The 72,089-nt window shown below is 35.0% G+C and overlaps 2 protein-coding genes across 4 annotated transcripts in view; both read left to right on the forward strand.

The window, feature by feature from the left end:
* Positions 1-1,462: 1,462 nt before the first annotated feature.
* LOC128233655 (uncharacterized) lies at positions 1,463-50,221 on the forward strand. 3 transcript variants are annotated; one of them, XM_052947441.1, is made up of 14 exons: positions 1,463-1,656; positions 4,492-4,631; positions 7,084-7,285; positions 8,892-8,971; positions 11,945-12,155; positions 13,331-13,508; positions 31,067-31,212; positions 32,574-32,699; positions 35,154-35,279; positions 42,920-42,934; positions 46,734-46,874; positions 47,276-47,297; positions 47,689-47,762; positions 49,600-50,221. In XM_052947441.1, the coding sequence occupies exons 1-14, from the start codon at positions 1,626-1,628 to the stop codon at positions 49,653-49,655; spliced, it is 1,548 nt and encodes a 515-aa protein (XP_052803401.1). In that variant the 5' UTR covers positions 1,463-1,625; the 3' UTR covers positions 49,656-50,221. The 3 variants fall into 3 exon arrangements, 1 of the variants encoding a protein (XP_052803401.1); XR_008260742.1 differs by lacking the exons at positions 42,920-42,934; positions 46,734-46,874; positions 47,276-47,297; positions 47,689-47,762; positions 49,600-50,221 and adding exons at positions 39,219-39,284; positions 39,515-39,598; positions 39,872-39,942; positions 40,171-42,387 and having other exon boundaries at positions 1,465-1,656; XR_008260741.1 differs by lacking the exons at positions 47,276-47,297; positions 47,689-47,762; positions 49,600-50,221 and adding an exon at positions 46,408-46,618 and having other exon boundaries at positions 1,465-1,656; positions 46,734-46,866.
* Positions 50,222-60,936: 10,715 nt separating this feature from the next.
* The window catches only part of LOC128233654 (hemicentin-1-like), a 20,459-nt gene continuing 9,306 nt past the window's right edge, over positions 60,937-72,089 (forward strand). The window contains exons 1-5 of the mRNA XM_052947440.1: positions 60,937-61,040; positions 65,392-65,742; positions 67,881-68,213; positions 70,385-70,675; positions 72,084-72,089. The exon at positions 72,084-72,089 is cut by the window's right edge and continues 294 nt beyond it. Of these exons, the coding sequence (XP_052803400.1) occupies positions 60,998-61,040; positions 65,392-65,742; positions 67,881-68,213; positions 70,385-70,675; positions 72,084-72,089 (1,024 nt within the window). The 5' untranslated portion in view covers positions 60,937-60,997. The remainder of the gene's footprint in view (positions 61,041-65,391; positions 65,743-67,880; positions 68,214-70,384; positions 70,676-72,083) is intronic.

Below are 72,089 nucleotides of genomic sequence, written 5' to 3' on the forward strand. Positions count from 1 at the left end.
ACAGTATAATATTAAAAATGACGGTATTTGATACTCAATTACAGTATTAGATTCATAATGGCAGTATTAGATACACAATGGCATTATTAGATGCACAGTGGCAGTATTAGATACACAATGGCAGTATTAGATTCATAATGGCAGTATTAGATACACAATTGCAGTATTAGATGCACAATGGCAGTATTAGATACACAATGAATGTATAAGATACACTATGGCAGTATTAGATACACAATGGCAGTATTAGATACACAATGGCAGTATTACATGCACAATGGATGTATAAGATGCACTATGGCAGTTTTATACAGGTGTTCCTATCAAACTGTAGAAAATAAACACTGTTTTCAGCTTTGGTTCATCTCAAAATCTCAAATTATCAAACTTTCTATCAAAACCTTTAATTTTACCATGATGCCCAATCAACACAACGTATTTGCCTTTAAATAAACGTTTTTGTTTTTTTCTGAAAGTAATGTGTGTTTAGTAATTGAAATCCACTTATTGTATATATTACAATAGTTATTGAATTATCTCATCTTAGACACATGTACTGAATAAAAAATCAACCCTTATAATAAAAAAGTATACTCTCAGTTACTTTGCTCAGTTGTGTAGTGTGTGCACGTGAGTGCGTGGGTGAGATATATATGAAATTAACAACAATACTATTATATATCATATATATAATTATCTTGCACTGCAACGGCTGACACACCGTAAACAATTGGCTGATACTTAGTATTGTATTTGTCAATTTAATGCTGATGTATGTAATCGGCATTAGATTATTTTATTATATAAATACACTCAATTTGGCAAGTAAAATGGGAAACTGTAAATGCATTCAAATCAGATGAAATTTGCACACGACATAACATTGGGCTACGGAGGTTTATATTATCATTTCGAAAGATGTCGATGCAGTTCGGAAGTAAAATGACTAAACTCTTACGGAAACACTCGACACTTATCGAAGATCTACGAAGGCGACATGAAGTCGTGAGACGGAAGGTATCTATCCAGTTGCTAAATCTGACAATTTATTTACTTTTTACTAATAGCCATATAAATGTATACTGTCTCCAACTTGCATCTCATTTATATGTAAATGGTTTAAATGTAAGCGTGTTTGTGTTTATTTCAATATTCTAATGTGTTAAAGGTGATAATGTGAAAGAAAACTTTTTTCAAATTTGCTAATGTTGTTTTTACGAAATATTAGTTTATTTTTTGTTTTACTTATTAAAAAAAAATACATTTTAATTAAATATAATAGTCCTATTGAAATGAAACAGAGTATAATAGATATAATACCGGCTTCATATTTGCTAGCAAAATCGATCACCTCATGTTTAAAAGACTCTAAACATACATTTTGATAACATAATACATATCCAATTCGTACCCGGATAGCTTAAGCAGTCGTGACTGTTTGGATAATTGAATTTCTATTTTAAGGCTTTAGGCAAAAACGGAATACACCGATCAGCTTACCGAATATAGTTTCACAAATATTCTAGTGTAAATTGCGATAAAAGAGATATTAATTTCAGTGGTTAACAATTTCGGAATAATGAGTTTCTGGAGTTAAGGAAAAACAAATATTTTTCGGATTTATAATGGATCGAAGTCATCGATATCACTGGAAAGGTATGTACAGATTCATCGTCACATGACTGTTTGTCCTAGAAATTGGCATGGATAAGCCTTAACCGACAAACGCTTAAATTAAATACTTGAAGACACAAAATACAAATTAAACCGATTTTATTTATTATTTAATGCACGAATAGATATATTCAGTGTAAATATATTCAGTACAAACATAAGCATTGATTTTACATTCGATAATGTTGTGGAAAAAGTAACCACTTTAAGTTGTTTAATCAAAGTATTTAATTGAAAAATATGTTTCAACATAACAAACAATTATGGTAAGTGTACTTAAAGCTATAACTGTTTTCGCATAGGTGATTTTAGCCACAAACCAACATTCAATAAATATCACATAGTTTAAACTATTTGTAAACTTATTTTCTGCTGTCACTGTTTGGAAACCATTGGCGGATATGATAACTTAATTAAAGGACAAGGGGAAAGTTTATATAGAGAATACTAGGTTAGTGCCGTGGATGGAGGAAGTTTTTCTGGCAAGGCGGAGGAATTTATCGGGTGAACTGTTTTTTCCCTGGTGACGTCAGCATACTAGGTAACCATGTTTAGATCGCCCCCAAAATAGTTCTCAAAACTGTTCAACTTTTTTCAATACGCTTATAGTAAAAGCCATTGCATTTCAATATGTAAATATCAATTTAAAACATAAAAAGCTTTTAAAAGTGCACAAACATGGATCAGTCACCAAACATTATCTGAAAATGTAACAATTATTCCGCAAGTCACAGAGTACAGTACACAGGTCACGGTTCAAGATAATGCGTGTTAACAAACACTCGCCACATATTAAATGGATTTAATTTATGGTGATAGTGATGGATGTTCAGAACTGCACCAGCAAAGAGATCATTCATTTTTGTTGTAAGTGAGATTTTGTCATTCACCACAGAACTGGAATTAACTATCGTTGAATGCTGCACACTTTCCAGCATTTGCGGGTGGGGTAAGATTTTCACCTCACATGTAGATTTTCTGGTCGATTAATTGATTGTTTTACTAGTGTCATTATTATACAGAGTGATGGTCGAGTGATTGTTGAGGTCGGTTGTTGGCGGACTATTGATAAGATACTAGAACATTATTTGTGTTTTTCCTCTGACATTTCAGAATAGAAAATAGTCCCCTTTCGCGGTCACATGACCAACTGACTGTAGATAGACATCAAGTGGTCAACTAACCTAATAAATTAAAATATACACGGCACCTTGTTATTGGACCGATTTCTATCCAATTGACAGGATAAACCATTTTTTTCTAATGCAGATATCCAATAGAAAATATAGAATAAATTGTTCTCAATATTTTTTCAAGGTCGCCATATAGTCGGATTTGATGTATGTTTACATTTCTTTTGTAAAGATATTGTTATTTTACGCTGCTACTAAACCAATTTATTTATTTAGATAATATTTCCTATTTTAGAGGTCATGAGAAATTACCCCTGGTGGAATCGAATCCCCAACTTCATGTGTGAGATGGTGCACTATACTCGGTTGTGTAGTTCCCTTACTACCTTGATTTCAATTTACATTCATCTCTGTCTGTTTGGTAGATCTGGGGTGGTATTCAATATTCAACTTAAACCATTCATATCGCCATGCTTCATTGACTTAATTTACTGTACAGACCAGTTATTTATATCACGCAATCCAATTAGCTACATCGTTCTTAGATCCAATTAAGACCAATGTTGAATACCACCCCAAATGATGGTGTAACTCCCTTCCCTCCATACGGAAGTCCTCGGCCATTTTTATCGAAAACAACCCCGAATGTTTGTAGTTACATCAGTACAAGTAATTCGTTTTTTTAATGTATCATTAATTAGATGTAGTGTTTTAGCTTATATTTGCTGATCTAAGTTTAAATTGATTGCAAACATTATTAAGATTCCCAAGAGTCAAGTCATAAAGTTGAACTGCTAAATTAAATTACAACGCGATGTATTTGCAACGGACTTAAAACGACCCAATTTCTGACACTGTAAACCGTCCATATACATCCAAGGTTGTTTTCGATAAAAATGGCCCGAGGAGTTCCGAACGCATCCGAGAATGTTTTCGATAAAAAGGCCGAATGCCTTTCCTCCTGAGTACAGAATTATTCAACGTTTTCAACCAGAATAATGCATACCGAATAGTATTTCACCACTTTTCTAGTCTGCATATCAAACAATACCATTTTTGCGTGCCTCGTATCACTCGCTTGAGTCCATAGAGGTTCTAAATATTGCGAACCTAAAAAATGCTTTTATCCAATATCTTAATCGGAGCATTTTGATCATGGATTGTTAACAGTAATTTCAATTTAGCAGTAAAGTCTTAGGAATTTACTCATAAGAATCGTAATGGTTATTGCATTAATGATTATACATCACAGTGAAAAAATGAGCTTAGTAATAAAAATTACACGTTAAAACACTATAATTAATGAATGAATACCATGATTATTAATTTTTAAAACTGCTTTTACTTATGCACCGGCATGTATCCCAGTTTTGTCACCGCTTTAACTTATGCATCGGCATGTTACTGATTTTACTAATACACCGGCACATATCCAAGTTTTGTAACTGCTTTCACTAATGCACCGGCATGTATCCCAGTTTTGTCACCGCTTTTACTAATGCACCGGGATGTATCCAGGTGTTGTCACTGCTTTTACTAATGCATCGGCATATATTCCTCGTCGTATGGCGTAGGTGACCGAGGTGTTCCGATTGCTACCCTTCAGCCCACCCGGTGTATTCCACGATTTGCCTTAAACCCTATCTATATAAGTATAGTATGTGTTATTTAACTCCCCTTTCAGGCGTGCTTCTGGCTATCTTGCTCGGCACCTCGACTGCATCACCTCCTTCGGTGTCGGTATACCTGGACAGCGACCGAAACCCCGAACTCGGAGACAGTGTCGTTCTTGAGTGTGAAGCTGATGACTTCGAAGGATACGATGTAAATACAATAAGATTTATTACATAAATAGTATTTTGATAGGATATTCCAAATTTTAAACAATGGTTTCATTAGTAAAATGTCTTATTTGTTGCTTAAAAATATTGTATGCAGCATTTTGATAAAAATATACAGTTCTAAACACTATATATGGAAACTTGGTTGTCATATTTACGCCCTAGCTACTTATCTAAGCGACCGGGACTCGATTCCCGGACTGGGCATTGGTAAATGTGGTTCGTGGTCACTAAGCCGGACAAGTGGGTTTACTCCGGTTATTTCTTTATCACAATGCTAGATCTCCTTCGCTCGTAAACTCATTATGTTAAAATATGTTTCCAATAAAAAGTGTCATATTCGGTGTGATTAAAAAGGTTTAAATTCAACCTTATGATCGTTAAGATGTATTCCATGTATCGTTGCTATACACAGAGCACGTTAAAGAGCCAGTAGATCTCTTTACAAAGAGCTAGGGTTTCGCGGCCGGATATCTTGTATCTTAATATTCTGTTCTTATATCTGAATTTGATTGGAAATTGCAGTCTTTTCTATCCCACGACACTTACAGCAAATAGAAAAATGTATTTTATAGCCACATATGTATTCGAAAGTACAACTAAAATGTATAACAGTATGTTGTAAATATTAAGAGGATAATTGTTGTTTAAGTAAAGATGTTATTTTACAATGAACAAACCTTTTTTTTTATTATAGCCTAAAGTTGGTGTCAAAGTCATTTAACTACACTTTTTTAGAAAAAAACGCGCCATTTTGAATGCGCATGTAACGTCATTTCGGAAATAATGTCGTTGAAATTGTGTTCAAGCCCATTCAGTGCGTATACCACGTGATAAATTGCGTCATAAATGCTACGTCGGAATATTTTGATTTGAAAAAAGACATTAAAACAAAGATAACTTCACTATTTCTTCACCATTTAAATGAAACAAAGCGCAGTCTACGCCGCTTACGGAGCCCCACCTTCGGTCTTTTACCAGGGTTTGAATGAGAGTTTAGTTTCTATAAACACTTCGACAAACTTTTTCACAATACGGCCGTCTGACGGCGCACTGTCAAAACATTATTTTGGAAACAGGTTTGTCGAAGTGTTTGATGAAACTAATGACTTCATCAAATTTCGGAAATAAAAAAGCGGGGCTCTTTAAGCAGCATAGACTGCCCTTTGTTTCATTTAAAATGGTGTTATAAAAGAAAAGTCATCTCTGATTTAAGTCTTCATTTTAAGCAAAATGTTGCGTTCCGACGTAGCATATTTGACGTAATTTATCACATGGTATATAAACACTGCCATAGGGCGCTGACGCTTAATTAAGAGCTGACGTCAGGCCAAAATGTCAAAACTGAAAAATTTCAATTCGATATTTTCAAAGTTTCAAACAGTGAAATATCAATTTAAGTTCACTGATAAATCTCTATAACGCCAGAAAGTATATGGCCCCAATTTATCGAAACTTCTGATGTCCCTTATAACAGGATTATTGCAACTAAACGTTCAAACGTAAAAGGCTCGCCGCGCCTCCCGTAGAAGACAGGGTGACCCGCTGTTTGCTTGTGTGGCCGCCTAGTGGCGAACAGTGTGCAAAGAAATGGAACTATTTTGGTGTCTCGAAGAAAATGAAAAACACGAATAATGACATTTAAGCATAAACAGCTCATCGTCACATCCCACAACTATAAAATACAGACACAATCAATAAATACATACAAAATCAAATAATAACGGATTTTAATTTTTCTTGTCGTATCAATTTAATATATTTTTTAGAAAATACTAAAACAAAACGTCAACCATGTTACCCAAATTTCAGCGTGCATGATGGTTGATATGAAGGTGAGAATGTTCAATAGATTTTTTACACAGAAATGCGAAAAAAATAGATTGAGACGAGTGTGTGTTGCTTAGAATAGGTGGATGAATTGGCTGACGATAAGAAGTGACGTGTGTAATGCACCAGTCAATTGTAATTACGCTCCCCCCGGGTGCGGTGGTATATCGGGGAAATCGGGGGAAAGGGGCCGTGTTTTTACCTTCCAGCTAACCCCACAGTGTCGAGTGAATGCAGTGGTTTTGCCTTCGCGCCGAAAATAACGGGGAATGGGTCTTACCTAGGTTCCCTGGGGTGTGGGGGCATTTTTGCAGGTTTTTACCAGCAATTTGTCTCCGCATGGCTGGGATTATACCCGGGATCGGCTGGACCGAAAGTCAAAGTCCCACGGGGGGGGGGGGGGGCGTGGTTACAATTGACTGGCGCATAACAATATTCAAATAGTTAAATACAATACGATCCTTACGTTATAACCATGACAAGGGTTGACATCTGTTTGACCAACAACATTGTATTTAAAATTTTAAATACATCTCGTCTAGCTTTAGGATAGACGTCCATATGAAGACGCGAATGGCATAACATTGGTGCATTTTGTGTTGCAGGTCGTCTTTAAATGGAGGTTTAGGAACATGCAAATTGGAAATATGTCCTCCCGGGGGAAATACATGGAAGAGCTGGATAGTTATTACTCACACCTGACTATTCATGACATAGGCCATGCTGACCTGGGACAATATGAATGTTTTGCAAGTAGTAGCGCAAATGGACAGCTGTCGGACAAGTACTACCTGGATTTCGATTTTAGTAAGTAAACCAATGCTATGTTAACAACAGAGTCAGGCCCAATAGTACACCGCCTACGAAGGCTCAGATCTTAAGCCAAATGTTCACTTAAACGAGAGACACACAATAAACAAAACAGCGCAAATTGACCCAAGGGCCGGGACCAGCATTTGACGTCAGAGAGGCGTTACTTAGGGGCATAACATTTTTACTTGCGTCGCTCCCTCACAACCGTTATTTATTTAGTTTGAAATGTTGACAGTGTGGTTGAAGTGACTCGCTTATGTTTTTGGACCAAAAAACTATTCCCGGTAATTCATCTGAAAAGACTTATTTTATCATTATTTTATTTCCCGGTAATTCATCTGAAAAGACTTATTTTATCATTATTTCCTCTATGACATCAACATTGCAGAACTAAAACCCGTTAGAGCATAAAAAATATTTTGGTTTTAGTGGGGTTCGAACATTCGCCGGTAGAGTCAAGAAAAATGTAGAAAAATCTTAAGTGCCATCTGTATCTGTTACTGTCGATCAGGTCACAGATCAATGACTTTTGATCATGTTAGTCATAACCGGAGCAACCCATTTTCTTTGAAAACGACCCAAAGGAAATTAGCCAATACACAATGCACATGAAATTTGTCACCTGACTGTGACACCAGAGTAATACACAAGAATGCATAGCTTGGGATAAAAATGCCAGAAATGACTAGGCCATTATTCTCTTACTAAAGCATAATATTAATAATTTTGTTATTATTTGAAAAGGTATACCAAAAACCTACTAGAAAAGATGTTTTGTTTATTTCAATAATAAATTCTCCAGAACTTTACTGCAGGACACTCAGATCTGAGATCTGATAGCCATGAGAATTAAGATCAATACAGAGAAGTTGTGTGCTATACACGGATGTGGATGCTGTCACTTAAAGAAGGCTTAAACTAAGGCCTAGTTTAAGGAATGTTTGGCATGACAATTCCCTGCTGTGCATTTCCTGCTAATTTCACTGATGTCACAGTAGGGGCCAATTTCCTTATTATTTGGTTATAGGCTCAGGGCCATTCAGGGTCCATTTCTTAAATAAAACCTCAAAAACTGCACAGCAGGACACTCAGATCGGAGATCTGAAAAGACAATTAGGCAATTAGATAAAGATCAACACACAGAGGTTGTTGATAATAGTTTTTTTTCTTCTTTTTTTATTTATTTATTTATTTATTTATTTTTTTATTTTTATATATATATTATTATTTTTTTGGGGGGTGGGGGGTGGGGTGGGGTTGGTCACTCTTATTGAAGGATTAAACTAGGCCGTCAAGTAGTAGTATGTTGTCTTTAATCTTTAAAACATATTCATTGATCACGATGACTAACGAAAACGGTGACTTTTTGGTCGATGGAATAAAATGTGAGTTTCGTAATTATACGTTTGCTGATTTAAACTATTATACTGCATGTAATTTGCATATAAGCAACCTTACTTTTAATTCCAAGTTAATTCTGGCGTTAGATTATCATTATTGTCTCGATATATCGATAAACAGATAGCAATAGTATGACATAAAAATGAAAGTAATGCATACAATGTACCTAGAGCCTATATCTTTGATTTCTTCTTAATAGGTCCAGCACTTTACATGAGCAAACGCCAAATAAACATCGGTGACGACGTAACCATGTCATGCAGACACAATCTGAATCAGGTATCTGTTTGCACATTCACTGTTTGAAATTGATTATGTACCATCAGATATTATACTTTTTAGCTTTACTATTCAAAGAAAAAGGAGGGCTATACTACTCGCCCCAGCGTCCGGTTAAAGTTTTAGGGCAAGTTGGGAAGTCCAATACCCTTCATTCAATTCCCTTTATACTTCACACAGTTGTTCAGGGCCATCGCATAATGAGGTTAGATAACTCCATATTATCCTTTATACAAATTATAGCCCCTGATTGACTATGGAACTTAGGTTAAAGTTTTAGGGCAGGTTTGGATATTTATTAATAACTTCTATACCCTTCATTCAATTGACTTAATACTTCACACAGTTGTTCAGAACCGTTACACAATGAGGTTACATAACTCCATATTATCCTTCATACAAGTTATGGCCCCTGATTGACTTAGGAACTTTGGTTAAAGTTTTAGGGCAGGTTAAAGTTTTAGGGCAAGCTGGGATTTTCTCTTATAAGTCCAATATCCTTCATTAAATGGAATTAATACTTTACATAGTTGTTCAGGGCCATCACATAATGAGGTTAGATAACTATATATTATCCTTTATACAAATTATGCCCCCTGATTTACTTTGGAACTTAAGTTAAAGTTTTAGGGCAGGTTGGGGTATTTATTAATAACTTCTATACCCGTCATTCAATTCACTCAATACTTCACACAGTTGTTCAGGACAATCACACAATGGGGTTACATAACTCCATATTATCTTTTATACAAGTTATGGCCCCTGATTGACTTTGGAACTTACGTACTTAATACTTCGCACAATTAATGACAACCATCTTACAATAACGTTACATAACTCCATTTTAACCGTTATTACCAATTATGGCCTTTGATTGACTTTTTTATTAATTTTCTTTTTATTTCTTTTGACAAACACATTTTTATATTCTAAACCAGATTTTCACAAAGGAAAAACAAGTTTTAAGAATGACTTGTGTCATTTTTGGGCGGACTGGTGGGAGGTAAGCGTCAAAATCACCTCATGTATCGAATACTTTTAGCTAGGTTTGACATCTAGTGACCAAACTTGGTATATAGGAAGAGTTTATGGAGACCATTCATGGGATTGCGTTTGAGGCCCATAGGATCAATGTCAAGGACAAAGCTACTATTAATAGAAAAATGGTTGGTATTGAATAACTTTAGTAAGGGTTGACATATTGCAAGCAAACTTTGTATATATAAAGAATTTATAGAGACATTTCATGAAATTGTGTTTTGGGCTCCGGTCACTGTTTACTTGTTAATTTAATATTCATTGCTTTTGACAGGCACATACATCATTATTGTATTCACTTCTAAGTCAAAGCACCGAGGTTGAGCACGCAGCTCTTGTTGATGTATTATTTATCTCTGAAAAGAAATAATGAGAATGTGTTTCTAATTTCAGGGTGATGAATCACGTGACTTAAGGCGGTTCTTGGTTCTTGCAGTTCTTGGCCAAAATTTCAATTTGCAATATGCAAAGCTAAAATTTTGGCCAAGGATTGTACCATTAAAATACAAGCAAATCTAAAATAGTTCACACGTTTTGAAGCAGAAAATAGCTTTTCTTTTATAGGCCAAGAAATATTTCAATACCTTTCTGTCAACAAAAGTTATTTAAACATTAACGTCACACTTACTTGATTGTTTACGTCGGTTGTGATCCGTAGTGACCAATGTGAGAAACCCTTTAAATCACCCTGTTTTTGTATAATATGAGACAAGCATGGGTGAGCAAATACTTGTATGAACAAAACCGATCTGAAGTCAGTGAGATATACGTAGTGTATGCCCGATTTTTTTTCTTTTTGAAATAACCTGATGGCATTCCATTTGCTGTTTGAATCCACATATAAATACTTGTTATATATATATATATATATATATATATATATATATATATAAGATCAATCATGAACAAATACATGGGATCATAACAAATCAAAATGTGGAAAAGCAATGATAATACCTTTCATATAAATTCAATTTTGAATGAAACATCATATTAAGGAACTAAGTAATGCTCTTTTAATTTAATAATGAAATGGTTAAGTAGAGTACTGCGTATTTTTTTATCTGTATTTAGTGTTTAGATAACAACTTCCGATGGATGAAAGTCACACAGATAAACGTATTTTATATGTTAAAGACTTATAACAGTTTATCATAGACGATATACATCTTTAACTAAATGTGTTGTTCAGATGAACTTGGAAAATGGGTCTGTCGGATTTTGGCCACGGTGTTAGATTAACCTGATTCATGGTTAAGCTGTTATTGACAGTAGGGATTCAAAATTGATTCACACCAATAAATTAAGATAGAAATTATGGCGCAATTCCCAGCAGCAAGTGTAAACATTTCATTTTATTCAAAAGCCATTAAAGATATTTAAATGAAACTTGGTACACATGCTCTTAAAGACAATACGCACATGTATAGCAAGGTCAATTCCACTTGCTTAATACTTGTCAAGTTATGCCCCTTTGCATGCGAGACTTTGCCTCGCATTCGGAACCCCTTGGTCATTTTTATCCTCGGATGTATTTGGACGGTTTATATATTCAGACATCGGTATGTTTAAGTCCACTGCAAGAAGATCGCGTAGTAATTTAATTGAGCAGTTAAACTTTATGACTTACCTTTTGGGAAACTTAATTATGTTTGCAAAAATACACTTCACTGGCAATCAATGTAAACTTGGATCAATAAATACAAGCTAAAACAATACATTTAATTAATGATATAATTAAAAAAAATACGAACTACTTCAACTGATGTACCGGCATACATCCGAGGTTGTTTTTAATAAAAATGGCCAAGGAGTTCCGAATGCTTGCGTTGTTCACAAAGCGCCCATGTTTTACGTTATGACCATATATAGTACAATGATATAACGTATTTGTCTTGAGGCTTTTGTGATTTTGTTATACGGTTTTTGTTTTAGGGGGATTGGAAATTCGAGGACAAAAGAGGAATTATTATTTCATCGGCTGAATTCGTTAAGCGATTTGTAAACCATGTGACAAGCTTGTTTGCACCTGAATATATGAAGAACGTTACGCTGCAAAATGTAACCCTGGAGCAGAGTGGAAACTACATTTGTTTCAATACAAGAGGCCAGCAAAAAGAAGCTAAAACTGCATTAGACGTCTTAGGTAAACTCAACTTTACGATTAGTGCTAGGGAAATAACTCTCCATTTTCGTGTTCAATCTTTTATTCGAAAAGGGTTTTAAAACTGCACTCTGACAGATTGATTGTTTTGATAACTTATTTTATTTGTTTGTATTTGAATAGGCCATTGTTGCGTAAACGTCTTGAAACCCGTGATATAAGACTGCTGACAATAGAGCAGATGCTACTATTCATGTTTACGTTTGAAAATTGATGTTTTATGGCTAAACGCGTTAATAACGCTTTAAGAAAAATGAAATGTTTGGCAGTTTACTAAACAATTGAGATCGGTTCTATTGTGATTTATCTTATTTGAGACAATAATGTCAAAACTGTCAATTTGTTGGAGTGCAGCTTTAAATATGAATAGAAAGTTTGAACGATGACTATCAGTATCTTTATAATCAGTGATTTTTTTGGAATTATTTTTACCTCCTGTGCCCTGCAAATTAGGAAAAATTGTCGCCTTTGGGAAAAAATACAAAATCAGGCCAAAATAGCTAATATAATGGCAATTATACATGTTTTAGGTTTTTTTATGCATACATTATACTGTAACAGAGTAAAATCTGTTAAGATTTTGTTTATATTTCAAGAAATTCATTGCTGTTTTATTCACCAACGTGATGCACATTTATCAAATTGGGAAAAATTAATAAAAATATGGGGAAAATGGACAGCTTTCGAAAGGGGAAACAGCCTTTAGAAGGCTGTAAATTGCACCAAAAAAACACTGATAATCTACAGGCAGTTCTCATTGTTCAACTTTCCGACGCTTGAACACGGATGTAAACAACATGATTTATACTCAGTAGAAGGATTCGTTGCATATGATTTCAGATAATGATGCTTTCTTTGTGATTCCATGATCAACACACTTAAGTACAAGTTTTATTTAAACTCATTTTGCCATGGAAATCTATCTAACATTAAGAATTGTCCAGAATGGACTAAAGAAGTTCTGCAGCTAATTGTATAAAACTGGTTAATTCTTTGGTTAAGTCAAAGTAAGCCGCAACGTATTTTGATTGGCCAGTATTCGCGAGTTCGCACTAAGGATGGAATTTACAAATCAACAACAATTTGGTATGGTCTAATAACAAAATTATAAAAAAATGATGACATCAATGTATTCAGTCTTTTTGTTGACACTACAGGAATGACGATCAATTGCCATAGCCAGAATAACCAGGATATGATTTTAACTGAGGGTGTTGATGATACAGTTGTTTGCACTGTCCAAGCCAATCCGGCTATTGAAAGAAACGGTGATGTCGGCTTGTGGTGGTCACCTATCGTTGGCAGTGTCGAATTCGAGAAAATACCTAACGATGTGTAAGTAATTCAGGGTGGCACAGAGGTTTGTTTATATTGTGGCATCAACTTAGTAAGCTGTGGCCACGATTTAATAATGGCCCCAAGTTACTTAGTTGGGGCCACGATTTAATAATGGCCCCAAGTTACTTAGCTTGGGCCACGATGTAATAATGGCCATAAGTTAATTAGCTGGGGCCACGATTTTATAATGGCCCCAAGTTACTTAGCTGGGGCCTCGATTTTATAATGGCCCAAAGTTACTTAACTGGGGCCACGATTTAATAATGGCCCCAAGTTATTTAGCTGGGGTCACGATTTAATAATGGCCCATAGTTACTTAGCTGTGGCCACGATTTAATAATGGCCCCAAGTTACTTAGCTTGGGCCACGATTTAATAATGGCCCCAAGTTACTTAGCTTGGGCCACGATTTTATAATGGCCCCAAGTTACTTAGCTGGGGCCTCGATTTTATAATGGCCCAAAGTTACTTAACTGGGGCCACGAATTAATAATGGCCCCAAGTTACTTAGCTGGGGCCACGATTTGATAATGGGCTCAAGTTACTTAGCTGTTGCCACGATTTTATAAGTTGTGGCTTCAACTTAGTTAGCTGTGGCCACGATTTAATAAGTTGTGGCCTCATCTTAGTTCGCTGTGGCTACGATTTAATAAGTTGTGGCCTCAACTTTTGTGACCACGATTTAATAAGTTGTGGCCTCAAGTAACTTAGTTGTGGCCACGATTTAATATGTTGTGGCCTCAAGTTACTTAGTTGTGGCCACGATTTAATAAGTTGTGGCCTCAAGTTACGAAGTTGTGGTCACGATTTATTAAGTTGTAGCCTCAAGTTACTTAGTTGTGGCCGCCACGATTTAATAAGTTGTAGCCACAAGTTACTTAGTTGTGAACATGTTTTAATATGTTGAGGCCTCAAGTCACTAAGTTGTGATCACGATTTAATAAGTTGTAGCCTCAAGTTACTTAGTTGTGACCATGATTTAATAAGTGGTAGCCTCAAGTTACTTAGTTGTGACCATGATTTAATAAGTTGTAGCCTCAAGTTACTTAGTTGTGGCCATGATATAATCAGTTGTAGCCCCAATGACTTAGTTGTGACCATGATTTAATAAGTTGTAGCCTCAATGACTTAGTTGTGACCATGATTTAATAAGTTGTGGCCTCAAGTTACTGAGTAGTGGTCGCGATTTATTAAGTTGTAGCCTCAAGTTACTTAGTTGTGACCATTATATTATAAGTTGTAGCCTCAAGTTACTTAGTTGTGACCATGATATAATAAGTTGTAGCCTAAAGTTACTTAGTTGTGACCATGATATAATAATTTGTAGCCTCAAGTTACTTAGTTGTGGCCAGGATTTAATAGGTTGTAGCCTCAAGTTACTTAGTTGTGACCATGATTTAATAAGTTGTAGCCTCAAGTTACTTAGTTGTGACCATGATTTAATAAGTTGTAGCCTCAAGTTACTGAGTTGTGACCATGATTTAATAAGTTGTAGCCTCAAGTTACTTAGTTTTGACCATGATATAATAAGTTGTAGCCTCAAGTTACTTAGTTGTGACCATGATTTAATAAGTTGTAGCCTCAAGTTACTTAGTTGTGACCATGATTTAATAAGTTGTAGCCTCAAGTTACTTAGTTGTGACCATGATATAATAAGTTGTAGCCTCAAGTTACTTAGTTGTGACTATGATTTAATAAGTTGTAGCCTCAAGTTTCTAAGTTGTAGCCATGATATAATAAGTTGTTGCCTCAATGACTTAGTTGTGACCATGATTTAATAAGTTGTAACCTCAATGACTTAGTTGTGACCATGATTTAATAAGTTGTGGCCTCAAGTTACTGAGTTGTGGTCGCGATTTATTAAGTTGTAGCCGAAAGTTACTTAGTTGTGACCACGAATTAATAAGTTGTGGCCATAAGTTACTTAGTTGTGGCCACGATTTAATAATTTGTAGTCTCAAGTTACTTAGTTATGGCCAGAATTTAATAGGTTGTAGCCTCAAGTTACTTAATTTTGAACACGATTTATTAAGTTGTGGCCTCAAGTGACTTAGTTGTGGCCACGATTCAATAAGTTGTAGCCTCAAGTAATTTAGTTGGTTGTGGCCACGATTTAATAAGTTGAGGCCACAAGTGACATAGTTGTGAACACGATTAAATAAGTTGTAGCCTCAAATTACTTAGTTGTGACCATGATTTAATAAGTTGTCGCCCCAAGTTACTTAGTTGTGGCCACGATTTAATAAGTTGAGGCCTCAAGTGACTCAGTTGTGGCCACCATTTAATAAGTTGTAGCCTCAAGTAACTGAGTTTTGGCCACGATTTAATAAGTTGTAGACTCAAGTTACTGAGTTGTGAACACGATTTAATAAGTTTAGGCCTCAAGTTACTTAGTTGTGAACACGATTTATTAGGTTGCGGCCTCAAGTTACTAAGTTGTGACAATGATTTAATAAATTGTGGCCTCAAGTGACTTAGTTGTGGCATCGGTTTAATAAGTTGTAGCCTCAAGTTACTTAGTTGTGACCATGATATAATAAGTTGTAGCCTCAAGTTACTTAGTTGTGACTATGATTTAATAAGTTGTAGCCTCAAGTTACTTAGTTGTGACCATGATTTAATAAGTGGTAGCCTCAAGTTACTTAGTTGTGACCATGATTTAATAAGTTGTAGCCTCAAGTTACTTAGTTGTGGCCATGATATAATCAGTTGTAGCCTCAAGTTACTTAGTTGTGACCATGATTTAATAAGTTGTAGCCTCAAGTTACTTAGTTGTGACCATGATTTAATAAGTTGTAGCCTCAATGACTTAGTTGTGACCATGATTTAATAAGTTGTGGCCTCAAGTTACTGAGTTGTGGTCGCGATTTATTAAGTTGTAGCCTCAAGTTACTTAGTTGTGACCATTATATAATAAGTTGTAGCCTCAAGTTACTTAGTTGTGACCATGATTTAATAAGTTGTAGCCTCAAGTTACTTAGTTGTGGCCAGGATTTAATAGGTTGTAGCCTCAAGTTACTAAGTTGTGACCATAATTTAATAAGTTGTAGCCTCAAGTTACTGAGTTGTGACCATGATTTAATAAGTTATAGCCTCAAGTTACTTAGTTGTGACCATGATTTAATAAGTTGTAGCCTCAAGTTACTTAGTTGTGACCATGATTTAATAAGTTGTAGCCTCAAGTTACTTAGTTGTGACCATGATATAATAAGTTGTAGCCTCAAGTTACTTAGTTGTGACCATGATTTAATAAGTTTTGGCCTCAAGTTACTGAGTTGTGACCATGATTTAATAAGTTGTAGCCTCAAGTTACTTAGTTGTGACCATGATATAATAAGTTGTAGCCTCAAGTTACTTAGTTGTGACCATGATTTAATAAGTTTTAGCCTCAAGTTACTTAGTTGTGACCATGATTTAATAAGTTGTAGCCTCAAGTAACTTAGTTGTGACCATGATATAATAAGTTGTAGCCTCAAGTTACTTAGTTGTGACTATGATTTAGGAAGTTGTAGCCTCAAGTTACTTAGTTGTGGCCATGATATAATAAGTTGTTGCCTCAATGACTTAGTTGTGACCATGATTTAATAAGTTGTGGCCTCAAGTTACTGAGTTGTGGTCGCGATTTATTAAGTTGTAGCCGAAAGTTACTTAGTTGTGACCACGAATTATGAAGTTGTGGCCATAAGTTACTTAGTTGTGGCCAGAATTTAATAGGTTGTAGCCTCAAGTTACTTAATTGTGAACACGATTTATTAAGTTGTGGCCTCAAGTGACTTAGTTGTGGCCACGATTCAATAAGTTGTAGCCTCAAGTAATTTAGTTGGTTGTGGCCACGATTTAATAAGTTGAGGCCACAAGTGACATAGTTGTGAACACGATTAGATAAGTTGTTGCCTCAAGTTACTTAGTTGTGACCATGATTTAATAAGTTGTCGCCCCAAGTTACTTAGTTGTGGCCACGATTTAATAAGTTGAGGCCTCAAGTGACTCAGTTGTGGCCACCATTTAATAAGTTGTAGCCTCAAGTAACTGAGTTTGGCCACGATTTAATAAGTTGTAGACTCAAGTTACTTAGTTGTGGCCACGATTTAATAAGTTGTGGCCTCAAGTTCCTTTAAGGTCACGATTTAATAAGTTGTGGCCTCAAGTGACATAGTTGTGGCCACGATTTAATAAGTTGTAGCCTCAAGTTACTTAGTTGTGGCCACGATTTAATAAGTTGAGGCCTCATGTGACTCGGTTGTGGCCACGATTTAATAAGTTGTAGCCTCAAGTGACTCAGTTGTGGTCACGATTTAATAAGTTGTAGCCTCAAGTTACTTAGTTGTGTCCACGATTTAATAAGTTGAGGCCTCAAGTGACTCAGTTGTGGCCACCATTAAATAAGTTGTAGCCTCAAGTTACTGAGTTGTGAACACGATTTAATAAGTTTAGGCCTCAAGTGACTTAGTTGTGACCACGAATTAATAAGTTGTGTCCTTAAGTACTTAGTTTTGGCCACGATTTAATAAGTTGTAGCCTCAAGTTACTTAGTTGTGAACACGATTTAATAAGTTTAGGCCTCAAGTGACTTAGTTGTGAACACGATTTAATAAGTTTAGGCCTCAAGTGACTTAGTTGTGACCATGATTTAATAAGTTGTGGCCTCAAGATACTGAGTTGTGGCAACGATTTATTAAGTTGTAGCCTTAAGTTACATAGTTATGGCCACGATTTATTAAGTTGTAGACCCAAGTTACTTAGTTGTGACCATGATTTAATAAGTTGTGGCCTCAAGTTACTTAGTTGTGACCATGATTTAATAAGTTGTAGCCTCAAGTTACTTAGTTGTGACCATGATTTAATAAGTTGTAGCCTCAAGTTACTGAGTTGTGACCATGATTTAATAAGTTGTAGCCTCAAGTTACTTAGTTGTGACCATGATTTAATAAGTTGTAGCCTCAAGTTACATAGTTATGGCCACGATTTATTAAGTTGTAGACCCAAGTTACTTAGTTGTGACCATGATTTAATAAGTTGTGGCCTCAAGTTACTGAGTTGTGACCATGATTTAATAAGTTGTAGCCTCAAGTTACTTAGTTTTGACCATGATATAATAAGTTGTAGCCTCAAGTTACTTAGTTGTGACCATGATTTAATAAGTTTTAGCCTCAAGTTACTTAGTTGTGACCATGATTTAATAAGTTGTAGCCTCAAGTAACTTAGTTGTGACCATGATATAATAAGTTGTAGCCTCAAGTTACTTAGTTGTGACTATGATTTAGGAAGTTGTAGCCTCAAGTTACTTAGTTGTGGCCATGATATAATAAGTTGTTGCCTCAATGACTTAGTTGTGACCATGATTTAATAAGTTGTGGCCTCAAGTTACTGAGTTGTGGTCGCGATTTATTAAGTTGTAGCCGAAAGTTACTTAGTTGTGACCACGAATTATGAAGTTGTGGCCATAAGTTACTTAGTTGTGGCCAGAATTTAATAGGTTGTAGCCTCAAGTTACTTAATTGTGAACACGATTTATTAAGTTGTGGCCTCAAGTGACTTAGTTGTGGCCACGATTCAATAAGTTGTAGCCTCAAGTAATTTAGTTGGTTGTGGCCACGATTTAATAAGTTGAGGCCACAAGTGACATAGTTGTGAACACGATTAGATAAGTTGTTGCCTCAAGTTACTTAGTTGTGACCATGATTTAATAAGTTGTCGCCCCAAGTTACTTAGTTGTGGCCACGATTTAATAAGTTGAGGCCTCAAGTGACTCAGTTGTGGCCACCATTTAATAAGTTGTAGCCTCAAGTAACTGAGTTTGGCCACGATTTAATAAGTTGTAGACTCAAGTTACTTAGTTGTGGCCACGATTTAATAAGTTGTGGCCTCAAGTTCCTTTAAGGTCACGATTTAATAAGTTGTGGCCTCAAGTGACATAGTTGTGGCCACGATTTAATAAGTTGTAGCCTCAAGTTACTTAGTTGTGGCCACGATTTAATAAGTTGAGGCCTCATGTGACTCGGTTGTGGCCACGATTTAATAAGTTGTAGCCTCAAGTGACTCAGTTGTGGTCACGATTTAATAAGTTGTAGCCTCAAGTTACTTAGTTGTGTCCACGATTTAATAAGTTGAGGCCTCAAGTGACTCAGTTGTGGCCACCATTAAATAAGTTGTAGCCTCAAGTTACTGAGTTGTGAACACGATTTAATAAGTTTAGGCCTCAAGTGACTTAGTTGTGACCACGAATTAATAAGTTGTGTCCTTAAGTACTTAGTTTTGGCCACGATTTAATAAGTTGTAGCCTCAAGTTACTTAGTTGTGAACACGATTTAATAAGTTTAGGCCTCAAGTGACTTAGTTGTGACCACGAATTAGTAAGTTGAGGCCTCAACTTACTTAGTTGCGACCATGATTTAATAAGTTGTGGCCTCAAGATACTGAGTTGTGGCAACGATTTATTAAGTTGTAGCCTTAAGTTACATAGTTATGGCCACGATTTATTAAGTTGTAGACCCAAGTTACTTAGTTGTGACCATGATTTAATAAGTTGTGGCCTCAAGTTACTTAGTTGTGACCATGATTTAATAAGTTGTAGCCTCAAGTTACTTAGTTGTGACCATGATTTAATAAGTTGTAGCCTCAAGTTACTGAGTTGTGACCATGATTTAATAAGTTGTAGCCTCAAGTTACTTAGTTGTGACCATGATTTAATAAGTTGTAGCCTCAAGTTACATAGTTATGGCCACGATTTATTAAGTTGTAGACCCAAGTTACTTAGTTGTGACCATGATTTAATAAGTTGTGGCCTCAAGTTACTGAGTTGTGACCATGATTTAATAAGTTGTAGCCTCAAGTTACTTAGTTGTGACCATGATTTAATAAGTTGTAGCCTCAAGTTACTTAGTTGTGACCATGATTTAATAAGTTGTAGCCTCAAGTTACTTAGTTGTGGCCACGATTTAATAAGTTGTGGCCTCAAGTGACTTAGTTGCGGCCACCATTTAATAAGTTGTAGATTCACGTTACTAAGTTGTGACCAAGATTTAATAAGTTGTTGCCTTTAGTGACTTAGTTGTGGCCACGATTTAATAAGTTGTAGCCTCAAGTTACTTAGTTGTGACCAAGATTTAATAAGTTGTAGCCTCAAGTTACTAAATTGTGGCCACGATTTAATAAGTTGTAGCCTCAAGTTACTTAGTTGTGTCCATGATTTAATAAGTTGTGGCCTCAAGTTACTTAGTTGTGGCCACGATTTATTAAGTTGTGGCCTCAAGTGACATAGTTGTGGCCACGATTTAATAAGTAGTTGCCTTATGTTACTTAGTTGTGGCCACGATTCAATAAGTTGTCGCCCCAATTTACTTAGTTGTGTCCACGATTTATTAAGTTGTGGTCTCAAGTTACTGAGTTGTGAACACGATTTAATAAGTTGTAGCCTCAAGTTAATTAGTTGTGACTATGATTTAATAAGTTGTAGCCTCAAGTTACTTAGTTTTGACCATGATTTAATAAGTGGTAGCCTCAAGTTACTTAGTTGTGACCATGATTTAATAAGTTGTAGCCTCAAGTTACTTTGTTGTGACCATGATTTAATAAGTTGTAGCCTCAAGTTACTTTGTTGTGACCATGATATAATTAGTTGTAGCCTCAAGTTACTTAGTTGTGACCATGATTTAATAAGTTGTAGCCTCAAGTTACTTAGTTGTGACCATGAATTAATAAGTTGTAGCCTCAAGTTACTTAGTTGTGACTATGATTTAATAAGTTGTAGCCTCAAGTACCTTAGTTGTGGTTACGATTTATTAAGTTGTAGCCTAAAGTTACTTAGTTGTGACTACGAATTAATAAGTTGTGGCCTCAAGTTACTTAGTTGTTGCCACGATTTAATAATTTGTAGCCTCAAGTTACTTAGTTGTGGCCAGGATTTAATAGGTTGTAGCCTCAAGTTACTGAGTTGTGAACACGATTTAATAAGTTTAGGCCTCAAGTTACTTAGTTGTGAACACGATTTATGAGGTTGTGGCCTCAAGTTACTAAGTTGTGACAATGATTTAATAAAATGTGGCATCAAGTGACTTAGTTGTGGCATCGGTTTAATAAGTTGTAGCCTCAAATTACTTAGTTGTGACCATGAATTAATAAGTTGTGTCCTTAAGTACTTAGTTTTGGCCACGATTTAATAAGTTGTAGCCTCAAGTTACTTAGTTGTGAACACGATTTAATAAGTTTAGGCCTCAAGTGACTTAGTTGTGACCACAATTTAATAAGTTGAGGCCTCAAGTTACTTAGTTGCGACCATGATTTTATAAGTTGTAGCCTCCGGTTACTTAGTTGTGACCATAATTTAATAAGTTGTGGCCTCAAGATACTGAGTTGTGGCAGCGATTTATTAAGTTGTAAACTCAAGTTACATAGTTATGGCCACGATTTATTAAGTTGTAGCCTCAAGTTACTTAGTTGTGACCATGATTTAATAAGTTGTAGCCTCAAGTTACTTAGTTGTGACCATGATTTAATAAGTTGTAGCCTCAAGTTACTTAGTTGTGACCATGATTTAATAAGTGGTAGCCTCAAGTTACTTAGTTGTGACCATGATTTAATAAGTTGTAGCCTCAAGTTACTTAGTTGTGACCATGATATAATAAGTTGTAGCCTCAAGTTACTTAGTTGTGACTATGATTTAATAAGTTGTAGCCTCAAGTTACATAGTTGTGACCATGATTTAATAAGTTGTAGCCTCAAGTTACTTAGTTGTGACCATAATTTAATAAGCTGTAGCCTCAAGTTACTTAGTTGTGACCATGATTTAATAAGTTGTAGCCTCAAGTTACTTAGTTGTGACTATGATTTAATAAGTTGTAGCCTCAAGTTACTTAGTTGTGACCATGATTTAATAAGTTGTAGCCTCAAGTTACTTAGTTGTGACCATGATTTAATAAGTTGTAGCCTCAAGTTACTTAGTTGTGGCCAGGATTTAATAAGTTGTAGCCTCAAGTTACTTAGTTGTGACCATGATTTAATAAGTTGTAGCCTCAAGTTACTTAGTTGTGACCATGATTTAATAAGTTGTAGCCTCAAGTTACTTAGTTGTGACCATTATATAATAAGTTGTGGCCTCAAGTTACTTAGTTGTGACCATGGTTTAATAATTTGTAGCCTAAAGTTACTTAGTTGTGACCATGATTTAATAAGTGGTAGCCTCAAGTTACTTAGTTGTGACCATGATTTAATAAGTTGTAGCCTCAAGTTACTTAGATGTGGCCATGATATAATCAGTTGTAGCCCCAATGACTAAGTTGTGACCATGATTTAATAAGTTGTAGCCTCAATGACTTAGTTGTGACCATGATTTAATAAGTTGTGCCCTCAAGTTACTGAGTTGTGGTTGCGATTTATTAAGTTGTAGCCTCAAGTTACTTAGTTGTGACCATTATATAATAAGTCGTAGCCTCAAGTTACTTAGTTGTGGCCATGATTTAATAAGTTGTAGCCTCAAGTTACTTAGTTGTGGCCAGGATTTAATAGGTTGTAGCCTCAAGTTACTTAGTTGTGACCATGATTTAATAAGTTGTAGCCTCAAGTTACTTAGTTGTGACCATGATTTAATAAGTTGTAGCCTCAAGTTACTTAGTTGTGACCATGATTTAATAAGTTGTAGCCTCAAGTTACTTAGTTGTGACCATGATTTAATAAGTTGTAGCCTCAAGTTACTTAGTTTTGACCATGATATAATAAGTTGTAGCCTCAAGTTACTTAGATATGACCATGATTTAATAAGTTGTAGCCTCAAGTTACTTAGTTGTGACCATGATTTGATAAGTTGTAGCCTCAAGTTACTTAGTTGTGACCATGATTTAATAAGTTGTGGCCTCAAGTTACTTAGTTGTGACCATGATTTAATAAGTTTTAGCCTCAAGTAACTTAGTTGTGACCATGATTTAATAAGTTGTAGCCTCAAGTTACTTAGTTGTGACCATGATTTAATAAGTTGAAGCCTCAAGTTACTTAGTTGTGACCATGAATTAATAAGTTGTGTCCTTAAGTACTTAGTTTTGGCCACGATTTAATAAGTTGTAGCCTCAAGTTACTTAGTTGTGAACACGATTTAATAAGTTTAGGCCTCAAGTGACTTAGTTGTTACCACAATTTAATAAGTTGAGGCCTCAAGTTACTTAGTTGCGACCATGATTTTATAAGTTGTAGCCTCAGGTTACTTAGTTGTGACCATAATTTAATAAGTTGTGGCCTCAAGATACTGAGTTGTGGCAGCGATTTATTAAGTTGTAAACTCAAGTTACATAGTTATGGCCACGATTTATTAAGTTGTAGCCTCAAGTTACTTAGTTGTGACCATGATTTAATAAGTGGTAGCCTCAAGTTACTTAGTTGTGACCATGATTTAATAAGTTGTAGCCTCAAGTTACTTAGTTGTGACCATGATTTAATAAGTTGTAGCCTCAAGTTACTTAGTTGTGACCATGATTTAATAAGTTGTGGCCTCAAGATACTGAGTTGTGGCAGCGATTTATTAAGTTGTAAACTCAAGTTACATAGTTATGGCCACGATTTATTAAGTTGTAGCCTCAAGTTACTTAGTTGTGACCATGATTTAATAAGTGGTAGCCTCAAGTTACTTAGTTGTGACCATGATTTAATATGTTGTAGCCTCAAGTTACTTAGTTGTGACTATGATTTAATAAGTTGTAGCCTCAAGTTACATAGTTGTGACCATGATTTAATAAGTGGTAGCCTCAAGTTACTTAGTTGTGACCATGATTTAATAAGTTGTAGCCTCAAGTTACTTTGTTGTGACCATGATTTAATAAGTTGTAGCCTCAAGTTACTTTGTTGTGACCATGATATAATAAGTTGTAGCCTCAAGTTACTTAGTTGTGACCATGATTTAATAAGTTGTAGCCTCAAGTTACTTAGTTGTGACTACGAATTAATAAGTTGTGGCCTCAAGTTACTTAGTTGTTGCCACGATTTAATAATTTGTAGCCTCAAGTTACTTAGTTGTGGCCAGGATTTAATAGGTTGTAGCCTCAAGTTACTGAGTTGTGAACACGATTTAATAAGTTTAGGCCTCAAGTTACTTAGTTGTGAACACGATTTATGAGGTTGTGGCCTCAAGTTACTAAGTTGTGACAATGATTTAATAAAATGTGGCATCAAGTGACTTAGTTGTGGCATCGGTTTAATAAGTTGTAGCCTCAAATTACTTAGTTGTGACCATGAATTAATAAGTTGTGTCCTTAAGTACTTAGTTTTGGCCACGATTTAATAAGTTGTAGCCTCAAGTTACTTAGTTGTGAACACGATTTAATAAGTTTAGGCCTCAAGTGACTTAGTTGTGACCACAATTTAATAAGTTGAGGCCTCAAGTTACTTAGTTGCGACCATGATTTTATAAGTTGTAGCCTCAGGTTACTTAGTTGTGACCATAATTTAATAAGTTGTGGCCTCAAGATACTGAGTTGTGGCAGCGATTTATTAAGTTGTAAACTCAAGTTACATAGTTATGGCCACGATTTATTAAGTTGTAGCCTCAAGTTACTTAGTTGTGACCATGATTTAATAAGTGGTAGCCTCAAGTTACTTAGTTGTGACCATGATTTAATATGTTGTAGCCTCAAGTTACTTAGTTGTGACCATGATATAATAAGTTGTAGCCTCAAGTTACTTAGTTGTGACTATGATTTAATAAGTTGTAGCCTCAAGTTACATAGTTGTGACCATGATTTAATAAGTTGTAGCCTCAAGTTACTTAGTTGTGACCATAATTTAATAAGCTGTAGCCTCAAGTTACTTAGTTGTGACCATGATATAATAAGTTGTAGCCTCAAGTTACTTAGTTGTGACTATGATTTAATAAGTTGTAGCCTCAAGTTACTTAGTTGTGACCATGATTTAATAAGTTGTAGCCTCAAGTTACTTAGTTGTGACCATGATTTAATAAGTTGTAGCCTCAAGTTACTTAGTTGTGGCCAGGATTTAATAAGTTGTAGCCTCAAGTTACTTAGTTGTGACCATGATTTAATAAGTTGTAGCCTCAAGTTACTTAGTTGTGACCATGATTTAATAAGTTGTAGCCTCAAGTTACTTAGTTGTGACCATTATATAATAAGTTGTGGCCTCAAGTTACTTAGTTGTGACCATGGTTTAATAATTTGTAGCCTAAAGTTACTTAGTTGTGACCATGATTTAATAAGTGGTAGCCTCAAGTTACTTAGTTGTGACCATGATTTAATAAGTTGTAGCCTCAAGTTACTTAGACGTGGCCATGATATAATCAGTTGTAGCCCCAATGACTAAGTTGTGACCATGATTTAATAAGTTGTAGCCTCAATGACTTAGTTGTGACCATGATTTAATAAGTTGTGCCCTCAAGTTACTGAGTTGTGGTTGCGATTTATTAAGTTGTAGCCTCAAGTTACTTAGTTGTGACCATTATATAATAAGTCGTAGCCTCAAGTTACTTAGTTGTGGCCATGATTTAAAAAGTTGTAGCCTAAAGTTACTTAGTTGTGGCCAGGATTTAATAGGTTGTAGCCTCAAGTTACTTAGTTGTGACCATGATTTAATAAGTTGTAGCCTCAAGTTACTTAGTTGTGACCATGATTTAATAAGTTGTAGCCTCAAGTTACTTAGTTGTGACCATGATTTAATAAGTTGTAGCCTCAAGTTACTTAGTTGTGACCATGATTTAATAAGTTGTAGCCTCAAGTTACTTAGTTTTGACCATGATATAATAAGTTGTAGCCTCAAGTTACTTAGATATGACCATGATTTAATAAGTTGTAGCCTCAAGTTACTTAGTTGTGACCATGATTTGATAAGTTGTAGCCTCAAGTTACTTAGTTGTGACCATGATTTAATAAGTTGTGGCCTCAAGTTACTTAGTTGTGACCATGATTTAATAAGTTGTAGCCTCAAGTTACTTAGTTGTGACCATGATTTAATAAGTTGTAGCCTCAAGTTACTTAGTTGTGACCATGATTTAATAAGTTGAAGCCTCAAGTTACTTAGTTGTGACCATGAATTAATAAGTTGTGTCCTTAAGTACTTAGTTTTGGCCACGATTTAATAAGTTGTAGCCTCAAGTTACTTAGTTGTGAACACGATTTAATAAGTTTAGGCCTCAAGTGACTTAGTTGTGACCACAATTTAATAAGTTGAGGCCTCAAGTTACTTAGTTGCGACCATGATTTTATAAGTTGTAGCCTCAGGTTACTTAGTTGTGACCATAATTTAATAAGTTGTGGCCTCAAGATACTGAGTTGTGGCAGCGATTTATTAAGTTGTAAACTCAAGTTACATAGTTATGGCCACGATTTATTAAGTTGTAGCCTCAAGTTACTTAGTTTTGACCATGATTTAATAAGTGGTAGCCTCAAGTTACTTAGTTGTGACCATGATTTAATATGTTGTAGCCTCAAGTTACTTAGTTGTGACCATGATATAATAAGTTGTAGCCTCAAGTTACTTAGTTGTGACTATGATTTAATAAGTTGTAGCCTCAAGTTACATAGTTGTGACCATGATTTAATAAGTTGTAGCCTCAAGTTACTTAGTTGTGACCATAATTTAATAAGCTGTAGCCTCAAGTTACTTAGTTGTGACCATGATATAATAAGTTGTAGCCTCAAGTTACTTAGTTGTGACTATGATTTAATAAGTTGTAGCCTCAAGTTACTTAGTTGTGACCATGATTTAATAAGTTGTAGCCTCAAGTTACTTAGTTGTGACCATGATTTAATAAGTTGTAGCCTCAAGTTACTTAGTTGTGGCCAGGATTTAATAAGTTGTAGCCTCAAGTTACTTAGTTGTGACCATGATTTAATAAGTTGTAGCCTCAAGTTACTTAGTTGTGACCATGATTTAATAAGTTGTAGCCTCAAGTTACTTAGTTGTGACCATTATATAATAAGTTGTGGCCTCAAGTTACTTAGTTGTGACCATGGTTTAATAATTTGTAGCCTAAAGTTACTTAGTTGTGACCATGATTTAATAAGTGGTAGCCTCAAGTTACTTAGTTGTGACCATGATTTAATAAGTTGTAGCCTCAAGTTACTTAGATGTGGCCATGATATAATCAGTTGTAGCCCCAATGACTAAGTTGTGACCATGATTTAATAAGTTGTAGCCTCAATGACTTAGTTGTGACCATGATTTAATAAGTTGTGCCCTCAAGTTACTGAGTTGTGGTTGCGATTTATTAAGTTGTAGCCTCAAGTTACTTAGTTGTGACCATTATATAATAAGTCGTAGCCTCAAGTAACTTAGTTGTGGCCATGATTTAATAAGTTGTAGCCTAAAGTTACTTAGTTGTGGCCAGGATTTAATAGGTTGTAGCCTCAAGTTACTTAGTTGTGACCATGATTTAATAAGTTGTAGCCTCAAGTTACTTAGTTGTGACCATGATTTAATAAGTTGTAGCCTCAAGTTACTTAGTTGTGACCATGATTTAATAAGTTGTAGCCTCAAGTTACTTAGTTGTGACCATGATTTAATAAGTTGTAGCCTCAAGTTACTTAGTTTTGACCATGATATAATAAGTTGTAGCCTCAAGTTACTTAGATATGACCATGATTTAATAAGTTGTAGCCTCAAGTTACTTAGTTGTGACCATGATTTGATAAGTTGTAGCCTCAAGTTACTTAGTTGTGACCATGATTTAATAAGTTGTGGCCTCAAGTTACTTAGTTGTGACCATGATTTAATAAGTTTTAGCCTCAAGTTACTTAGTTGTGACCATGATTTAATAAGTTGTAGCCTCAAGTTACTTAGTTGTGACCATGATTTAATAAGTTGAAGCCTCAAGTTACTTAGTTGTGACCATGATTTAATAAGTTGTTGCCTTTAGTGACTTAGTTGTGGCCACGATTAAATAGGTCGTAGCCTCAAGTTACTTAGTTGTTGCCAAGATTTAATAAGTTGTAGCCTCAAGTTACTAAATTGTGACCATGATTTAATAAGTTGTGGCCTCAAGTTACTTAGTTGTGACCATGATTTAATAAGTTTTAGCCTCAAGTTTCTTAGTTGTGACCATGATTTAATAAGTTGTAGCCTCAAGTTACTTAGTTGTGACCATGATTTAATAAGTTGTAGCCTCACGTTACTTAGTTGTGACCATGATTTAATAAGTTGTAGCCTCAAGTTATTTAGTTGTTGCCACGATTTGATAAGTTGTGGCCTCAAGTTACTTAGTTGTGGCCACGATTTAATAAGTTGTAGACTCAAGTTACCAAGTTGTGACCAAGATTTCATAAGTTGTTGCCTTTAGTGACTTAGTTGTGGCCACGATTAAATAGGTCTTAGCCTCAAGTTATTTAGTTGTGGCCAAGATTTAATAAGTGTAGCCTTAAGTTACTAAATTGTGGCCACGATTTAATAAGTTGTAGCCTCAAGTTACTAAGTTGTGTCCATGATTTAATAAGTTGTGGCCTCAAGTGACTTAGTTGTGGCCACGATTTAATAAGTTGTGGCCTCAAGTTACTTAGTTGTGGCCACGATTTATTAAGTTGTAGCCTCAAGTTACTTAGTTGTGGCCACGATTTAATAAGTTGTGGCCTCAAGTGACATAGTTGTGGTCACGATTTAATAAGTAGTTGCCTCAAGTTACTTAGTTGTGGCCACGATTCAATAAGTTGTCGCCCCAATTTACTTAGTTGTGTCCACGATTTATTAAGTTGTGGCCTCAAGTTACTGAATTGTGAACACGATTTAATAAGTTGTAGCCTCAAGTTACTTATTTGTGACCATGATATAATGAGTTGTAGCCTCAAGTTACTTAGTTGTGACTATGATTTAATAAGTTGTAGCCTCAAGTTACTTAGTTTTGACAATGATTTAATAAGTGGTAGCCTCAAGTTACTTAGTTGTGACCATGATTTAATAAGTTGTAGCCTCAAGTTACTTAGTTGTGACCATGATTTAATAAGTTGTAGCCTCAAGTTACTTAGTTGTGACCATGATTTAATAAGTTGTAGCCTCAAGTTACTTAGTTGTGACCATGATTTAATAAGTTGTAGCCTCAAGTTACTTAGTTGTGACTATGATTTAATAAGTTGTAGCCTCAAGTTACTTAGTTTTGACCATGATATAATAAGTTGTAGCCTCAAGTTACTTAGTTGTGACCATGATATAATAAGTTGTAGCCTCAAGTTACTTCGTTGTGACCATGATTTAATAAGTTGTAGCCTCAAGTTACTTAGTTGTGACCATGAATTAATAAGTTGTAGCCTCAAGTTACTTAGTTGTGACTATGATTTAATAAGTTGTAGCCTCAAGTTCCTTAGTTGTGGTTACGATTTATTAAGTTGTAGCCTAAAGTTACTTAGTTGTGACTACGAATTAATAAGTTGTGGCCTCACGTTACTTAGTTGTTGCCACGATTTGATAATTTGTAGCCTCAAGTTACTTAGTTGTGGCCAGGATTTAATAGGTTGTAGCCTCAAGTTACTTAGTTGTGAACACGATATATTAAGTTGTGGCCTCAAGTGACTTAGTTTTGGCCACGATTCAATAAGTTGTAGCCTCAAGTAATTTAGTTGGTTGTGGCCACGATTTAATAAGTTGAGGCCACAAGTGACATAGTTGTGGCCACGATTTATTAAGTTGTGACCTCAAGTTACTGAGTTGTGAACACGATTTAATAAGTTGTGGTCTCAAGTTACTGAGTTGTGGCCACGATTTATTAAGTTGTGGCCTCAAGTTACTTACTTGTGGCCACGATTTATTAAGTTGTAGTCTCAAGTTACTGAGTTGTAAACACAGTTTAATAATTTGTGGTCTCAAGTGACTTGGTTGTGGCCAGGATTTATTAAGTTGTAGCCTCAAGTTACTCAGTTGTGGCCACGATTTAATAAGTTGTGGCCTCAAGTGACATAGTTGTGGCCACGATTTAATAAGTTGTTGCCTCAAGTTACTAAGTTGTGGCCACGATTCAATAAGTTGTCGCCCCAAGTTACTGAGTTGTAGCCACGATTTGATTAGTTGTGGCCTCAAGTGTCTTAGTTGTAGCCACGATTTAATAAGTTGTGGCCACAGTTTAAGTTTAATCTACAATATAAATACAGTGTTGCGGATGTCGCCTCTGTGCCACTGTAGTAATTAGAGTTTAATTTTTTTTACAGAAACAGTTTGGTAGTGTAATCTTTTTCGGAAGAGTTAAATAAAAACTCATAAAATATTATCTCGTTTTTTGTTATGACAAATACGATTTAGTAATCAAATAAAATGCCCTTAATATAGACTTGCTTAAATGTGTTTATGACTTCTCAAGAGCTTCTTTTAAAACATTCATTATTAGAACTTGATTTTTTGATTGAACCTAACTGATACAATGCCTATACAGTCGAACCCCGTTGGCTCGAACTCCCAGGGACCAGAGAAAATACCTCGAGCATTGGAAAATTCGAGCCAAGCAGGAAGGCCTACATAAAGTTTAAAGAAATCGGTTCATTTCTTCCATTTCGAGCCAAGGAAAAATTCGAGCCAAGCGATTTCGAGCCACCGGTGTTCGACTGTATATGGCGAATGCACACACGCAAACTATAGCATTTTGGTTTCCAGTTGCAGTGTAGTTATGGAGCCAGGACCCCCTTTAACTTCTTGGGACCTAACAATAGATGTAAAAGGGATATATGTGTATCGGCTAATCAACAAACGCATTAAAATACAAATTAATGACCAATACGTATCTATCAATATACAAATACGTAAGTACCTGCCATGTTCTGGTCTGTCACTTACATCGTACTGTGCTGTTCATCATATGACATTTTCGGTCTTGTCCCATCTTAAAGCTGCACTCTCACAGATTGACAGTTTTGAATTGTTTTTAAAGTTTTTGTCTCAGAATCGTAAATTACTTTGAGCCATACAACTACAATTTTCGAATATAAATATGACAAACTACAATTTTACCTGAAGTCAGCAACCTTGTATCATTGGTTTCAATACATAAACGCAAACATTTGCAAATTCCAAGACTAAAATGAAAAGATTGTCAACAATTTCAATGTATGAAATTGCAGCTTTAAGTCAGTTTCCTAATGTTATCAAAACTCACTATTTATATGCTATAGAACATATTATTGTCTGGAATATTTTTTATTTTAGTGATTTATCGTAATGACATATTTTTTATGTTATATAGTTTAAACAGTTTAAACATCCATTTAGCTCCCTGTTTTACTGACTGTTCCAAGTCGGCAGCCCTATCATGTAGCGATAAATTATAGTATAATGCTTATGCCTGTTTGTGTTGTATTTTTACGAAACGATGTTGCAAGTGTCTGGTAGGCCAGACTCTGGTGGAACTAAAATGGTGTTGGCTACTGACCTTTAGTGGTATTCAATATTCAACTTAATTAAATCTTATGGTCTCACATCATTGACTAAATTCATTCTATTGGTCAGTTATCAATAACAAATAATCTGATTAGCTACATCGTTCTTACAACCATTTAAGACTTATATTGAATACCAGCCCTGATCCCAGTTTCTAGTGTACTATTATTAATGCAAGTGAAAAAGTGAGACGTTCTTCGGCATCAATCTAACATGTAATATATCAAGTTCTGCTGTGAGTATGTCCTGCGTGTTCGTAAAAGGCATGCAGGTAGTTTTAGGCCAAAGTGTGGACAGCTTTAATATTACATATGCACGCTTACTCCCAAATAAGATGTACCACAATTGATACAATTGCTTTTATTTACCCAAAAGGATGAATAAATCTCGAAAACAGTAGTCCTTATGAAGGATACTGAGTTTAATTTAAAAAAGGTGTAGAAAAACACGGTATTTCTACCTTATGAGAGGATAGTTGATCACTGTAAATCGTTAAGCACTCGCCAGTCATTTAATTTGTGTGCGTTTTCAGCTATAATATACACGACTGCAATCTTGTAATCAGTAATAAATATTTTCCATAAATGCATTATTTAGTAAGTGGTTACAGGTTAATCACTCAACATGAATGTTTGTAAGACATGTGTATGTATTGATTTGAAATAAGAGTGTCTCTTTAAGATGCAAAAATACAGGTGCTCCAATTTCTATGTGTGTGCATTTTCAGAGCAACGCTGTCAACCGCGGTGTGGGCCAAATATGAAGTGTGACATGAAAGGGCAATGCTCGTGTACGCCCGGATTTCGCCTCAACCCTATTGGTATCGGCACCGGATGTGTTCCAGAAGAAAATGGTTAGATACATATAAGTAATTATATACCTTAGTGACTAGTATTTTTTTCTATTGAATTAATCTAATTGAATATCGCAATGAAAAGACATAAAGGAATGATTCGGGTATAACATATTGTTTTTATTTCTTTGTAAAATCGAGTTGTCGTTGGTGCCTTTCTGGCAGTAGTTTATCTGTTTTTCTAATCTGTCCAAATTTCATCTCAGTATATGTAGCTTAATTTTCAAAGTTTTTTATTTTTATACACTACGCAAATAACTTTACATACGTATGCTAGTATTGTTTCAAAGAAATCATAACCTTACATTGTTTATTTTTTATGCTTTAAAATACGGTAGTAATATGATGATTAAAATATATTATATCTTGTGACAATCGTTTTATAAACATAATATCGAAAAATACCATTAACAAATGTATATATAACAATCAAAAACATTTTCGTTTTATTGTAGTATTCTGTTGACACTGTTTGTACTTATGTTTATTCTGTTGCCTAAGATCTAGGTATACATTATAATGTCACTAGTCTATAGGGTGAGGAATCACATGACTTTAATGGGGTTCTCACATGGGTCAAAACGAGTAAAACCCGATTTAAACAAACAAGGAAATAAGGTTAATTTTTAAATATCTTTTTTGACAAGGATTACATTGTTAAAATACAAGCAAATCTAAAATATTCCAAACGTATAGAATCATAATAAAGCATAGTTTTAAGGGCTAAATTGTTTATAATTTTTCAGTAAAAAACGTGAGTTATAAATTAACGTCACGTATTTATTTGTTTACATCGGTTTTGACCCGTGTTGACATATGTGAGAACCCCATTGAAGCCACGTGATTCTTAATCCAGTAATATATACTAGCAAATTCATCATCTACAAAAGTGTTGATGACTTGTCAATTTATTTATGTTACTAATGTACACGATTCACCTTGTATTGTTTCGTGTTTTTATTTTATATTTGGTTCATCTTAATGTTGTTGTGTCGGTGGCCTTTATCAGATAGATAATTTCAAACTATCAAATAACATAAATTTATGTCTTATACATAGGACGAAAGCCTCCAGGTGTGTGAGTTAGTTTAAAATCACCCAGAATAAATTTAGTTGCTCACATTATGTTGTTTAAATATTTGTATTATCTATACGGCAAACTGTAGGAAAATAACTTGTTTTTGTAAACTACTCACTTAATGTCTGAACAACAAGTACGTGTTGTATTACGTAATAATGTCTGAACAACAAATATTTGTTGAATTCCGACGTAATGTATGAATAACTAGTATTAGTTGTATTCTGACGAGAAAACGGAGGGTTGTTTTGTGCACTCGACCGGTCTACGTCAGATAACAGTAACTTTTACATATCAAATTGTTCGTTAGGGCACGTAGAATATGAAACAAGATTTCATTTTTATCGAAAGTGCTGAATTGTCCGACAATCCAAGATGGCTTAAAAAGAGGCCGCTAAAATACCCCTGCCAACAAAAGCCACGCCCACACTTAACATTGGTTGCGTACAGATAAATATATAGTAATAGTTTAAACATCAATTGAGTTCCCTGTTTTACTGACCGTTTTAAGTCGTTAGCCGTATCATGTAGTTATAACGATTTCGGCATGAATATGCCTACCTGTGTTGTATTTTTGTACGTTTCTGTGGTGCAAGTGTCTGTATGGCCATGAATCTGATGCCTCTAAACACGGGTTTGGCTACTGACATTGGGTCAATATTCAACTTAAGTAAATCTTATGGTCATACATCATTGACTACATTTATTATATTTGTCAGTTATAAATAACAAATCATCCGATTAGCTTTATCGTTCTTACATCCATTTAAGACTTATATTGAATACCAGCCCTGGTCCCAGTTTCTATTGTACTAGTATCAATGCAAGTGAAAAATAAGACGTTCTTGGGCATCAACCTAATATGTAGTATATCAGGTTCTGCTGTGTGTCCTGTGTGTTCGTAAAAGGCATGCATGTAGATATAGGCCAAATTGTGGACATCTTTAATAATAAAAATGCACGCTTACTCTAAAATATTAACATAAAAAATGTACCACAATTAATACAATTGCTTAAATTTACCCAAAAGGATGAATAAATATCGAAAACAGTGGTTCTTGAGAAGGAAACCGAGTTTAATTTGAAAAAAGGTACAGAAAACACGGTTTTTCTATCTTATGAGAGGATAGTTGATCACTGTAAATCTTTAAGCACTCACCAGTCATTTAATTTGTGTGCGTTTCAGCTATTTGGTACACGGTTAAAATCTTGTATTCAGTAATTGATATTTCCATGCATTATTTAGTAAGTAGTTACAGGTTTATCACTCAACATGAATATTTGTTAGACACGTGTATGTATTGATTTTAAATTAGAGTGTCTCTTTAAGATACAAAGCTACAGTTGCTTCAAATTCTATGTGTGTGCACTTTCAGAGCAACGCTGTCAACCGCCGTGTGGGCCAAATATGAAGTGTGACATGAAAGGGCAATGTTCGTGTACGCCCGGATTTCGTCCCAACCCTGTCGGTATCGGCACAGGGTGTATTGCAGAAGGAAATGGTAAGATACATATAAGTAAATATATACTTTAGGGACACGTTTTAGTATAATTATACTAATATATTTGCTATTGAATTTAAAAAATTGAATATTGCAATGCAAAGACATAAAGAATTATTTATCTATGGAGCTTTTCTAGCAGTAGTATCTGTTTTTTTAATTCGTCCAAATTTCCTCTCAGTGTATGGAGTTTAATTTTCAAAGTTTATTTTTATTTTTATACACTACGCACATAACTATACAAACATATGCTAGTATTGTTTTTAAGAAATCATAACCTTACATTGTTTATTTCTTATGCTTTTAAATACGGCAGTAATGTGAAAATAATAATCAATAATAAATTGTGACAATTAAAAACGTAATATCGAATAATAACGTTCACAAATGTAAATATAACAATAAAAAAACATTTTGCTTTGATTGTAGTATTCTGTTGAAACTGTTTGTCCTTATGTTTATGCTGTTGCTTAAGATCTAGTTATAGATTATAATGTCACTAGTATTTAGGGTGATTAATCACACGACTTCAATTGGGCCTCACATGGGTCACCACCGGTAAACCCCGATGTAAACAAACAAAAAAATGAGGTTAATTTCTAAAGAATTGTTTTGACAAAAAAGATGTGAAAATATTTCTTAGCCTATAAGAGACTTTTTATGCTTCTACACGTGTGAAATATTTTAGATTTGCATGTATTCGTACGATGCAATTTTTGGGCAAAATTTTACTTTGATAGAATTTTGTAGAACGATCTGGCCACGCTGTGTGGGACGTGAATTTTGGCCAAGGATTGCATCAATAAAAATACAAGCAAATCTAAAATATTCCACACGTGTAGAAGCAGAATAAAGCATAGTTTTAAGGGCTATTTTTTTATAACTTATTAGTCATAAAAGTTAGTTATAAATTAAATCACGTATTTAGTTGTTTACATCGGTTTTGACCAGTGTTGACATATGTGAGAACCCCATTGAAGTCACGTGATTCTTATCCCAGTAATATATACTAGCAAATTCATCATCTACAAAAGTGAAGATGACTGTCGATTAAGTTTGATATGTTAGTAATGTTCACAATTCACCTTGTATTGTTTCGTGTTTTTATTTCTATTTTGTTATCAAATAACCTAAATTTACGTCTTATGCATAGGACGAAAGCGTCAAGATTTGTGGGTTAGTTTAAAATCACCCGGAATAAAATTAGTTGCAAACATTCTGTTGTTTAAATATTGTGACTATCTATACGGCAAACAGTAGGAAAGGAACATGTATTTGTAAACTACTCACTCAATGTCTGAATAGCAAGTACGTGTTGTAATACGTTATAATGTTTGAACAACGAGATTTGTTGCATTCTGACGTATTGTCTTGACAACGAGTATTAGTTGTATTCTGACGTTATGTCTGAACAACGAGTATTAGTTGTCATCCGACGTAATATTTGAACAACTAGCATTTCTTGTATTTTGATGTTATATTTGGACAACGAGTATTTATTGTATTCTGACGTAATGTCTGAACAACGAGTTTTTGTTATACTTTGACATAATGATAAACAACGAGTATTTGTTATATTTTGACGTGATGTCTGTACAACGAGTAATTGTTGTATTCTTACGTAATTTCTGAACAAAGAGTAATTGTTGTATTTTGACGTTATGTCTGAACAACGAGTATTTGTTGTATCCTGACGTTATGTCTGGACAACGAGTATTTGTTGTATTCTGACGTAATATCTGAACAACGAGTATGTGTTCTATATCGACGTAATGACTAAACAACGAGAACATTTTGTATTCTGATGAATTGTCTTAGCAACAAGTATTTGTATAACGATGTCATTCTTAACAATGATTGTTTTAGAAAAACTATGTTGGCTAACGAAATTCCTTCATACCCCGGTGTTCAATGTTGTTCTCCAACCAACTTTGTGGTGGAAGACTAAATTTGAAACGTGACAAGCAGAAATGAGTATAGTGAATACGACGTTATCAAACAGTATGACGTCATAATTCTTGTTACGAAAACTAGCACTGGAATCCCCCTCCCCCCCCCCCAAAAAAAAAGTTCTTCGGTGTTTGAAGGTGTAAATGAACATTATTTTTGTGAAAAAAACAACAACATATTTTTCTTGTCGTGGTTTTTGTTATTAAAATTAAGATTATTTTGTTTATAAGATAAAGTGGCTTGGCCCCAATTTCTCGAAAACTCCAAAGCCTAACACGCTTAGGTAGCTTATTTCAAATATCCGCAACGTTCTTGCTTTATCTTCATTTAAATAGATACTAATCTGTTTATCGTGATAATCATAAAGATAACTTAATAAGATATTTAATACTATCAAAATTATACCAAAAACGAAAGAGTGTGGTAAGCTTAAGTCTTTTATTTGGGTCTTAAAGCTGCACTCTCTCAGATCAACCGTTTTGACATCTTTGTTCATTTTGTTTGGTCTTGGAATGAGCAAATTTTAGCGTGAATATCGGCAAACCAGTGATATAGTACTGCTGACAAAAGATCAGATCGCATATTGTCATATTTCCGCTATAAAATTAATGTCTTATGGCTAAAAGCGTTAATAATGGTAGAAAAAAGTCAAAGCGTTACATCTGTGAGAGTGCAGCTTTAAGAAGTTTCGAGAAATTGGGGCATAGGGCCGTGTTCAATTACCGACATAGATTTAACTTAAGTTTTAGGGTAGAATCAATATAAGTGGTTTGATTGAACTGTAAAAATAACTGGGATAGTATTAAATATGCAACTAAAGTTCATCTTAGGGTCATGACTTTATTCACTTAATCGGTCAGTCATTAGCAACAAGTGATCCGATTAGCTACATTCTTAGATCCAATTAAGTCCAATATTGAATACCAGCCCTGTGGCTGTATTCAATAAGCAACTTTGATTGAACTTTAATTTAAGATTTAACGCCAAAAAAACCCATGGCCTATTTTACGATTGACATAAAGTCATTTTCGGTATGAACAACAATTTATTCTGCTACAAGTCTTTAAAAGCTAATCAAATATGTAGAAATGTTATTTCAAGCCATTGTTTACATTTGTCATAAATATCTTTTAGTAAATATGACGAAAAAATACCTTAAAAATCGTTTACTATTGCGATCCAGTTCCTACAGTTTCAGTTATATGTTTTAAACTTTGCAAAAAAGTTGTTTTGTTTTGCTATGGACAACTTTATTATGCTTAAATTGTTCGTGTCTTGTCAACTTGAGTTACCAGCACCTTTTTGACTGGAAACAAATGTGTTCTAAAAGTGGGCGGGGTATTCCCAAAAAATCCAAAACCTTAATGTTTATAAATACTCAATTGTTTTTGTGTAAACATCACTAAAAAACGTTCCATTCAACATATGCACAGATTAAGATTGAGTTAGAGTAAAATGAAATAAAAAAGTCATATATAACCTTGTATCAACATAGTTGCTGCCTCGGGATATACCTTTTCCATTAGGTTTGCTGTCCTATTCTGCAATGTCATATCAAATCATCAATCATTTGAGTTCATCATTTGTCAAGAAAATGCTACTAATTCGGGAGAAGTGAACTCAATTGAAGTGAGTACAAGTTAACCTTTTTAATGTATAAATGAAATACAACTCATTTAGTATTTTCTCTCATACAGTATAAATAATAAATAAAATTCAAGGACAATTTCGGATACAATTGTGTTGTTTACGATAGTTTAATAGCTCTGGCATTACATACTTTTACACAGTAACGCTTTTTATATACTTTGAAACTAATGATTAGTATTTCCTTGTTCTATATATTGGTAAAAATTTCCAGAGAGGAACTAACTTTATTTAAACTTGAGCAGTACTCGGATATATACTAGAAGTTGGATATTTTTAAGTTTTAATTTTCAAGAAAGTTTTATTTGAAACCCATTTGAAAGTTGACATTTTTTCTTTCAGTTTCTGCAAGAGTGTACATTCTGCTCCATTGACCTTCAGCTGGTGTTATTTTGGTGTTTTACCAAGGCAATTTTAGACTATTAATATTGTTACCCAATGTTTAAAATAAAAACTCATCAGTGTAATGAATAAAGTCTACCAGATATACATTTATCAGAAATGTTGTTATGTAGTTTTTATTTAGAAATTGGCATTTATTAGCAACCAAACTGGTTCATATAAATTACTTTATAATTATATTTTCAAAATTTCTTTAGCAAAGTTGTCTCACATTGTTGTTGTTGTTGTTTCTTCAGGAAGTCAGCCAGCCTTAACATCAGGAATCCACCAACAACCAGCCAACTCTAAACAATGGATGACAAGGAATCAAATCATGAAATGTAAATTTAAAACAAAGTTTAACAAAATTGAATATTCATTTTGACTAAAGTTCTATTTTTTAAATTTCATTTAGATAGGAGTTTCAAAAATCAAAAGTAAGGAATGTTGTTAGAAATAGTCTTGTAAATTTTAGCGCAATGGTTATAATCATCTCGGATGAAATAGCTCTAAATAAATGGATTGAAGAATTCCGTTTTAGACTTTTTTCATTACATTTTATAGTATTTTTTAAGGTACTGCTGTATAACATGTTTGTGATATTGTTTTTCCAGACATAGCCAGAGGTTTCCCAAGGATTTCTTGTTCTAATTGAACTGAATTACATAATTATCTAAAGAAAGAGGTTTGATTTATTAATTTTATCAGTGAATTTATAACATCATGGCAATAACTGTCTGAAAATCATTCCAGAAAAACACTTATATATAACGATTCCTATATTTTTTACTTTATTTTTATAATTAATGCTTATACAAATATATACTTTGTCACTTGTATTCTTTTCTAACAGATTATAGACTATTGTTATATACATAGCTTATTTTCCAACTAAAACCACAATTCTTTCCAGATGAAGCCTGATGCTGTCCATCCTATGATATTCTGGTATTAAACATTAGGGAGGCGTTCACCACAAAGATGGATAAAAAAGGAAAACAAAAGACCGCCATTAAACACTAGATCAAGTAATAATATATTTGAATGGAAATCCCAATGTTTTATATGTGGAGAAAAATGTGATAAAAATGAGACAAAAATAACACTTGTAGAGGATATAAAAAAGCTGGCTTTATGTTGAAAGTGCAACAGCTATAGACGATAAGACAATATTCAAAGGTTTTGCAAGTTGCATATGAACGTCATGACGAAACTATGATAGACTGGCTTTTGAGTCTTCCGAATTGTGACCTGGTTGTTGCAAAAGCAAGATATCATAGAAAGAAGGTTGTCTATCGAAACACTACGCTAACACAAGCTGTAACCTAGAGAAACATCAAGCTGCAAATACAAGCCTGTACCCAAGAAGCTGCTGAACAAGTGAAGAAAGACTACGAACCATTGATACTCAAAGGAATGAAAGTTTATAATGTGTCCACATTGCGAGACAGGTTCATTCAAATAGCAAAAGCAGATTGTTGTTCCGAGGTTGAAAACTACAAGAGCTCATACTTCAAGAAAGTGCTAAGTGACTTGTGGCCAGACATTTCTTTCATTTTCTCAGAGTGACAATCAGAATTAATTTGTTCTCCCTCGAAAACATTAGGATAAGCAATCAAAGAAAAAAAGAAACAAATCATCTTTAAGATATGGTTCAAAACGAAACAGAAGGTTAGTATGATATTGAAATGGAAGAGGACACAGATGAATCAATAATACACAAGGCCATTAGAGTTCTCAGAAAACGAATAGCCAAATGTAGTACGAAACTTACTCAAGAATATTACTCCCCTGAAGAGATGTCACTGAGATCGCAGAAAGACTTTATTGACCCATTGCTATATAAAGCAGTGTGTTGGCTATCGGATGAGGTGTGTTTTGAAAATGCAACAGAAATAGTTTACACAAAGTGTCTAGTAATAGCATGCGATTAAACAAGATTAGTCACATCTTACGCTTCCCTTAAACATTTAGTCTTGTCTATTCATCTTTATAATGAATTAGGTCTACTAGTCGACATATGATTGAGGACTCAATATCTTACTCAGATCTAAGAACGTGTTGTCGTTCAGCAACATAATGCACACTGTTTTATTATTGAAATTCAGTTCGTTTATTTTAAAATGTTATATTTTACTACTCAAAATGTATATAATGTTTTATTTGTTAAATAATGACAAAATTGTTGGTTTTAAGAATATTCATCAATCGATGCATTAAGTAAATCTTATTAATAAATAGCTTGTAAATAGTTTAGATGTCGTTGTTCAGTTGTATGTAACCATCCAATATAAGGAATACATAACCTTCAAATGACCAAAAATATACACTGAACCTAGAAATAGTCGTTTAATTACTTATTTGGGACACTTGTTCTTGATTAAAAATAAACAAACAATACTACCTTTATTGCGTTGTGTATTTATGTGTAATCATCAAGCCATTATACAGATGTAGTTTTCATATATTCACATGAATTCATGCAAAACCATTTGGTCATTTAGTTTTATTCTTGGTAGGATTTTGCTGGAAACTTATTTATAATGTATTATCTTAAAAAAAACTTGACATTGACCTTGACCTTTATGTGGACTGAATATTTTTAACACCAAGAAGTATTTGTGAAGAGCTTGAGATATATTCACAATTTAATGTTGTTTATATTGTTAGCATTATAGTCACTAATTATTATATTTTAAAAACATAGTATTTACGGCGGTAACAGTCTTTTTCTGCCTTGTGGTACTGATTTAACCCACCCACTTTTAAACACATTTTTGTGCAAGACAGATTGCTCTCAATGATCAAAAACCTAAGCAATCGATTCTTTAGTCTTGCCTGTATTCCTCAATACCGAATATTTCTTGTTTATGTCTGACTATTTTTTCTTACATATTTGCTAGCATTTGGTTTGTGACGATATGGCTATTCTTATGTATTTTTTACCATATTTTTCACAATTTTGTCCAAATTGATGTTAAAATGTTCATATCAGCATTTGGTTTACACAATTTTTCATACGTGGATGTATTTCAACCCCAAAAATTGCTTTTTATGATATAAATTGCATTCAGTAGCACATCAAAAGCTACAGGGACATTTTCGGAGAAACAAGCACTTTTGATCAAAACAAAAGCTTGTTCCATATTCTGCACGCCCTAACGATTATTTTGATGTATAAATTTTACTTTTATCTGATGTAGACCGTTGGATCACTAAATTGAAAAATATGTATGTCCATTTGCTAATATTTGTATTATTGTTTTTGTCTGTACTTTTTCAATTCATTTGTTTTGGGTTTCTCTAGATGAAAATGGAACGTTCAATTATATTTCATGAATTTCGTTTTAATGTTATTATGTTAATAATGCTGTACACATGTATGTGTAAGTTTTTAAAACAGATTATACTTACTATATTAGTGTTAACGTGTATGCCTCCGCGCCGATTGGATCACCGATAAGATACACATGTAATCATTTAGAAAGCCTCTGACGCCAACCACCAACTGGTTTTATTATGAAGAGGTTAGTAAGAAGCTGGCGTATGCGGAATGGCTAGTATAGAGACATTCGCGGTCACACTAATCAAGTATCAATTCATTTTGCAAGTAATTGGTCACATATTTAAAACGGTTGTACTTTGTTATATTACGATAACAGATATTACGACAACAGGTAAAATTTTAGTGCCACTAAACCTGAAGTTTAACAATGCTTGTTAGTAATTGATTTGATTTAACAAAACCTTACTCAGATGGATGAAAGTTTCTATTTGATAATAATTACACACATACGTGTTTGCTTACGAAAGTAACGGTTAACAAAAGGCTTCGAATGTATGCTTTCTAAGTAATGCCCTCTCCCACAAGTACGCCCCTTCAGATGTAGATCATGAAACCGCCCCAGAATCTTCTCAGGAAGGATACAGTAATACACGTATATACGCACCCTGTTTGCTCGAACTCACAGGGACCCGCGAAAATACTTCGAGTCACAAGATAGTCGAGCCAAGCGGGAATTTATACCTTCAGTAGAAGGAAATCGAGCCAAGCGAGTTCGACCCAACAGGGTTCGGCTGTACATTCACTCATCGGAAACAACTAGATTATTTAAAAAATGTCAAAAATAAAATTCAAATTTTTGTATTATTTAACATTTGAAGGTATATTTTTATTTAGTGGTTAAAAAATACGTTAAATGTTTTTCATATTGTGCAAAAACACACCCATAGTTTGGTTACCGCTTTCTAAGAGTTTTTGCGGCCAGCATTTTGCGGTTTGGTTTCCCGCTTGAAGTGAAAACGTTACGATTTAACAGGGGTACAAACACAACAGTTGTTTGTGATTAATCAAGCAGTCATTTGAAAGGAATGACCTTCTGCTTTGGTGTCATATGACCTGTAAATTATAGGGGTGAATCCTACCAACGAATTCATAGGTTTGTTTTGCTAGATCATTGGTTGAAGTAACTTTTTTGATAAATCGGATGAAAAAATAAATAGGTTAAATGTCACTAATTCTTTACAGGTCATATGACACGAAAGCAGGAGTTCATTCCCTTCAAACGGATGTGGACAATCATAGTAAACAATTGTTATCAGTCGTCCAACAAAAAAAATACAAACATTGCCTTTCTTTGGTGTTCTCTAATCGACTTTGCATCGACTGTTGATACCAAAAAAACCCGTATGTTTCAGGTCTCACTTTCCTTTTTTGTGTACTGAACAAACGGTGCTGGTTATTCATTTGCATCAAGAATCATTTTAAAACATATCTATGAATATAATGAGATATTAGTTGACTTCACAAATAAAAAACGTAATGGTGAAAGATTATTTGTATGCGTTAATTAAAATAAATTAGCCTTGAGTGTCGCAGCATTTAACAAGCTTAGTGTTTAAGATTATATTTTGTCTACCGACTAAGCCACTTTTAAAATTTACCAATGTAACTGATTGAAATAAAACAAAAACGGTTGAATGCTGATAAAACAAACTTAATGTAAGACATATTCAAAAATAACTGCTATCGCAATGGACAAAATAAAATTTCAAACACTACATATTATTAATGATAATAATAATAATAATAATAATAATGATAATGATAATAATAATAATTAATAATAATGTCATGCATATACAATCAAAACCAGTTGGCTCGAAATCGCTTAGCTCGCCTACTCGTTGGCTCGAACTAGATGTAAAGGACCGAAAACCAAGGCTCGAGGTATTTTCGCCGGTCCCTTGGAGTTCGAGCGAACGGGGTTCGACTGGATGTCTTATTTGTATAAGGGAAGCATTATTTCATTATACTGGCATTCTTGTTCAAATCATTGTGTACATACAAAATGGTTTGCCTTGGTATCCTGCATAAGAACATAATGACATGGTTAAGCAATGAGGCCAAACAATTTTTAGAATATGGATTCACTTGATACGAGAATTGAGCATTTTTGGATCTCGCCTAGAACATTGGATCGCTGAGTATATTTTGTAGGGCAAGTTGACAGTGAAAGGTTTCGTTATTAAGAAAACTTTAGTAAGTGGGTGATGGTATGATTTCGGACTTTTTATTTTGGCATTATATATACGCACATCGTTCACTTATTCAAATATATTTTCTCATCTCTAGCACGGTCATGTTTTCCCTTTTCGGTTTCATATAAGCCACTGCTTGCTCTGCTTTTCTTTTTTCTTTGCGTGGTCGAAGATATAACAAACCTTTGATTTTTGCATTTATTATGTTAATATGAAACAAGAAATAACCCCTATTATAAGTAACATGCATGTTAAGCATGTAGTTTCAGAGTTTAATATTTCTCATAAAAACAATAGTGTGAACGCTTTCAGTTTATTATTTGTAGTTTTGCTATAGAAAATTCTAACTTATTTTTTCTAACTTTGTCTGGCATAAACCTACATTTTCAGTGATAATATCATTTAAAACGTTTGAATTGTATCAAGGGATGCGGCATGTATGAACATATCATTATCATTTAAACTGCACTCTCACAGACTGACCCTTTGACAACTTGTTATTTTTTGTCTCAAAATCAGTAAATGTCTGCGTTAATGGCTGGAAACCAGAGATGTAAGACTGCTGACAAAGCATAAGATCGCTGGTTTTTAATATTTACGTTTAAAATTGTTTTTATTCAAAAACAAACACAATTTTTCTTTAAGTGGTAGTAACGGTTTTAGCAATAAAACATAAATATGACAACTGCGATCTGATATTTTGTCAGCAGTCCGATATTACTAGTTTCAAGACACTACTCGAAAATTCGTTCATTACAAGATAAAAAAAGTTGACAAAACGGTAAATCGATGAGAATGCAGCCTTAACACAGAGCATCACATATTATATTGTTTCAATGCACTAAATTCGTATTATTTCTCTAGAACAGGGTAGGTAGTCTTATAATGTTATCACATCGCCTTGGGTTTTCCATGTTAGCATGCAATAAAGTCATGTACGATATAAACTAATGAAAAAAGAAGCTGTTTAATACAAATTGTGTTTAAAATAACTGCCAAAAACTTCGATCGTTAAATAAATAACTGTGTCTCAAAAAGGTACTTTTTGGAAGAGTCATTTTTCAAATGCCTAATTCTTGTTTTTTTTTAGAAGCTTTATATGTGTGGCCGCACAATTTGTTTTTTTTTGTCGAAATTTATTGCCATTGTAAAGAAAACATTTTTGTTTGTTTTAAAAATGTTTTACAGGTGTGAAATAAATGAAATACGATGTTTGTAGGGTGATATTCGGGAATGTATCACTGCTCGTTGCTTGCCTTTGGTCTCGTGCGATATGGACTTTACGCAAGCATCTCAAAGTGATCAACTCCACAGATCAACTGAAGATCTACATTTAGATACAGCATACGGGTTGATTGTTACAGCAAATAACAGTCGATGCTGTTTGCAAATAAAGTATTCATCAATCAATTAATCAGGGCACGATCTAAAATGCTTATTCGCACCATTGTTGAACCTCAACAACAGCTGCCTCGGGCAGTTAGTTTAAGTCTTTTAAAAATGTTCGTTTGTCACCGCGGGTTTCTTAGGCGAATACTTAAGTGGTAGGTTAAAGCCTTTCAAAATTAATCAGTCACAAGATCAAGCGCTGTTTTATCATGAATTCCAGGGCCTAACAATGGGTCTCCACAAACGTTCCGCATATCATATGGAGTATGAGATACTTTGGCGGATTGGCTGGTTGTTCGTGTTTAAGATAACGGGGAAACTGAGATGAACGTAACCCTTAAAACCAGGGATGTCTTATTTTGTCAAGTTCTATGCTCTGAATCTATCAGGTGCATCTGCGAAAAAACTACTTACATTCAGCACATTAATAGGTATATCTTTGGTATTTTGAACGTCATTTTAACGCCTAAAAAGAATTGATATGACAATCAAAATATACCATTTTTAAAGTACCGAATTAGAAATATTGTTTTAAACATCTTACAGAAGTCGCCTATGCTAAACCACAAATCGCTGCAATTGCTGGTGGTGTTACAGCAGGGGTTATAACGATGGTAGTCTGTGTCGTTGTTTTCTGTGTTCTTCGAAATCAATATTCGTGTGCGTTCAAGGTCACCCGTAAAAAAGGTATGATGTTTTGTTATCTTCGCTTTGTAAAAAGTCCATTTACTGATCTAAAACATGCACCATGTCTTGTCCTGGTAGGTAGCTCGAACAAGTTTGTGGAAATTAATAGTTTTCGAAATATTGATGTAATTAGCAACTACACCCCAAATCGTTTGAACTTGCGATTGCTTATTATGAACAAACTATTCATTTCACAGTCGATAAATAATGAGCAATAATACAAATTTTACAATGTGTTGCAGAGTCATTCGTTCGGCATTAAAATTGTTACAATCCTTGATTGCTTCCAATCTGTCCTATTTTATTAATGGAGTTTCACTACAAACATTGCTGTTGCTTAAGTATACATAAACTGTCCCGTTTTACAATCCATGAATACTTTTTATAAATCTTATTCACAGGTTCACGTTCAAGGCCTACCGTGTAAGTTTTAAGAGATTGGGAAGAGACATCTTAGTAATGTATTATAGAACGTAGTTATATAGTGACATCTCTACTTTTGAAGTTTTAAATTTTGCATTCCTATGAACAATTTAAGTGTTGTTATATTAATGTCTACGATAACAAAGTTTTATTTTGTTTTCATTTTATTATTTCTACATTGACCTAGTAGCCGGAAAATCTTGGAACGTAATCAACGTCAATCATATGTTCACCACACTCTTAATTGGACGGGTTTTATTATTCTTCTTCTCATATATCCGAAGCAACGAAACATGCTGTGGATATGTTTAGTTTTTATAAGTAAGTTATTTTCCCATGGCCAGCTGCCATTTAATATATCTGTATATTTGTCAACGTTGAAACAATTCAGACCTTTTGCTGAGAATCCTGGTTATAACGCTGCCGTAAGGAGCGAAACTAACACATCTTTTTACGACGAGTTGAGTAAGTATCACATTTCATTGTATGAAAATATATGTATTGTTGTTGTTTTTTTTCCATACAATTAAAACAAACAATTGCTCATTGTAATTAAATGGCTAAAGGGGATTAAAATGGCATTTAATTGTTATGTATCCAAAAAACCTGTCTGACTAGCCAACCAAGGCTGAAAACATAAAAAACATAAAATAATTAAAAATGAATTTTAAGTTGGGTAAAACCTTTGATAAACATCAGTGTAAGTTATACAGTTATTTCACAATTGATTAGAAAACCTTGCTCCCTGAGTTATCTTCGTCGATTCACAGAGTAACAAATAATTGCTCTTTTTAGGCGTATGGAAATTACAACTAAACGTCTTATTTTTCTCTTTCTCTTTTCTTCTTTATCTGCTTAATGTTCAACCACCACTTAGTCCAATTGATATTTATTACGCAATCTGTAATCTGCCGTTATCCCGGCCATTTTAAACGCTTTGACTAACATTTCATACTTCTGTTTGCATTTAAAGGTTTTTATTTCATTGAGAATGACTTTATAAAGGTATATGGACGTCTCCTGCCTCTCTGCTTTTCTCGTATTTTTGCAAAACTAAAATAGGTGATAATTAATTGTTGAACTAAATATCCAATTCATGTCAAAGTGGGTTATGTAAAACAGAATTATGACCTACAATGCATGTGACGATAAAATGCAACGTTATCGGAATTAAGCAGGAAATAATGTTTGGCAACTAATAAAAATGCTTTTTGCTTTGGTATTTAATTATGTTTGCTTTACTCAATCTTTAAAGCAACTGGAGAGAGCAGCTTTGCTGGCAAATTAATTGTTTAGTAAAGCAATAAATAAAGAACTGACTTGGTGTGAATGCTTTTTAGCTTACCGGGACGTGTGCCTGAACCGCTTAATAACTAACGGATGACTAAATGGAATTATATGCACGATTTGAAGGGTAAGATACTGTCAAAACTCCATAAACGACACGCAAGCATGTAATAAAAATGTCAATTAAAATAAGCTCCATGTTTTAAGACACTTTAATGTCAACTAGTTACGTTCCTTCGGTGATGCACAAACTTGCTGTGGCGTGCATCTTGCCTTACCATACCCTTTATAGATGATTTACATTGGTGGGTTTGAGCCACTAGGTCACACAAAAACCATTGTTTCAATGTGTTACGGTCCTTTGCATTCCTTACAATGGCGCGTTAGTCCTTTTTAATTCCTTCTCAGTGGTGGGTAAGTTGCACCCGTTCCCCTAACAGTGGTGCATTATTGACAGTCACTTTCTTACAATTGCCCGTAAGTGGCCGATGATTCCTTTACAGTTGCAAATATTTGCATTGGCTTCCCTTAATTTCCCTATCCTTATTGAAGTGCATTAATTATCGTCAATTTCTTTACAGTGGAGCTTAATTGCCTTTGATGTCCATATAATAGCGCATAAGTTGATTTCATTTCCGAAAAAAATGTCAAGAAAGTGCACATCGCTTCCCACACGAGGGTTCGTTAGTAGTTTCTCTTTCCCTAAATTCATGCTTTACTTGCCATCGCTTGCCTCAACTTCATCTAGTCTGTAACAAGTAGATCTGGACCGTTTTATTGCCATGTAGAGGCAATAGTTTCTTTTTATTATACAAATAATGTTTCATTAAGAAATTGATACATTTGAAAATAAATTAATAAATTGATAAGATTACATATAAATATTCGCATTAGTGATTGAACAGTTTTTAAAAAAAACTGTGAGTGAATGTTTATCTTAATCCGTGGAGGCAATGCCATAATTTATTTTTATAAGATGACTTAAAATATGTTCTTTTTTTTCTTTCATATGCAGAGGTTCCCGTATACCACAACACTATGGTGTTGAACCAAGTGCAGACAGTGTTTTAAGTGAGAAATCTGAATTACATGGATGATGTGCTCACGACCTCATGAGCTATGATGATCAATTATTGTTGTCGATACTGAGTAACGTCGCAATGCTATTTGTTGATTGTAAACTGTTGATACATATACTGAAAAGAAAATGAAATAATGCTGCGAATTGTGTACTAAATAAATATCCATCCTAAAACTGTTAATCTATTTTATATATAAGCAAATAATAACATACAACTGGACACTTAATTATTAAGATCTAACTTGCATGTCTCTTAAGTTTTCTTTCAACTCATTCCCAGAAAAAATAATTATGGATGGACCTATTTGTTTACGGAGGAATCTTTCGACCTGACTCTATCTCCTGTTCATCGTTGTCTTCTGAGTGACAAAGTGGCTTCAGATGATCTAACGCTGTAGTTATTTTCATGCCAAGATTAACTCTGTGACGATTTATGCCAATAATGTTAAGAACGCAAAAGTAAAGATGATTATGTGCTTATAAACACAACTTATTTTCATCTAGCACAATCTGTAACTTACTTTGGAATATTTCTACATAAACCGTTAGTATATTACCATGCTGTTAAAGCTCAAAAAAGAAACGGTGTTTATACGATTTGAGCAATTATACACATTTGTGAATATGGCGCAAAATTATAAAATTCACGTCTGTCATTAATATCTCTCTGTAACAACAATTACTCGGTGCAAAATACTCACGTTAAGACATGATAATACGTTCAATGAGCTTGTATCATTACTTGACAACAGCAGTTTAATTTGAATGGTCTTTTTTGTTCAATATATTATTATATGACAAAAATGCTTTATTAACTGGTACATGTTTCTCTGAATACTGGTACATGTTTTCCCTTACATAATAAAGGATGTTTTTATTCCGCACTGATTACACAAACTTGTGTCGAAATACATAGAAAATAAACTGTTTTACAGTTGGTTTACATAATACCCTATGACAGCCACGGAGTACATTGACGAATTAAAACGTCGGAATATAACGTAACGTCAAATTTTTTCTCCCATGTAGATCACGCACTTGTTGTGTCTATAAAATGTGACGGTACCATTGCTTAAACATTTAACTCTGTATTTACACAGTTGGTTGTACGACCAGCGCCTCTTCCTGCATTTCAATGAATCATTGTCCACGTAAATTTCCCTTCAGACGTGGAAAGAAAGCAAAGCCCATGGGAGCGCAATACCGACGATAGGGCGCGTGCTACAAACGTTCAAAGTCAAAGAAATCAATAGTAATCAGTGTATCAGTGTCACTCTGGGAAGATACATTGTTCTTTTGATATATGGTAGCACCAATGTCCGTCAGAGGATGCTTCTTCCATAGCAACACATTTCAACGTTTTAACAAAGTGACCCAAATCGGACATAAGCTAAGAATAACCACCTTTAACAATAACCGGCCTTAATCTGTTGACTGAACTGTGTTGACCCCTTAAATAAGATAAAGCTCTGGTGAATCCTTCTTTGATAAGTACATGTTGTAACCCCTTACATCATAATGTACTAGGGAAATTTAAGATTGCGTAGCATCCCAACAAATGGACTATTTGTTGTCTCTTCTTGTGGAAGCTTGACAATACACGTAAAAATCATGATATCTTTTATAATCGATGATAATGTGAAATCCTGCCTTGCCGTCAAATACGTCGTTCAACCCTGACCCTAAAGTACTATATTTCTGTTCAAACAATTCATTTTCCCCGACACGCAAATCAGTAAGTTCCCTTAAACCCTTCCCCCCTGAGTGCTTACACGACTTACAAGTCGGTATTATCTCCCTGTTGCCTTCGATCGGTGGTTTCCTGATGTCCCTGAGTGCATTCTCGAATGTCACGCATGTCTTTTTCTGGTGCGTTTGATCAGAAATTTCTTGGCTATTACCGCAATAATTTCCGTCTGAACAATAAGCCTTCACGTCTGTATCTGCGCCTGACCATTGTGTTCCCTCTTTGACATTAACTGCTTCTTTAACATCAGTAGTATGCCTTATGGCGAATCTATTGGCAAAGGTTTCGTATGAAATTCTAAATACTGATGTTACACTTAACCTTGAATCATAAAGACTATCCGACTATTCTTCTTCCTGGTTTTGTACAACTGCACCCTAATCTATGCTAACACTGCTCACAGTTTTGTTTACATTAATTATTCTCTTCCTTCTGCACTGTTAAGGCCTATGTTTTTAATATTTGACAGACATAATGGTACTAAATAACGTACCTGTTGACCTTGGCCCTTTCTTTGTTTAACTAGTAATAGCTTTAGTTATTGAACCCAGTACTTTGTTCTAATTTGTACACGTAATTACATCTAGACGTTTGACTTTCAATTTTCTTTTCTAACTTTCTCTGTCTTGTCTCGTCCTCTGCATTGATTTACTCCGATAATTTCTATCGGCTGCAGTCCATGGCCTGTGTGGTATAATGACATTCCTTAATTAGATTCAAGGAATCTTCCATGGTTTCAGGATGTCGTAAACATGCATATTGACTTGCTTCTGAGTCTTCATGGCTAAAGAAAGGACTCGGGCTGCCCAATTATTTAAACACTGACTCTCAATTTGGCAAGCTTGTTGAAACTTTGCTATCGCAGGTTCTGCAAATTCTGAAGTGCCATAACCTGTGTGCATTTTGTAATCAAACGACAACACGTTAATCTGTATCCCAATTGAACCATTAAAATATAATGATCCAAATATCTACCCTGCAAACTCCAAGGAGGATAATCATAACTCTCATCATCTGACCAATTCATAACCCGCCGGTAACGTTGAAATTTGACCTTAAAGCAACTGTGCACCAGATGATAAATTTGCAAAGAAAAAAAAAAGAAAGTTGTCCAAAACTGTCATTAACTTGGTATTAATGTGTACAATGAAATGAAACTTACTAACTAGTACCACATAGTTTACAATTTATTTAAGTAAAGCAGTTATTTCGTATTTTTCCATTCAAAAAAATTACTGGGTATGTCTACTCAGTAGGTTTCATTCCACATGCGTGATTGGCTAGTCGATGTTAGCACGTGATTTTGCCGAGTTAGGTTAAAGCTTAATTATATCACTCGATTTGAGTAAGTCTTTGTAGCTCAGTGGATACGACACTGGACTGCAATTTTGGCGACACGGGTTCGAACCCGATCACCGACACATTTTTTTTTTGCATTTTGGTACTTTTTTTGGAATTATGATATCAAAGCGTAACACATTCTATTCAATAATTGTCCTGAGATTCGTAACGGAATAAAACTTTTTTGGTGCCAATCTGGTGTACAATCCCTTTAAACAATGTCATTTTCATCGTCGGCAACCACGGTATTTTTTCCGTTACGCTTCAAACATACCGTAGGACAATTAACTGACACAATCTTGTTTTATGAATATGCATAAGGAAGGAGAGACAACTCTTCTTCCAGTGCATTTGCATGTTACACTCAAATATTATTCAATAACGATACAGTGTTAGAAACCTCCATGGCCGCTCTTGCATCCCCATATGAGTTTTCATTCCCATAAGAAGAACTTGACCTTGTTCGATGCCGCCTCCTATGATGTGACCTTGGTCGGCTTCCAGAAGATAAAATGTAATTTATATTTGAACGTCTCAGCTTTGACTTTTAGCCCTTCGATTTGTCTATGTTGCCGAGATGGAGATTCTGATTTTGTCTTCTGTTTTGACCTAGCCACGTAACAACACACTCTCCCCAACTTTACCAATAAAGGCAGTTGATTACAAAAGGATCACAACAAACTATAGGAGGAAGCTTCATAGCGTACATTATGGATCACTTTTGTCTCTGTGTCAATCTGATTATAATGATTTAATACTGATGTGATTCATTAAATATTAACTGGTAGTAATATGGTGCTGATCAGGTAAGTGGTAAAATCAGATTTGCTCTGATTTATAAGGAAATCCGACTTGCTTAGTCAACTGGGTTAACAATCTTTGTGTTGGTTTGGTACGTGGATGCTATTGATCCAAATGATAGATCATTCAGTGACAAAGACCGTGCAACCGATAAATGGCCGAACATATTTCATCTGTTGGCATAATATAGTGGACAGGTGACGAAGGAGTGGTAGGTATCCACAATTTCTTTATTAATTGCAGCTATTTGCAATATATATTGAGTACATATGTTCGTTCAGATTACTTTATTGCATACGGAGCCTTGCAGGCAAGTTTTGATTGTATTATTAACACTCGATTTACGATTACCCCATAGTAGAGCAGAGGAATCGATTTGTTTATTCTAGTAATGGTTATACTTAAAGCAGGACAAAGATGGAGAAAAACGGATTTGTTCCGATATCCTATGCTGATATTGCAGATGGCAGGAAGGACTCGACATTTGTTATTAACAGAAATTGTACCCCAGGTTAAGCGAAACTTGAAGATTGTACAAACTCTAAAAGAAATAAGTGTTGTAAGATAAAATGATATATGGGAATTACACATCTTGCAGTAATGGAAAATGTTAGTATTCCGACTTCTTTCCTTTTGAGAATGAAGTCCTGTTTCAACATACAGGTTGGATATGGACGCTAGTCGTGTTGCTCGTTCTGCAGTATGCTGTTTAATATCTAGGTCGTCTTCGTCTGCTTTCAGACAATCCCAAACAACGGATGTACATTCTAATAGTGTCCTCACAAATGTTTGATATGCAACATCAATAGATTGACGTTAACAGCTGTATTTAAATCATCTCATGAGATAGAATTACTGCCAAGCCTTCTGTTTAGTGGGTTCAAAATGTTATTGCCACAAGCATGTACTTGTAATTGTGAGACCCAGAAAATGGTCATTTGTAACTTTCACTATATGGACGTTATCCATAAAGTTTGTTGGATAGCTTGATATTCATATAAACGATCAAATGCTTTAGAGATGTCACAGAATAATTCTGCTCTTTCTTCTTTACGTTCATCTAGAGCAAGGCAACTTTAATGGTATATACATTCAATCAGTATTGAAAGTGGAGTCCGTTGGAAGAAGGCCTGACGGAAATTTCACCCTTTAACATTACTTGAAACATTCAACACGGACATTTGACGGTAATTGGATCTGACTTCGTATAAAAAGCAAAGACATGATAAACTTTCCACTATTGTTTGTGCTTAACCGGAGTGAAGAAAGTAATTAAAAAGACCGTCGCAGAGCGTAATCTGGTTGGCTGGGCAGCTTTCAGGACGCTTATAATGCCAATAGCGCCTTTGATGGGAAATATCAGTCCTACGACATCAGAGTCAATAAGGTAAGGAAGAGGTAGGTTCGGTTCATTCAAAAGGAACTGACGTTAAAGTAATTTATTAAGTAGGTTTGCCTTGTCAGCCTTTAATTCGTAAACTTTGCCATTGTTGATGGGAAGGGGAGAGGGGTTCTTTGATATAATCGATGGTCCTGTCAAGTTCGCCGGCTGTCATTGTTCAAACGTTAAGCTCTTCTGTATGCTCTACAACTCTGTCGGAACGATTTCCGAATATCAGTATGGAACCATGGGGTTCATCAGTGCAAATCGTTACAACATTGGACTTAACATTGAAGTTAAACATATTCAACAAAAGGTCCAAGTTGTTGAGTGAACGTATCACAGTATATTAATGTGAAAATGTGCGTCCCAGTAAACAAATAAGAAAAAACGTTCGGAGCTCGAAATACATTGTGTAGTTCCCGTTTGAACATTTTGGGTTCAAAATTTTCAGTTGAAATGATGATAAACCAACTGATCCAAGAAAATTGTTCTCTAACCCTACGTTCTCTAACAATATCTGGTAATGAAACTAAAATTAGGTCGATAAGAGACAGATACTTAACATTTGGGTAAAAATGAGCGTCACGGATTACTTATGACAAATTGAATGATTATCATACGTACTCATTACTTCGCCGCGACAATAATTTGTTCATATCAAGGTAAAAAACCCGTGTGATGATTATTTTTACCGGTATCAACCGCTATATTTATTGAGATGTTCGTGCATTAAACAACGTGGAAATTAAAATAACGTTCCCTGTAAAATGTACCAAACAGACGACGTTTAACCTGTATGTGTAATTCGACCCAAAGACATTTTATATCGATAACTTTAAGATCCCGTTGTTCTACTTCATATATGTGAGATTTAATAAAAACAATGATACCTCCACGGGGTCAGTTGGTCTGTCTCTTCTGAAAGGAGTGAAAGGCAGGATATACCTGGATATAGAAATATTTGAAGTCAAACATTTTGAACTGATACTAACAATTTGGTCACGTGATTTCCCGCTTTGAAAGTGTTTTCTTTTCTTATCAAGCTCACTTAAAATATAGAACAAACACAGTATGCTCAATTGTTTTATTGTTGGATTTTTTACAATATTCGTTTAATATTATTATGTATTATTTTAGTGTTGTTTAAACTATTAAAGAGCATCTTAGAAGTTTGGATTGTAACATATACTATATTTAGGGTTTATCTTGATTAATGGAGAAGTGTATAAAACTATTGCATAAACGAACTATCTCACAATAAGCACATAATCAGATATTTCACTTTTGCACAATGTTAAATGCTGACCTAGATTATTTGTAAGCTTTTTGTACAGAAGGTTAACGCGTAATTAATTCAATATTGTAGAGTAAATGTCCTGTGTGACTTCGGTTAAACAGTGCAGATAATGGGCAAATACATATTTATTACATACACTAATTATAAATGTCCATAACACCGCTCACATACTCTAAGTATACAGAATCTTACAAGCACATGGACACGTTAAAATCAATTCATACTTAGAAAAATATGTGCTAATCATGAGCAGTCAAGACTTAAAGTGAACATATACTGAAACTTTTATGTTTGAATTGCATGTTATTTGCTTGTCGTTCATGTATCTATTAGACACTTTCAAATTAAAAGCCATGCCCAAATATCTATCGTAAATGCTTTAGTCAAATCTATATCTCAGTCTCAATTCGGTTTACCAACAGTTGCCGTCATAGACAACGCGGATTACACTGCTAATGCATCCAAAGTTGCATTCTAAAACAACGCAGACTTCCCCTTAGCAGTTTACGGACAGCACTGACGAGGAGCAATGATTTGCACCTAAGTCTGTTGCCATAGCTTACTCCAACGACATTGTTTGAATCAGGATTACACTGCTTATGCACCCACAATTGCGTTCTAAAGCAATGCTGACAGTCCAATGAACAGTTTTTGCTCACTATTGACCCGCAAACTGAATGCCAACCGGGATATGCTCCGCGGGGGTCATCTTTTTTGCCGCAGTACACTACTAATTCTAACGCAGTTGCATACTAAGGCCACGAGGACAGTCCGCTGTACAGTCTACATCACTGATGAGGAGCACTGCTTCGCACCCCAGTCTGCTGTCCCCGCTTACCCCACCCGCCATTTTTTTTATTCCGGATTACACTGTTTATGCACCCAAAGTTGCATGTTAAGGCCACGAGGACATTCCCCTGAACAGTTTACGCACAGAAGTGACGAGAAGCAATTCTTTGCTATTTTTCCGGATTACCCTGCTAATGCATTGCATTCTTAAACCAATAGGACAGTCCACTGAACAGTTTACGCACAACACTGAAGAAGATCAATGCTTTGCATCCCAGTCTGTTGTCCCCGCTTACCGCATCAACCATGTTTTTTATTCCGTTTTACACTCTAAATGTTCCCCCGTTTCATTCTAAAGCCACGAGGACAAACCTTTGAACAGTTTACGAAAAACACTAACGAGGAGCACTGCATTACCCCACCCCGAGTCTTCAGTCCCCGCTTAACCAACCCTATATTTTTATTTCGGTTTACACTGCTAATGCATCCACAGTTGCATTATAAAGCCAGGAGGTCAGTCCCCTGATCAGTTTACGCACAACATTGACGATGAACATTACTTTGAGACCCAGTCTGCTGATCCCGCTTACCCCACGCGCTAATTGTTGTTTTTTTTCATCCCGGATTACACTGTTATTGCACCAGTAATTGCATTTTTAAGCCACGAGGACAGTCCCTTAAACGGTTTACGTACAACACTGACGAGGGGCACTATTTTGCAGCCCAGTCTGCTGTCCCTGCCTACCCCGCCCGCGAGTTTTTTTATTCCGGAATACAATGATAATGCAACCACAGCTGCATGCTAAAACCACGAGGACAGTCCTCTTAACAATTTACGCTTAACACTGACGAGGAGTACTACCCCACCCGCCATTTATTTTCCCCGATTACACTGCTAATGCATCCAGAGTTGCATTCTATAGCAACGAGGACAGTCCCCTGAACAGTTTGTGCACAACGCTGACGAGCAGCACCGATATACACCGTAGTCCGCTGGTCCCGATTACCCCTACTGCCAATTTATTTTCCGATTACACTGCTAATGCACCCACAGTTGCATTCTAAAGCAACGAGGACAGTCCACTGAACAGTTTACGCACAGCGATGACGAGCACCATCTATATTCACCCCTAATACGCTGTCCAAGCTTACCCCAACCGCCAATTATTTTTTTTCCCGGTTACACTGCCATTGCACGCAGGGTTGCATTCTAAAGCAACGAGGAATGTCCCCTGAAAAGTTTACGCACAGCACCGATTTACTACCTAGCCCGCTGTCCCCGCTTACCCCACCAAACAATACTTTTTTCCCGATTACCCTGCCAATGCACCCAGAGTTGCATTCTAAAGACTCCGAAAATGAGAATGTCGTCTATAAAGAAAATGCATTCGCGAGGATAATGCTTGTTTAGGTTTTTTTGCATTGCTCTTTTGAAAGAGGCACAAAAAAGCCAAAAGGCATGCGTTCCTAATGATACAAGTCAAGGTTGCCGACAGAAATGCAGTGTATCGCTTGGAGTCTGGATCCATCTTAATGTTCTAATATTCCGAACTACGGAAATCTTAGAATCAACTAGGAGGTATGTAGTATCATCGAATCTAACATGTATGCGTCGTTTCTAGTTCTTGCATTCAGCACCCTGAAATCGAGGCAGACGCGAAGGTAACCATCCTTCTTTCTTACCTGGACCACATTGGACCAGGAGGGACTGTTAGATTCGTTGATGGCCCTGCATTAAAGAATTTACATAATGCCTGGGGGATCTTACGATATTGTTGTTTACATGAGATGCTATCTGTGAGGTAAATTTACATTACGAAAAGAAAACCCCCTTCTTTCTTAATTAACTTGCCTCCAGTAGAGATATGTTTGATATAAAAAATGATGTAGACTTAAATATCAGACGCGAATGTGTTTAGTTTCAATGGGCATCAGTATCGACAATAGCGAAACAATCACTGGATAGTCGTAAAAGCCCAGAGAAACACCTTTGTGTAAGGCTTATATAAGTGCTAGATATAAAACACTGTTTCATTTCTTATTATTGCATATATTCTCTGTTTTACGCTCATTAAGATTTTCAAAAATATTGCATAAACCCATCGGAAACAGCGAGGAAACGTGGCGATTAGCCCGCCATCAATGACCAGTTAGCTGTTTGCAATTATGCATATCTGACCCCCCCCCCCCAACCATCGATTTAATACGAAAATCTTACTTTTGACAAAGTGTAAGAAAAGTCACACAGCATATATTGCTTCGAAAATTTTGAGGTAATGGAAAATAGTTCACTTAACACTTCTCTGTACTAATAAAATCATATTATTTCAGTTTCTCATCCAAATGTATGTCAATGTTTATAAGCACACTGTGCAAAATAAACACAGTACAATAATGTAAAATACCGTTGAAATGATTGAACGCATAGTGTTTTCCTTCAAAATATCCACTTATTAGACGCGCAGCTGGTGAATACGTGAATATTGAAACCACTGTGCTGATGTTTATGACACCGTTGAAATTGTATACGTCACAAAATATATCGATTTCAAAATTGTACACGTATTTAAAATAAGATTTATCGTTCTGAATTGGTACACGTATCAATACAAGCAATTATGTTATGCAATACCAGTGAAAATACACCGTTCTCATTTGTTTATGAGTTCGTTCTTCGCAATTAGGCATAAATACTTTTGTTATTGTTTTAGCTTTAAAAGGCCGTTTTGATATTTTCAAACGCAAAATATTCCTGAAGTATTATTTAGTAACATATTAAGGTGACACACTTAACCTTTGAAATGTGTTTTTATAAACACAAGCGGTTTTAAGATAAAAAATAAAATATGAAGATAAAAAATAAAGAACAGTATTCAAATCAAGCTACTCTAGGTCTGCAGTCAATGCTTCATGTGGGCAGATACCGTTAGATGTTTTTTTTTATGTAACATGAACACTTTATTCTTATTCTTACCTTCAATTTCAGCTAAAGAAATTGCAGATATGTAATTATTAAGCACACGACTTCAGGGGCGGCTTCAGGATTTGACGTTAAAAAGGGTTTAATTAACGGAAGGAACTTATTGACTTGCGACCCTCTTTCGAAAAGGAAATTAATTTGGTTTAAACTTTAAGGTATTGGCAGGGGGTTCGAGGCTACTCCCCAAAGAACATTTTAACATTTTCAGGTACAGTCCGAAATGGTGCAATTTGGTTGCATTCTGAATGTATGTATCCTATATTGGAATAAAAGGTAAACATGGATGATTTAAGGGAGTGGGGCGCCGAGTTCTCCTCCTTGAAGTCGCTAGTGGGCTTAATCATTAAAAAATATAAATTTCGCGGGTCTTTAAGGGTCTACATACTGCAACTCTTCGATACCCACACCATGTATTATACTTTGCGTTGACAATGTGTCAGCCAAATGAGATTGTATTTGAAGTCACTTAGATGACCTGAAGTTCAATATTAATGTTTAAGAAGGGCTTGTTCGCTATGCACAATCCGCCCATTCTAAATCATTAAGAACAACCGAAGTTGCATTTTTGAATTTTAACTTTCGAAACATATAATGTAGCCTTTCAAAACAATAGTTCATTTATGAACATATGAATACAATTATAAAAGAAATTTTAAAAATATACCAACTATCATCAAAGAAGGCACTCATAACGATTTAGTAAAATTGACAACATACAAGAAGAACAAAAGGTCAATATTGGCTAATCCATGCCAGCCGATTTACGTTCAATTTCATCAGGCATCTTTGGACCATTTTAATTGACCTTGTGATGAATTAGCGCTCTAGCTAAAACATGAAAGCGATATAACATTTAAGCGTGGCCTTTTAGATAACTAAATACATGTTTAATAGCATTGCACTTAACATCAGTATTAACTTCCTTAACGGAATACAACTTTGTGTTAGTTTGTTTATTTAGTGTGTGTGAAAAATCATACATGTAGTTGTATAATGGAGCCATTTCTGCTATTTGGAATTATTCTTTGCAGCCAAGGTATCGACTATCTTTTACAAATTATGTATAGAAGAGGTATCCATGATACGCTTAAGTGACATTGACGCTAATTGTTTGAAGCAATGATTATATGCTTGATATGCGTAATGCTAAGCAGACAATAGTGTGGTGATTGTATTTTTTTAACATGATTTTGTTTTAATAACACTTTGTTTTACTTTTTATGATGAATTCTGCGGATTTCTCCTTATGTGGACCTAACTGATATGGTTATAAAACCTAATAAAACAAAAACACTCATAGTTACTGAATGCAAATATATTAAAGCATAATGCTTCAAACCCTCCGGAAATGAATGTATATATATCATATAGTTAAACATACATGAAAACGTATTGTGTTATGAAACGATAACAATAAATCTCGTATACGTTTACATAAACAAATGTACAGTTTTTAACACAAAGGGGTAAATGACTTTTAAAATGTGTTTAATATATATTGATAGTTGTCTGAAATATTTTCTGTTTGTACCCGTAAAGAGGATCAGAAATTTATTATAATTCGGAGGAACATGACATACTGGTTTTATATATGTTTTTCTTTGATTTAAAAAAAACCCAGGACGTTCTATAGTATAGTTGTAATGGTTAAAGGTTGCTTGTATATGCTTACAAAATAAATGGTTTGATGCTACGCAACAGCATTACTTTGAGTAAGTACATACTATCATCCATGAATCCTTTCAGTGACCTATATACATGAACTATTGTGTAAATTATCCACTAAGTGAATCCACTGTTTATATCTTCCGGTTCACCTGATTTAAATTAATAACGACAGACTGCTGATTTACTGAAATAAATGCGGATAAGAGTTTATCAATATCAACCCACAGTCAATCATATAACGCGTATAAATAGTATCGACAGACCCCATGCCAGGACATTTATTTGCGATCTTGAATTGAATGTCTTTTTACAGGTATATTTTACACATTATTCATATATAGTGAAAATGGGACTTACCTGGTGATTTAAAATATCTTTGATTACTGTGAAACACAGGTGGGAAAGTGCAAATTAGACTGAAATGAAAACATCCATTACCCCACCCAATGATATTTTATGTAAGTTTCACAGAAGTTTTACTATTCCCCATGTGTCAACCGACTAATAAGTTTAATCATCAACAACGCATCAACAGTTATACTCTCTTTATTACTTAACTTAAATCTCTTTTCGTTTTAGCTGCGATTGTTTGCATGTAAACTCCATTATTATGTTGATCTTTTGCACTGCATCAGCCATCTTGTTGTTTACATGTATGCACTATGTTTTCGCTTTAGGTCACATAAGTACAATTATGCTTACTTCCACTGTTAGTTATTTGTAGCTAGCACTGTTAAATTTCCACATGCTAGCTCATTTAGTCTTCATTCCATTTTTGAATATATCGGCTTAAAGCCATTGATGTTTCTATTTTTAGGATAAACATCGTATACAGTGTCGTAAACGATCAATCAATTTCGATCGTATTTTCGACGCTTTTTCGATCGATCGATTTGATCGACAATTTGCAATCATTTTGTCGATTTATTTCAATCAAATATTTGATCGAAACATTTTTCTATGTATAAAAAGGCAGCGATTTTTCAGGTTAGGGTTCAGATATTTTTTTTGGCATTATAAAGTGCAGTTGCATTATTGATAGTTTTGATTTTAAGGTTTAACGCAAAATAAAAGTACATTAACTCGGCATTATTTGAAGTACTTAAAACGGCTAGACATTGTTTTACACAATTTTATACGAATTTATATCAAATTTATTAAAATGAGACATTAACCCGAAATAACATAGTTCTTATATTACTTTCATTATATTAAATGATATTGTTGAACGTGAATGTAAAGGCTAGCCTTAATTACTTTCTACTGTATAATATATACTAGACGCAGCGACACATACTATACGGTAACAGGTTAACACGGTAATCGAAGGGTTTACGGTCTCGACGTTATTTGAAATACATTATTTATCCATGCAAGATACAATTTGTAAACTTTTAAGATGTCTTTCTTTTGTGTTGCACGTATGCAAACATAAACTGAAAGAAAATAATACAGCCTATTTAAGGCGTCAAGTCATGGACATATTTTAATGCAATATAAGTATAGCAGGTGAACGACTATGAACGTAAAATGTTATCACAGTCTTCCGAGTGGTTCCGAGTTTGATAGATGCAAATATTTGCCAAATTGTCGGTAAAAATATGTTATGTAATCATACACAATTTAAACAAACCTTTTACCTTTTAATAAGACATAACATGTATTTATTGCTACCTTTTTTATGTATTCATGTTTTTTACAAATCGAATGTGTAATTGAGGTTAGAATTGTGTGGGTAACAACCTACTCCACCGCAAAGATCAGAAGTCGAGGTCAAATGATATAATGTAATGCTATGTATTGTGTATATTTGGATTGTATTTTTAAATGACTACAAACGATCAACTACAGGTAGTTCTTTGCGTCGTGCCTGTTTACGGTGAGTTTGAAAAAAGCCACTGCAATGGCGATGTGGTGTAATGCGTTTGGCGTGATAATCTGTATCAGTCAGGTTTAAGCTTCTCCGAGCGGTTACTTCGCCAAGCATTGGGGCTATTTAAAGCTTTTTACAAGTGTTCACTATAAGAAGACGGCATTTTGCGTCCAAGACCGATGTCTATTGGTAGCAATAACAAAGTAAACCATTTCAAATGGTATAGTCATGTGATACAGAATGTAAACAATAACGTCATAACAAAATATGCAAAAAATAATATCTTACATTTTTGACAAAGCTTATGCCATTGAAATGTGTTTTATGCACCCAAAGGTGGGCATATGAAAATCGCACTGTCCGTCCGGTTTTCTGCGTCCGGGCTGTAACTTTGTCGTGCAGGGAGGGAATTTAGAAATAACATGTGATCGACACATAAAGATGAAGGGTCGGGTGCAACACTAATTTTCCTACCTTAAAGGTGAGGGTTACACTTGCTGGTCATTATGATATTTTGCATCTATAGTTGGTCGGGGCTGTACATTTGTCAGCATAAAGGTATCGTGCAATACCCATGACCCTTCCTCAAAATCCAAGGTCACACCTATAGTTGAATCATTATGAAATGCTGCATATATGCACGTATAGAACAGTTGGTCGTGTCCGGGCTGTAACTTTCGTATTTTAAAAATTCTTGGCGCATGTGTTTGTTTTGAAAAACAAAAGTGATGCAATGGGGTCTTGAAAATGCACCAGCTATATTGGTTAGACATAATGTCATGTGGTCTTGCAAGGCCACCAGCGATTTTGGATAGACATAATGCCATATGGTATAGCGAATCCATCAGCCATGTTGGTTAGGCATCGTGTCATAACTGTGGTCTTACTAATGCACCAGCCAAATTGGTTTGACATAATGCCATGTAGTGTTACAAATGCACCAGCCATGGTGATAAGACATTATGTCATGCGGTCTCTACCAAGCGCACGCTATGTTGGTTAAACATCATGCCATGTGGTTTTGCAAATGCACCAGCCATGTTGGTCAGACACAACGCCATGTTGTCTTTCAAATACACCATACTTGTTTGTTAAACATACTGCCATGTTGCCATGCAAATGCACCAGCCAAGTTGGTTAGACACAATGCCATGTGGTCTCTCAAATGCACCACCCTTGTTGGTTAGACATAATGCCATGTGGTCTTGCAAATGTACCAGCCATGCTGGTTAGACATAATAGAATAGAGTCATGGTAATGCACCAGCCATGCTTGTTAGACATAAAGCCATGAATGTGGTCTTGCAAATGCACCAGTCACGTTGGGTAGACATTTTATTTATTTGCTTCCTTTTTTATGTACTGACATCAAAGATCATTTCTCATTCGGGAGCATTCGTCACATACTGTGACAGCTCTAGTTTTACCAATTATTATCGCTCTCTTAGACAGGATGTAAGTCAAGGGAAACCGGTGTTCCCGGAGAAAACCGACTCGTTCGGCTTGGTGAATACCGACCAAAACTCACATCGTCCTGCATATTTTCAGTAGTTTTTAAACAAACCGCATTGTTGTAAATATTTTTTAAAAAGGCTGCATTGTCTACAATTAGCAAGTAGCATTCTCTCTCCATTTGCGTCTTGGACGTTAAATGGACATTTTCCTCTACATTGAGGCACCTTATAAACTGCAGGCCACGATCCCCGCATTTAGAATAACACTTAGTCTAGTACCTTTATTTATAAGTTCACCAGTCTTACATACAGTTCTTTAAAAAATGCATTTGTTTTGATTTGAAGTTTGATAAGCAAACAACCATAATTTAACGTTATTATACTATTTTGCAGTGCTCAGCACAACATTGTCGGGGAACGGGACGTCTGGAGGTTTCACAGTCGAAGAGAACGCATACCTTAAACTGACGTGCTCCACGTCTACCGATGTCCAGTATGTTAGCTATTATAGAAGATATTTGGACAGACCTCCTGATACAATAACCGCAGTAGGCTACGCCACATCAGGATGTGGCACGGACCCACTACCGCCGTCCTACCTCCGCTGCTCATGTGTCAGTAGAAGGGAATACGTCTGTGTCATCGGAACCGTCACCAGAGCCATGAACGGGAACGTTTGGTTTTGTCTAACTCCAGCAGGATATCTAAATGAAAAGAGTGGGGATAAGACAATCCTCGTAACAAGTATGTTATATCGACGTACAAAGAGTGTATTATAGTAGTTATTCGTAACAAGTATGCTTTATCGTCGTTACAGTTATGTAATATGACGTAAGGCGCTACCTTAACGGGCTTTAAGCATTATTGACGGAAATGTTATACTCGTTCCACTTTACTGATTGCAAAGTGAGATATACCAGGAATGCAAAGGACCCGTTTGTCCTATGTTAATGTAAATTGGAAGTCTTTCACCCATTTTATATAGCAAGCAGTTTTGGTTTGCTACAATTGACACTATATTGAATACCTACACAAACATGCACATTATTATTCTATGTATTATCTATGTATATGATACACAAACTAAAGAGCTACAGTATACTCTTGTTAAACGAAAATATAAAATAGAGATACACACCATTTTATACTGCATTATATAATTGAGTATATATATTAAAAACGATACCATTTTGATTAAAGATTTAGGTAACTCATTCATTTTAATTTAAATATATACTATGCATGTGCTATTTTTGCCTATAAATAAGAAGAAAATGTAAAGAACAGTTGTAATTTCAACACAATAATTGCTCCGTTTATTCAACAGACCATTGACCGTCGGTATTATCAATGCATTGCTGCATTCATTATACGCATTGCTTTAATATATGAATGTGTTTTGAGCTCTGTAAAACTAATGCACTAGCAATACAAGTCATAATAATAATACTTTTTGGTTGATCATATACTACATTATATCAGACGTCAGACGTGTAAAATAATTGGTAAAATTCTGTATTTACGGCGTAAAGGAATTCAAAAGATCTATAAAGATGGTACTCCCCACCCCCTTCACGAGTCTTTAGCCTGTTTCCATGCACCTCGCACGCGTGTTTAGTGCTTCTTCCATTTACAGTTCTCCTATTCAAACTAACTCATTCAACAGTGCTCCTTTCTGGTATAAGCCATTTCTGTAGTTTTTCAATGCTTATCACACAGTTGTCAACTTGCCACAATATGTAGCCCTTATCTATCAGTGCTTATAGCACTTTGATTTAAAGATTAAGTCGTCCGCATCACGATCTGAAAATTTGCTAAGCTTTAATATCTGCCATGTTCCTGTCATTTAAGCAATTGAATATGTTCATTTTATAATTCAACATTCAATATTCATTTATGGCAAACACTGCCGATAAAAAAAGAGAATAACCATTATTTATGTCCACAATCTGCATCGGAGAACTTCTTGACCTCGAACTGAGAATCTCTGAGATGAGTTATGCGGCGTTTTAGCCAGCTCAAAATTCAATATACTCAACCAAAACAGCATAGCCTAAATAAGCGTTGTATAAAATAAATGGGCGGCGACTTATTAGTTATAATTTTCATAATGTTTCTTGTGTAGAAACAGTCCTGCTGAATGTACCTCTAGATATTTTGTATCGGAAATTCACAAATTAAGTAAAAAGGCAATAACAAATGAATGTGTTAGTATTGAAAAATGATATGTTTGAGACGATATCATTTACTTTTCTTGTGCATCTAGTGTGAACGATGCAGTTTCTTGTTTGTCAAATAGTTATGAATGTAATAAATACTGTTCATGGCCGAACATGTTTTAAAATTAATGTGTAAACACTCCACAGATCGCACTCTAGCTGTCATTGTTTGCATCAACGCCACTTGTGTTTTGTATTCAATGACTTGTCTATGTGGTTCCCATTTGTTAAATATTGATTTAATATATTAACTTAATATCGCTTTAGTAGCTTATTGAACTTGTTATACCTATAATTTCATGGTAGCGCTTTTTGCCGGTAACCAAGTTCAGGCACAGCCATTTTCGCCAAAAGAAGTACAAAAAATAAGTTTGTTGCAGATTGCATTTACCCTAACCAGTTAAAGGAATTTCCTCCATTTTTTCATAGATTGCTGATGTTTCGTTTCCATCTTTAAATATATTAAACGTCAATACCTAAAACATAAACACAATACAAATAACATTCATTCCCTTTCGGTAGATGATACTAGGCTTTCAACAACTATACTGCAAATATACATATTTAAACAAATATAAACATGCTGAATATTATATTCCCTTATAACGGGCACTAGTTTTTACAGCTTATTTTTACAGTTAAGTGTTACGTGTTTGTTCACAGTCGGCATAACATCGGTATCTATGGTATACCCGGCGGTCCGCTCCGTCACTGTCATAGAACACACCGCCCGGCAGTTCCGGTGTGAGACATCTGCCGGGAACCCCCAGGCCATCGTGGAGTGGTACAAGGATAATGGTACACCGGGCAGGGCGGATGACACGGAAATTACAACCGGGAAAGAGACAGACTCGAGCGCAAGTGGTACTCTGATTGTGACTTTCGGTAGCCTGACGTTGACTGTGCAGAGAAACGATCACGATGTTGGTGTGTACTGCAGGGCAAAGAACGTCGGGGATTGGCTGTATTCCTTAAGTGTGATTTTAGATGTTCAATGTAAGTATCTATTGTTGTACGTGTAGAAACGTCGTTGTTTTTTTCGCATTACAGACAGGACATAAATTGCAAGGCCAATAACGGCTGTGATTGACGTTAAACATTTGTTGTCGTCTTAGATGTTCGTTGTGAGTATATTTTGCAGTACTTGGAGTCACTTTTGTATTCAAATGATATATAATACAAGTATTGCAGAGAAAACAACGGGGGGGGGGGAATTGGCTGTTTTCTTCCAATTCGTCTAAGATGTATTAGAATAAACGCGAATAAATACAGGGCGAGTAGTAGTACAACGGAACGGCGGTGCCTTGCTTTATTCATTATTGTTTTTTTCTAAAATGTTCAGTGAAAGTACGTATGTATTATTGTACATTTGTACTTGTAGCCACACTGATTGTAAATAGGCGTAGCAGACAGGGTGTGTATTGCAGGGTTAACAACGCCAAAATACAAGTTAGAAGTGTAAGATTTTAAAAACAGTTTTTCTGTGTTTTTATCATTATGATTTCATCCGATTATTTCCTGCTAAAACACAGAAAAATTGTATACACATTTGGATTCTAGGAAACTGTTTATCTTTGTTTAAACACACTCTTCAAAGCAAGTGCAGATCAGAGCTCTTTTTCATTTCTCAAAAAGTTAAATTAGACAAGGGTGAAAACGACCTCACTATGGATATGATTTCCCATGATCTCCGACAAATACTGTCATTTTTGTATTAATGCTCAAAATAACAACGTTTTCTTCTGCGTAGGAACTGCTTGGCGACCATTCTTTATAAGGCATAAGCGAATGTCTATTGGGATCCTTTTTGTTGCGAAATGTTTACGAAACAAAACACTCAAAACACACCCAAAACGAAATCACAAATATAATTAATCATGATGACACATCTGATGCTCTACCGCTGTGCTGCAACCTATTGGATTAGTTAGTAACACCATAACTATTATTTGTAGTATATATGTTTTAATTTTTTTTTAATTGTTTCAAGCATTGCACCATAAATGTAGTTCCATATGTTTGATATTAATAAATCAGTGAATATTTCGGAAAAGAATAAACAAACACATTCATAATATTGTTAATAACTTGTGTGGCAACCGCGCTTGAACGGGTAGTATCCGTACGAGGCCCTCATAAATCTTGCTGATATTTTGACATTTTTACCATACATTGATAACATCACATGATAACGTCAATTAACCAATCACGCAACAACAAAGCTGTTGACGCTTAAATGAAAACTGTGGTATTCAAAAAAGAATTTGAGCAAGTATCAACATATGCTGAAAGGTTCCAGCTTTTAGTAGCTCAGTGTTAACACTCGTAATGATTTGCAACTCTTCATTTTGTCATACAAAAAAGTGCATTTTACAAAAACATGAGCGAGTATCTATCTGCGATTTTTTTTAAGAAACAACATTGATAAATGTTCATTCGAAAATACTTGCATCACATTTATTTTAGAAACAGGAGCCTAATTTTCTTTATGTGAAATTTCATTTGAAAATATTTCATATTTCTCTAGTTGGTTTTCTCCAGTCTAATCCGGCACTCAGGCGCTGTTTGCAAAGCGCTTTGCTTCGCCCACTTATTCACCTCATAAGCATATAGTGAGTCAGTGGACCAGTTTGGAATTTCGCTGATATTTCCATTATATTTTCTGCAATACAGCATCGTGTGAACCTCGGGAATTTACCAGAAATTATATGAGACTCTATCAGAGTTATATACTCACTTTTATTTTTTTCCTATATTTATTTAATTCTAAGTGGCACTGGGTCTTAAAGTTAGGATCGAGTTTAAAACACGTCATATTATTAAAAAACAATGCTTTACTAGATATTTCTAGCTCTATTAGATACTCTGATATTCCATGTCAGGTTTGGACAAAAATCATCATTTAGTCTCTTCTTAGCATAAGCCAAAACTAGTTTACCATAACGTATCCCTTCCTACTTCTTGGAAGAGCCATACATCATAAAAAAGCGAGTGAACATTACAGATATCGTTATAACGGGCATCAACCTTTTTAATAGGGTTCCTTTCAGAGTTATGCTAAAAGTAAGATATATGTTTTTATTAAACTTATTATCACGTGTACCTAGTAACTTAACCCAACACTTTACAATATTATATTAACTGTATTTCATTTCCTCTTTTTAAAGATGAGCCCTCCACTCCGAAAGTTTCCTACAAGGGTTCCGAGGTTACCACTGTACGGGTAATATCCGGACGATCCATGACGCTTACATGCAGCAGCATGGGGAACCCGAGCCCTGCTTTCATCTGGATATACCCTGGTGGAGGCTCAGTAAGTGGCCCCACCTTCACACTGGCCAGCGTGCAGACAACACACGCCGGAACTGTTACATGTACAGCAAATAACCAGTTGTCACCTACTGGAGGGACAGTGGTTGATAAAACTGAACCAACAACCATCAACCTTCAGGTTTTGTGTAAGTGAGGTCAAATAAAGGATAGTGCATTAATACATTTTGTTTAAGATAAAACGCTTTCCGGAAACAGTAATATAACAGCAAATGTAGCTGCATTATCCCTCTCGAACCAATAAAAATACCTATTCAAATTTAAATCAAAGGGAATGAAACTCGATAAGGCTTAAATTCATCTCCCTTAGGCGATATTGTTCTGCTGTGCGAATAAAATATAACTCAGTTTTGTACATAAAATGTGTTGGTACTTTATTTATAAATGGCTTTAGTTCTCTAAACTATTTCGGTTTGAGTAGATTTGGTGTTTACGATTCATTCATGACAAAATATAATTATGTGAAGATATTCGGATAATACAGATAATTATTTTCTGATACTAACTGTATACGACGTAAAGTAAATCTAACTCGCAATGGGACATGCATAATATAAACAGCAGATATTAATTTGTTTTCATTTTTAATTCAAAAAACAATGTAAATTATGTACCAACGAAATACCTTATGGGTTCTATCAGGCAGCATTGATTATGCTTATGATTTCACTGAAACGTCATAAAATTACTGATTTAGGGATGTGTTTCATATTTCTGCTATCTCATATTAATCACAGAGACTAAAGACAAATATCCTTATTACACACAAATTATTTTGGAATCTTTATTTTTATAACTGTAACGGCGTTATCAAAACAAAGGGAAGGAACGAAAGACCGAGGCTATTGGTCTGAATCGTAAATGTGTTGTTAATTAAGATATATGATGCAATAATTCCTAGTTATGCGAATTTAAAAAAGAAGTTCCACCATTTGGTACATAGCAGAATTTTTCTAAAAGTAAAAATACTTAAGTAAAAAATACATAACATTGTTACGGTTATATGCATTGTATAATGTATAGTAGTGGAAAAAAACAACTGATACGCCCGGCCAAGATCATACAATAATTATATATCAGTTTACCTAAAACACACATAAATACAATCAGCGTCATATATATTTCGGGCATTTCTATCAGAGGACAAATACCGTATTACAACCTGTACCTGTTCCACTAACGTTTTCCGGATCATATCATTACATTATGGTGTAATCTTATGTATTCTACATGTAGCTTCTCTACGTTCACAAGTTTGTGCCATCGAATGCTGCTATACTAGTCGACAACAGAGAACCCAAAATCAGCTGCAGCAGTTCCACCAACACGCCCAGACCACGACATTTATTAGTTATTGAGAAGAATTGTAACTTTATTCGATACGTATATCTTCTGCTCACACCAACATGCACGTCAAGCGGAACAACTATCTCGACCACTGCTATACATGTCAAGTGCGAGCCGTATCAATTCATCCGATCCATCCTATAACACAAGAATTTATAACAATATAGTCGTACTTTTATTCTTCTGCAGATCCAC

The sequence above is a fragment of the Mya arenaria genome, chromosome 5 (assembly GCF_026914265.1).
Source record: "Mya arenaria isolate MELC-2E11 chromosome 5, ASM2691426v1".
NCBI lineage: Eukaryota > Metazoa > Mollusca > Bivalvia > Myida > Myidae > Mya > Mya arenaria.

What these genes read in the sequence shown, in the direction of transcription:
- LOC128233655 (XM_052947441.1), top strand. Translation starts at nt 1,626, where the DNA reads ATGGATCGAAGTCATCGATATCACTGGAAAG. An exon ending in ATGACTTCGAAGGATACGAT is followed by an intron (nt 4,632 to 7,083) that starts GTAAATACAATA and finishes TTTGTGTTGCAG; the next exon opens with GTCGTCTTTAAATGGAGGTT. An exon ending in CTACCTGGATTTCGATTTTA is followed by an intron (nt 7,286 to 8,891) that starts GTAAGTAAACCA and finishes TCTTCTTAATAG; the next exon opens with GTCCAGCACTTTACATGAGC.